The sequence below is a fragment of the Boleophthalmus pectinirostris genome, unplaced genomic scaffold, assembly GCF_026225935.1.
Source record: "Boleophthalmus pectinirostris isolate CB_2022bp ecotype Guang Dong unplaced genomic scaffold, ASM2622593v1 HiC_scaffold_18, whole genome shotgun sequence".
Lineage (NCBI taxonomy): Eukaryota > Metazoa > Chordata > Actinopteri > Gobiiformes > Gobiidae > Boleophthalmus > Boleophthalmus pectinirostris.
In genome coordinates, this window is record NW_026571133.1 from 12,529,230 (window position 1) to 12,601,318 (window position 72,089).

The 72,089-nt window shown below is 37.0% G+C and overlaps 2 protein-coding genes across 2 annotated transcripts in view; both read left to right on the forward strand.

Moving 5' to 3' along the window:
• Nucleotides 1-26,844: 26,844 nt before the first annotated feature.
• nrcama (neuronal cell adhesion molecule a) lies at nt 26,845-53,675 on the forward strand. The gene is made up of 29 exons (XM_055153671.1): nt 26,845-26,874; nt 27,044-27,202; nt 28,686-28,791; nt 30,003-30,196; nt 30,291-30,413; nt 31,155-31,325; nt 32,851-32,962; nt 34,163-34,344; nt 34,959-35,090; nt 35,731-35,874; nt 36,765-36,876; nt 37,033-37,199; nt 37,682-37,829; nt 38,594-38,718; nt 39,913-40,014; nt 40,240-40,437; nt 40,894-40,964; nt 41,039-41,264; nt 41,347-41,462; nt 42,366-42,576; nt 42,814-42,936; nt 43,017-43,193; nt 43,658-43,690; nt 44,699-44,767; nt 46,064-46,186; nt 46,260-46,415; nt 47,603-47,734; nt 48,564-48,642; nt 52,305-53,675. The coding sequence occupies exons 2-29, from the start codon at nt 27,109-27,111 to the stop codon at nt 52,537-52,539; spliced, it is 3,861 nt and encodes a 1,286-aa protein (XP_055009646.1). The 5' UTR covers nt 26,845-26,874; nt 27,044-27,108; the 3' UTR covers nt 52,540-53,675.
• A 7,585-nt stretch (nt 53,676-61,260) lies between these two features.
• The window catches only part of cntn1b (contactin 1b), an 11,878-nt gene continuing 1,049 nt past the window's right edge, over nt 61,261-72,089 (forward strand). The window contains exons 1-19 of the mRNA XM_055153820.1: nt 61,261-61,350; nt 61,689-61,724; nt 61,805-61,931; nt 62,065-62,246; nt 63,331-63,426; nt 63,517-63,729; nt 64,015-64,108; nt 64,201-64,385; nt 65,700-65,824; nt 65,900-66,017; nt 66,634-66,784; nt 66,868-66,995; nt 67,590-67,762; nt 67,931-68,054; nt 68,640-68,807; nt 69,394-69,543; nt 70,428-70,498; nt 70,662-70,914; nt 71,476-71,787. Of these exons, the coding sequence (XP_055009795.1) occupies nt 61,296-61,350; nt 61,689-61,724; nt 61,805-61,931; nt 62,065-62,246; nt 63,331-63,426; nt 63,517-63,729; nt 64,015-64,108; nt 64,201-64,385; nt 65,700-65,824; nt 65,900-66,017; nt 66,634-66,784; nt 66,868-66,995; nt 67,590-67,762; nt 67,931-68,054; nt 68,640-68,807; nt 69,394-69,543; nt 70,428-70,498; nt 70,662-70,914; nt 71,476-71,787 (2,761 nt within the window). The 5' untranslated portion in view covers nt 61,261-61,295. The remainder of the gene's footprint in view (nt 61,351-61,688; nt 61,725-61,804; nt 61,932-62,064; nt 62,247-63,330; nt 63,427-63,516; nt 63,730-64,014; nt 64,109-64,200; nt 64,386-65,699; nt 65,825-65,899; nt 66,018-66,633; nt 66,785-66,867; nt 66,996-67,589; nt 67,763-67,930; nt 68,055-68,639; nt 68,808-69,393; nt 69,544-70,427; nt 70,499-70,661; nt 70,915-71,475; nt 71,788-72,089) is intronic.

Sequence of the window (72,089 nt, forward strand, 5' to 3'; positions counted from 1 at the left end):
AGTTTAAGAAAATATGTGACTCAAGTTTAATATACTATTTTATTTTATTTTGACTCTGCTAGTCCATTGAAAACTATTTTGTCAGTATAATGTATTCTTTTTATAAAGGTGGACAATATATAAAATCATCAAAGAACTGTGAATGTTATTTGAAGATAAGCACTAGGGATGGGCATTCGAATAACATTTTCTTAATTGAGGAGAATTAAGGATCAATTAACGTTTTTTATATTACAATGATCATTATTATTATTAGTATTACTAATCTGCAGAAATAAACTCAACTTTCCAACATATAAACCATAACCACTATAGAGCCACATCAGCTCATTTGAGATTATAATATGTTTATTGCAGCTTTGCTCATTTGTTTACGTTTTACAGAAACAAAACTTAAAACCTCATGACTCCTTTGCATAAACTATTAGCACTGCTCTTAGCTCTTAGTGCAGCTCTTTATTTAACAGTCATTTCACTCACTTTATTTATGTTGGTCACTTTTTTATTTTGGCTACTGTTTGGAGTCATGTGCACTCAACTTGTTTCAGTTTCAGTACCCGGGATACTGCGCTACACTAACCACAGCAGCCTACATTCAGTTTGACGATTAAAAATGAACATGATCGACAAAATTCGTAACGATCAATTATCAATTAGTTGACTAATCATTAAAATGCATCAAAAAGAGATGGTTACAAATAAAATTAGAACAAATTTATGTCGTTATCTTTTAAACAAGGGTAATAAGGTTATATATCTGCACTTTTGTAGTTTTACAGTCCTTTCATGTTTGCCATACATTTAAATATCTTGTGATTATCATTAATGAGACACTCAAAACAAATAAATAAAATAAGATATTACATTTTTTTATCACGCACATACAGTCTACAGTCATTTAAAATAAAGCTGATTTGTATTTTTGCTGATATCATCCAGCCTTTCTCTCTCCTCTGTCGATCCTTATAATCCTGATGAACAGATGGAGGTGGAGGAGGAAACAGGACCATGCCAGCTCATTGCTTGTTGCTCTCCCTTTGCCCCCTTCCCCCACCCCTCTCTCCACTCCCACCCCCTCCCTCTCACCATCACCGTGCCCTGGCCTCTCCCCGTGTCCCGTCAACGTGTCAGCTGGCTCCACCTCAGCCCCACCCCAGCGCCTCTGCCCCGTCATTATACTGCTCTTACACCTCGTCCTGTAGCCTCAGAGGTTTTAGTCAGTCGATTCCTCCGTCCATCTGTCCATCTGTCGTGTCACCTATTATCAACAACACCTACAGACCGGTTTACATTTTCATATATTAAGCCTATACACAGCCCTCAAGACAAACAATTTATATTATGTACTGTATTGTGTATATAAATGGCAGCAGCTTTTTGGAAATAGTTGCCACAAAGAACATTTTTAAGTTATAATTTCCTGTTTTCATAAAAGCCATTTTTTTAACATAAGGTTGTGTATAGTACATGATTTCAGATTCTCATTTTTTGTAATTAGACGTCACTATTTTTTGATTTATAATTAAGCAAACGTAAGTGGGAATGAAATTACTTTGACACAAAAACTCACACATTGCAGAAGAACAAAAAATACAAGTTAAAAATTCAAATAATAATGAGAGAAAGAGTTATACTTTTTGTAATATTTGTTAAATACCATAATAATTGCTGAAGTTTTTATACACCAACCTGTCATGCCTGTGTTACTAAAGACAATAGAATGGAATATTAATTTGCCCTTTGCACCATACTGTGCAGTGAAAGCAGCATCAATAAAAGAGAGAGGCCCTATGGTATCTGCTTTGAATTTCAACAGGCATTTAATTTGATGTAAACCATAAAGTAACAATCAATGGCTCCCCACTTTGGCCGTTAAATATTTTGCTGGATGCAAACCATGTGGAGGCAGCTGGCTGGGCTTATCTCAGTCATTCATGTTTTAAAATTAGGTACAATGCCTTAAAGGTGCACTGTCAAATTTCTAGTGGAGGGACCGCCAACTGCTTTGTCTCTGTTATTGCTTTGTCTCAAGTGTTGTACATTAAACCTACTATCATGAGGGAGACAAGCAGGTTACAGCACTACGCTACATTACAGTCCAGATCTGTGGAAAGTCGCCACTATTCACAGAAGAAATTATTATATTTCTGAACAATAGAAACATAGCCATGCTGGCGCCACCTAGTGCCTCTGCCCTATTTAATTTCTCTCCAGTGACTAGGTCAGGAATCAGAATACACTAGACAGTTTGCAAGAACCCTGAAAGTGTGAGTCCGGGCACCAGCCGATCAGTGAAGAGCCATACATTCTGTGATTCCCGAGATCGACAATTTAAAGTAAGAACAAAGAGAATGTTTGGTGAATTTTATCAAGGGGAAAGATGTTATTGACGTTATCGTCTTCCTACGGGATTTGGAAAAGCTTAATATAGCAGTTAGCCCCGTTAGCGGTGCATTAAATAAAAAAAAGTACCCACCTACTGTCAAGCAAGGTCAGACGGTTTCCACTAAGTGAAACCGGCTGATGAATCAGGCTAATAGAAACACCTTTAATGAATAAATGGATATGTTTAATGTCATGTCATACCATGGAACATTCCAGGAAAGCAATAACCTCTCCATAGAGACAAGCAGGTAGATGAACCTCCTCCAGAAAGGTTGCGCAGTGCACCTTTAAATAAAAGAATAAAAACATTTATAAAATAAAATTAGTATTGCTCCATAATGCAATAAAACACCCAAAAATGAACAGGAAATACAATAATTAAACACAAGCTTAATTTTTCTCAAAAATTTTTAAGTATACCAACATTCAGATGGTTCTCCCCTGTTGGACAGATTCACACATGCGTACTGTTATGAAGCCTGTTATATTTGTGTTAATAGTCACGTACCAAGGCCATGTGCATGTGTCCTAGCTCATCAATGCTTTTACTGAGAAAAAAAACACCAGGAATACCAATGAGCACTGGCTAGTTACCAGACCCAGGAGGGTACTATAAGGACACTGTCTCTGTATTCACTAGCACTATTGATTTTTATGCCTTTTATCCAACCAGGCCACCACTGCTCACCCTCCTTTCTCATACACTTGTCAAAAGACACTGGGGTTGGTGGTAATGCTATAGTGATAATGACACAGGGGTAATGTACAAAAGATATAAGGATATGGTGGTTTAATTTGTAATGTGAGGGTCTGTAAATCAGCTGGTAATGTTGGCTGTTGAGTGTTAGATTTTATCATTGCGCTGTGAGGTCAAACTCGCGCTGAATAAAAAAAAAAAGAAGTCCCATATGGGTTTGGCCTGTGGTCCGCTGACGCCCCCCGCTGTGTGACAGGATGACCCTAGACAGGCGTAACACACACAGATACACACAGACTGGGTTTCTCTGCTTCTTGAGGACATTACATTGACTTGCATTCAATTTCTGGAGACAGATCCTTTACTATTGCCTAATGTTAACCTAAACCCAAACCTTTACCTAGCTTATCTTTAAATCATGTTATTGATCTAATATGCCATAGGAACCTGATTTTTGTCCCTATAAAGAAAGGAGGTCCCCCACGGTGTGAGTGTGTATACAGATTTCACTCACCACAATGCGATAAATACAGTCATTACCACACGTTTGGCTCATGTGTTTAGTGGTGCATTATAGAAACTGGCTGAAATTGTGCACAACTGAATAGAGTGATTATAATTATCACATCACAAAATAGAAAAAGATTTAGGTTATATATTGCTGTTTGCAAATACATTTATACATGTGTAATACCATTTAGTTTAGATCTCTATACATGTTCTAACCTGGAGTGCATGTGAGTCTTGTATGGGCTTATCTGTTCATGTGTTTGCAAAAATATGCAATTTCATATAAGAGAGAAAAAAAACCCAAAACTTTTCTTAGAGCCTTAATGCTAACATTTAAGGCACAACATAAAATAATTTTACTTAAAAATTCACAAACATGCCATGTCCAGAATACAAATGACAATCTCTCATCTGAGTCCTAACTTTAACTTTAAATCATGTTGCTGATCTAATAATAAAGGATTTACAAAACGCTGCAGTTATGGCCTCTGCAAATTATTTGATGCACATAATTCTTATATTTATAGAATTAGAATTTATAAATAATACAAATTGTAAATCTATTCACAAAAATATGCAAAGTCATATTTTTCTAAATGTGTCCAGCTCTAACATATTTCACATATTTCTTGTAGCTGAACACAAACCTTAAATCCACTGATGCGATAAATCTCACAGGGACTCTGTGTTCCCAGTATCTGAACTGATTTGAGTCCCCACATCGCTGAGTAGATCTGCTCTCACACGCTCATCATGGACTCATGGCTTTGACTTTGGCAGTGAAGACAGAAGCTCATATGTCTACTGAAGTGAAATACTCGTCCAAAATGAGATCACTATAATTAAGTGAATGACAATTATCTGTAATTGCTTCAGATGGGCTGCACATTGATGACATTCGTGTTTTATTGAAAGTAATTTGCATTTCATAATAATAAAGTAAATCCCGACAAATTAAGAATAATTGTATAAAATCTGTATTTTGTCTGGTTTCGTCAGGCGTGGACTACAGCTCTGACTCCCAATTTATCCATTTTATGACCTCTTATTACATAAATGTGTAAAAATGTCAACCATTTACTGTAATCAAAATGTACTGCCATGTTCATCATTATGCAGTTTACATTTACATTAAGCAATTTGCATAGTAATGAATGAACGATTGCCGTTTTAAAGGCTCTAATGTAAGCTGCCATCTTAGCTCATCTTATTTAATGGATAGATACTATAAATCCATACATCTATACATACATACATCGACCCGATACTGATACTGGATATTGAAATTGATATTGAAACATTTGCTGAATCAGATATTGGCTTCTTAATATTGGTTCAAGTGATATCCTGGTTTGACAGATAAATTGTTGCAATAAAACTATTTACAGGTAGTAATTGTACAAAACATCTCATAATGTTTTGGGCTCTTTTATTTACACACAGCTGTTGTGTAGTGACTTGAGGGATAAATAACAAGCTACAAGGGATGTAACAATAAATGAAGTATCGTGATATTGCATCATCAAAGTTCTCAAAAATAATATCGTGGACCATCACAATATATCAAATTGCAAGTTTCTTTGCTTAAATGAAGAGCTATGGTGCAGCAATAGCTTAAAAAAAAAAAAGACAGAAGGAACTACATAGACCATAATCCTTGGCTCCATTTCAGTGCAGACTATATGAAGAAATGACAGTTCTAAGCATTTTTAAGTTTTAGTTCTCTGGGTTAACTTTTGCCGAGGCATTTTAAGAGGAAAAAAATTGCATATTAAAAGTTTTGTTAATATGTTAATATATTTTGTTGAGATGTATATCGTGAAAATATCGTACCTTGAAATTTGGATATGGTTATATCCATAATCATGAGCCTCCCCACCATATCGTGTGCTTTCCCACGATATTGTAATAAGTATCGTACCATGAGGTTCATATTCGATATCGTATCATGAGACTTGGATATTGTTACACCCCTACAAGCTACGTAACACACTTGGCTCAGTTTTGTTTTATTTTGTTTTAGTTTGAAGGAATTAAATACTGTTTTCTGTCTCTGTGCTGGTATTGGCTGATATTGGGTATTGGCAGATACTTAAAGCCGTAGCATCGAAATCGGTATCAGAACTGAAAAAGCTGGATCCCTACATATAAAGAAGGAAAGATGTATCTCACAACACAATATATTAATTAATCAGTATTCTTCCTTTTTATTGGGGCAGGGTAACTTGTGTTGGTGCCACTTCAGCTTTCTCTTTGGTAAATAAGCGGACTACAGTAGCCAGTTTAGGGCTCTGGTGCAGTGTGGACAGAGATTTGGCCAATGCACCATCAGCACCTTACAAATCCCCATAGAAAAGCATCTACAGCACTAGAACAACTGAACCCAAAAGAGAGAGAGAAATAGGGAGAGACAAAGAAAGAGAGAGGAACAGAGAGTTGGTTTTGATTAGTCGGCTGCCTCCAATCCGGTCTGTGGACTGGTCTAGACAATGGGGAATGCAGTTTTGTTATTGTACTGCTAACAAGTGGTGTTAGTCGCAATGGGTCTGTTTCAATAACTTCCAGTGTTCAGATGCTGTCAGCAGTTTGCTCCTTCAGACAAGTGAAATCAAGCTGTGAAAGTGTAGAGCAGCTGTTAAAAGGACAATTTAAAAGTGTAATATTCGGATTACCAAGCTTGTGAACGTGCGGCTGTGCTTCTTACGATTTCTTGAAGATTTCTTGAGGAAAAATTACAAGCCAATGGATAGCTATCAATTAAAAATGTAACGATATCCAAATCTCTTGATACAATATTTTTACAATATGCATGTCAAGGATATTTTATGGAGGCTAACAAAATTCTGAACTTTCTGTCATTGTCCGAACACACTCACAAGTGCTTCATAACAGTTATTTCATCATGTAGCTTGGGCTCAAACAGAGCAAAGGATCATGGTCTATGTAGTTCCCTCTTTTTTTAGTCGATGCTGCACCACAACATTAAATTTAACCAAAGAAACTTGTAATTTAATGGCCCACGATATTATTGTGCGACTTTTAACGATACAATATGATATTTCTGTTATTGTTACGTCACTAGTATCAATGTGCGTGGTTGATATGCCAAAAAAAAATAAATAAATTAATAAATAAATAATAATGATTGCTAGGTCTGTCACAATAACACATTTTGAAGTGTGATATATTGCTGAAGTGAGTATAGACAATCAATTATAATATTGAATCTAATTTATGCCTCTGGTTCAATAATTCAAAAGCAGATTTAAACCACAAAAACTACTCAAAATCTACAATATTCAAATTAAATTCAAATACAGAATCATAATAAAAAAAAGGGGCTGCTGTATCAATATATTGTTTTTGTTTTTGTTTTGCATCTTTTAGCAATTTTTTCGTGACTGCACTAGTTTTGTAGCTTTTATGCACTACACTTGACATGTTCTGATGATTAAAATAGATATATTTGATATTAAATTTGCACAAGTAGTGGTTTAACTAACAAACATTGTTGCTATAAGTATTTGGTTCTTAAAAAAAACATCAGTGTATCACAGAGTCTCAAGTGCAATATATTGATTATCACAGGTATCGCTATATTGTGATAATATCGTTTCGTAAACCATGTATTGAGTATCGTATCAAAACATGAGGGACACTGTGATTTCCACTGAAACCAGTGCAACATTAGCCAAAATATAATCGGTTTTCTCTCATAACTTATTGTATGAAACACTTGGATACTTTATTACTTAAGGTAAATACTACTTTATTCTTTATCTCCACCTTTGTGTCTTCATGTATTCAAAAAGGAAACTTATCTGCCCACATTGTCCTCTGCATAATTGCAAATGGGTCCAGTGATTGTCTTATCAGTAGTATCAAGTCTTTTACAATGAATTCATGCTGCTATTGTTACTATTTAGTCAAGTTTAATCAAAAGACCTGTGACTTTGCCCTGGAGAATTAGGGCTGTTTTCTCATTTTACAGTGGGCTTTGTTCAAGGCAGACAGGTTTAATAAAGTCATCTATGAAGTACACTAGTTTAGAAATGATGGTCTTTGCTTTTTTAAAAAATATCTGCTGCTTTCAGTTTTGATTATAGTTGTAAATCTGAAGCTAGTCAAACTATGCGAGAGGTGCACCTGTTTCCACACATAGTTTAGACCAGTTTCATGATGTTGTAGACACAGAGGTAAAGTTCTTACCTCAGGCCTTAGCTACAAAAGACTCGTCTGCTCAGTGTGGAACCAAAGCTTTGTCTAAAATAACTATTGTGGCGTGGTTTTCATGGTGGTTAATGTTGTCATTCTTCACACAATAAAATTTGTTTAAGAGAGTCTAGTTTAGATCTGGTTTAGTCCTTATTTAGACATGACCTTGTGCAGTTTTGTCAAAGGACCACATGAAATTTCAAGGATGCTGATTCCTACTATTTGCTCAAAATATTAGTTGCTAGGGGTGTTTTCGCAATATTCTTTATCACAATACCTAAATCAATACCTTGATACCTATTCTATTTTATTATCTCTTGCATTTTAATGATACTGATACCAAAAATTCTGCCAGAACCATAAAAGGCAGCACTAAATAATAGTTTAATTGTTGTATTTTTGTATAGTTTACTAAATATCACTTTCTGTTGGTGGATACATTCCTTTTTTGTATTCCTATGTATCAAATTCATTCATGTGAATTAGGACACATGAGATACTTGTTGCCAGATTAATTATCCTTTACCAAGATTTCTAGATTTCCATTGTGTTGGCCTATATATTTTTGTCACTTGATGCAGTACATTAAAATATATGTCACTCTAAAATCTGCTCAGTAGACAAACACAGAGTGCATCTCCCTCTCATATTTGCCTGGCCTGTTCCTCGTGCGGTGCAGTGATCAGCTTCACACTTCTGTAGCTCGAGGCTGTGAGCACAAAGACTGGGGTTTGTGTCACTCTGGCTCTTTGTTAAAGGGAAATGTAAGCTCCAGTTTATATTTAGAACATGTTTTCTTTAAATCCTTTTTCTTACAGATCTGTGTGTGCGCTGAGGACACTTTGAGTGATTTTATCCAGGATGATTGAAGAAGGGATTACTGTATTTCATGTTAGAGTAGCGTCGAAATATTCTAATATATTGCTCAATCATTGTCCTTTGGGAATACATTTGCAGAGATACTGGTCACGTGTAGTCAGAGCACAGAGACAGTTTGAATAGCATTTTTGAAATACTGGATATTAACTCAAATAAAAGACAACTGGGGAAATTTTAAACTGAAAACTAGGGGTGTACAAAAATACTGAAATATTGAAATATCGATATATCGTATTGTTTAATGTGATGATATAGTATTGATATCGTGGGCTTCTGTGTCGATATATTGGCAAGAGTATTTTTTTGGTATATTTTAGTAAATTATTTTGTTACAGCTACACTTTTGTTGTTTGTTCAGAGGAAGGAAACTTGTTTATGCAACACATTTGACATTTTCACAGTTTTGATTATTAATATGGGTGTGTTTCATATGAACTTTGCACAAGAAGTGGTTTAACGACTTTTACTATCACAGCAATCATGTAGCCATTTTTTTATTAAACGGTATCGATTTGATTTAATATATATTATATCGACCCGAAAGTGCCCTGTGTCGAGATATGTATCGTATCGTGGTCTATGTATCGAGGGATCTATCGTATCGGCAAATCTTAATGATACCCAGCCCTACTGAAAACTGTATGGAAAAGAATATTAACAAACATCAATTTATAGCTGGCAAATGCATTACACAAACAATCCCTAAACAACACTGCACTTTTCTAAGATTGTCTTTAAAATACTAGCCAAAAGATCCCACCATCCCATTAACATTAACATTAACATCTTGCATATGCTTCTAAAATATGTTTTTTTTTAAAGCTTGTGGATTATTTTCACATTTACATTGAAATCGTACGGTTTTACATTCATCTTTATTTATCAAATCCTTTTTTTTCTAGTCATAAGAACTCGCACATATGAAAGATTGTTTTTATCCCGTAGGTCGCATGTAGGTCACAAGGTCAAACAGATTCAATCAAGAACATGTCTGGTGTATATGACCTTGCTATTGAATTTATTCCAGGTTATAAAACAGTGTGATATACTTCTAATATTGATTCACTGTAGTTCAAAATTACGATTAGCTGCTTTTATCTGATCTGTCTGTGACTGGGAAACATAATAAAATAAAATGTCTTATAGTCAGACTTTGTAAATATATTTTCTCTTTAAACAACAAATGAAAGCTCTACTACAGTCCCTTTTAACACACAATATTCCTATCTAATGAAGTCCTCTTAATCAATCAAACTTTATTTATAAAGCCCTTTACAATACTCAAGGTGACCAAAGTGCTTTCCAATGAAACCAACACAATATAAAAACATTCAAAACATGAAATAATGAATGAAATAAAATGAATTCTGCAAAGTGTCACTGCATTAGTGATTGTTAAAAGCCAGAATAGTTTTGAGTCTGGAGTTGAACAGGCCAAAGTCTGTGATGGCTCTTAAAATCACAAGCTTTTACTGCCTTGTGAGACCTGTTGATTTGATTTGATATAATTTTGATTACTTAACAGCCCTACGTCAAATAAGTTGCAGCTATTTTTCCCAGTGTTTGAGAAAATCCCTGTTCACATGACGTCTCAGTGACTTAAGATAAGATGGGGTTGGAAGTTGTCAGTTGAGTTTTTTTGATTTAAGAGCACTTCTTAACAGCCCAAAGGAAGTAATCTCCTAGTGTGTATGCCTCCTTTGTCCCTTGTGCTTCAAAGGCCCTAAATATAAAAATGTGGGACAGTTTAGCCTGGATTGTGGTGATGTGATGGAGGAGGAGAGGAAATGACTGTGAGACATTAAGAGAGTGATGATGACAGGAGTGCCGAGCCGCAGGATGGCTTCTGACCTTTGAACTCTGACCCCTGAGTCAACAAGCGGATGAGCCAGTGTCCGCTGGTTATGATCCACTCATCGCTTTCATTTGTGTTAGTCGTTATTTTGATCAAATGAACACGTGATAATAATGTGGATGAGAGTTTAAGTAAGAAAATACAGTTCAATACAGACTCAAACTTTTATGGGTAATTATTACATGCTAAAAAACTATTGTCATCCACCACAAAGTTGGTATTTTGTATTCTGCATGTACTTAAAAACAACTTGTTTTGACAATTGTCATTAGGGTAATTATTGCATATGAGGTATTCAAGTCTTCTGGCCATGTAGTACCACGAATATTCAGTCCATCTTTCTGTAGCACAAAGTTGATGTTATATATTGTATTTTAAGTATATTGGAAAAAGTAATAGTAGTAGTAGTGAGTCATTTTTGCATAAAAGTTATTCAAGAATCCTCTTGTAGCCATACTTGTACCACTAATGTGCAATATTGTCATACATCTAGCTGTACCACAAAGTTGGTGACATATTTTGTATTCTAAGTAAATTGGAAACATAGGAGTAGCAGCAGTAGTAGCTGTAGCTGTAGCAGTAGCAGCAGCGGCGGCATTAGTAGCTGCCATAAAGGGTCATCATTGTATAAAAGGTGAGAGAGTGAGAGTGATTTCTCTACTGGCAATATCCTCCTGAGACCCAGCCCATTCTTTTGCGTCCTTTATAGTGAACATTGAGTCAGCCAGTCTATCTTTTAAGTGTTTTGAGATAAACTCTTAATGGGGGGACTAGGTTCCTCTGCCTAAATAGGGCTGGGGGATTATAGGGTACTATCATGTCCAGGATAAAAAATTAACTCAATAGGAGTTAGTTTGTGGCTGCAATATGATAAAAAAAATGTGCATTGTATATTGTACATTGATTTAACACCAAAATGTCCCCCGTGTCCATTACAGAGGACATGTTACAAAATTATAAATAAAAATAAAAGAACAAAATCTAAATGCTAAGGTGTTCATGTACCTCCAAGTAGATAGAAATCACAAAAAATATATATTGCGATACACTTTTTTTTCTTTGGGAGGATATTGGACTACTACTACACTACTATATTTCCAATGTTGTCATCCATTTTGCCATATCACAAATTTGCTGATGTATTTTGCATTCTGTGGTAATTGTATTGTACAATGCAAATACAATGCAATCAATACAGTCACTATTTTCCTGTGTTTTCAAATATTCTGCATATGTACATTTAATTTTCTTTTACATACACCAGTCTTTGTTTAATCCACATGAGCTACAATATGGAGATGTTGACATTTACACATGCAGATATGATCATGTTTGTGCGTCTCTCTGCTCGTGGGCCTGTCTCTGTCTGATTGTTTCTCCTTTAGGCTCATATTAAACTCTGCCTCTCTGGAGATGTGACCAAGAGCCCACATATACACACATATACATGGTTAAATTACTGACTATGACTGTATAACATTATAGGCTTTGTGTCATCAGCAGTGACGTCTCATTATTTGCATCTCATTCAAATAAGGCGATGTCTTTGGGTATTTGGATTACATTAAAGTCACATTCTTCTTGCTTACCTGTAAGATCCATTGTGCAGTGGTCTATGTTCATCCATTATTGTTATGATAATGCTATTCTGCGACAGGTATAGTAGTACATCTTTCTGTACAGATCTTTTATCTCTACAAGGTCTTGTTAAACAGAGGAGAAATCTTTAAAATGTAATAACAAGTGGACATATTGTATAGAGATCAATGAACATAACAGTAACAGCAAGCTAAAAGAAGGCTTGGTCCTCCGGCAATAATGTAATACAGGAACATGAACATTTGATTGAGTTAATATGACTTTTTTACGATTATAGCTCATTCCATTTAATAGACCAGATACATTTAACAGAGTATTACTGAATTACAATGACATATTACATTACGTAACATGTTACAGTGATCAGATCATGATTGCAATTTGAGACTTGAGTTGGACACCATTGTATAATTTATCAGATGCTCTGCAATATGTTTACAGCCTATTGAGTATTTCTTCTGACAGTTCAATTTTCTTTTCTAATTGTTCTTCTGTATGAGTCATAGACAAAGTGATATTTATGGTTAATAATGTCTTGCTTTGGGGGTGTATTCTGCTCTGAGCTCTAAAAATAATAAAAGCATAAGCATGTAAAGATACAAACGTAACATATTTGTATTACATCCTCATTACATCCTATTAAAGAAAAAAAATAATTCCACATGGTTCACACTCCATCCCCATGTGTTTCCTTCTATTGTGATGATTAACTAGGAGTTTCATCGGACGGGACGTGTGGCCATAATTAGCCGTGTCCTGGGGTAGTTTGAGCTCCCCTTTCACTCTCTCCTCCTCTCCTCTCCCTCTGCTGATCTCAGCTGAACCGCTCAGAGTACACACAGTAGTAGTTTGTGTACTTGTGTTGCTTTCATGTCCACGATCTTCTTTCCAGCAGTGCACAGATTTACTGCTGCCTGCACTGCAAAAATGAGTTCCACTGACCTGAACATAGAATATTTAATGTGCATCTAGTTTTTTGATGTCAATTGTTAGACTTGTTTGAAATTGTTTTGGGGCTGGATTCTTTACAGTTTCAATTTAATTTCAAAAAGGAAAGGAAAAAAGGAAAAGGAAAAAAAAGAAAATCTGTAAAAAAAAATCTGTATAATCAGTATAGTGAGAAGGTTTCAATCAAATAAGTCAAAAAACATGTCTGTGTAATCCCTCAGTCTTCCAGGTAGGATCCATAGCAAAAAGAAAAAAAATAAATAAATAAATAAAATTAAACTAGTCAGAAATAGAAATTATGTAGCTGTGATGTTTATATTTTAGTACTTATCTTTCTATTTTATTTTTACTTGTACTTATAGATTTATATAATTATGTCTTATTTGTCACGTGTCTCTTGCTATATTTTTTTTCTACTTATTTAATTTATTTTGCCATTTATATTTTTGCTCTTTGTTATTATTATATTATTGTGATGTGTGAGCTACTGTGTCCAAATAATTTCCCTTGTGGATCAATAAAGTTTGTCTAAGTACTTTCTCACACAATAAATGGCTGATATTTATGCCAAAAATAAGTTCACTGTTTCAATTTTATCACAGTTTGTTGCTATATACTGTCTTCAAGAGATTATAGCAACTCTCTGCTTTTGCCAGGGTTCACTTCATTGAGCCAAATCCACCTGTCACTCACTCTGAGCTTGACAGAGACTGACCAATAAGAGGAGAGAATGAGTAAAAGTCTGTGTCTGAGCATAGAGCTGCATTAGGCCAAACACTAATCTGTCATCAAAAGTACTCAAGATAAATTAGAGATAGACTTAGACAAACTTTATTGATCAACAAGTGAAATTATATGGACACAGTAGATCACACATCACAATATAACAGCATACAGCAAAAATATTATACATACATATCATACAAGACATATTCAAAACAAGTAGTGAGTAGTATTTTGGATATTCACTTTTCTGCAGTGCACTCTCTCAGTACGTTCACCTTCACATCGCCCCTGTATCTGCTGCATGCTGCTGTGACAACATTAGATCCACACAGATGCACGCGCAGCTCATGAATAATGAAGAGGATGGGATGCACAGAGCTTTTAACTTTGACCGATTCACCTCCTAAGTCAATGTGACACGGGCTACTGGCATCTGACTCATGATTACTTTAATTACTCTCAGATTAAAATGTTTTCATTGGTCAGTATTTATTGTGTATTGGCTGGCAATATAACTTATAGGTCCCATATTACACTAAATGGATTCTTGTGAGCTTTAAGACCTGTGTAAATGCTGTTATCTCCTCAACAACATAACGAGAGTTGGGTTTTGTTTCTTTTATGTTTGAGGAACCCTTTATTATTAGTCTATCTGCATTTCCAAAGCTTAAAATGTTCACCCAGTTTTAAAGTTAACAGCTATCTTTTACCTTTAGTTCAATAGATATTGGCAATTCCAAGGCTGAAATCATCCAAATGACTGTATTGAATGGGTATGTATGGAGTTTAAAAAATCAGAGGAGCACTCTCTTTAAAAGAATTCAGCCTAAATTATGCAGGGTTTGTGTGTTAAACATGTGTGAATGAAACAAACGAAACAATTCCAGGTATGTCAGATGAAAGAAAAGAGGTAGAGAGCTTCACTGGGTCATGAAAAAGTAAAAAATATCAGTACAGGTGCGCTATGAGGGTTAAACTTGTAATCTTAACAGAAAATTACCCTTACTGAAAAATGTAAAAGTGGGCAAGGTACAAACCCGGGACACCATCTTGCTGGTCGAAAAGCGTTGGCGTCCCTTCATGTATTAAAGGACTTTTAATATATTCAGTCAGGTTTGTAACTTGCCCACTTTTACAATTCCAGGTATGTTTATATTGAGGACAATATTATAACTTATAGCAGAGGTGGGACCAAGTCATTGTTTTGCAAGTCTCAAGTAAGTCTCAAGTCCGAGTCAAGTCCCAAGTCAAATAAGTCGAGTCTCGAGTCACTGGCCCATAAGTCCAAGTCAAGGCCAAGCCGTCTGCTTTGGGCTTCAAATTATTTCAAATCTTTAAACCAAAGTATTTTTGCAATTTATATGACTTTTAAGACACTTATATGTATATATGGGTATTTATAGAGTATATATGACTATATAAGAATATATAAGAGTTGTAGAAATGCACATTTTTCCTTTTTAAATTTCTTGACAAGATCTTAGTGTGAATCATTACAGTCTGAATAGAACAAATTCAGATTTAAAAGTGCTTCTCAAGTCTTCTCAATTCCCAGGCTTCAAGTCCAAGTTCAGTCCCAATTCACTGACCTTCAAGCCCAAGTTGAGTCCCAAGTCTTAGTCCATTTTATGAAGTCAAGTCTCAAGTCCTAAAAATAGTGACTCAAGTCTGACTCAAGTCCAAGTCATGACTTGTAAGTCCCCACCTCTGACTTATAGATCAGAAAATAATGTAATATGGTCCCTTCAAGGACATACTGGATTAGATATTGCATTGTGTAAAGATTCAAAGAAATTACACTGATACCAGAAAGAAAATTGTCTGAATACACTGCCCAGCCCAGCTATATTTAAAAAAAAACATAAATAATGACATTACTTGCATGTTTGTTTTTATTTTCTAAATATTCAAATCAAATGACAAATAATGTAATCTCAAGTATGTACTATATTACAGTATGACCATATATGGACATCAATAATACAGCTTCCTTCGCCAACCATACCCCTAAACATAGTTGCGTTGTTTAAATATTCTTTACGAGCCCCCAGTGGCATGCCTAAAGAAAAGATAAATTGGCATTCTTTAATTAATAATTTACTGAACAAAGTCAATGCTGTAAATATTGTGACCATAGTTGCACATGTAGCCTATCAAAGACGTACAGAAGCTGGACTCTTCTGCCTCACTGCCCTCACATGTCCCCTGTTTACTCACAACACGTGGTCCTCAGGCTCTGTGCACTCGCTCCTCTCAAATCAGCAGTTACATCCTCTCATCAGAGTAATGCTGTTTGAAGGATGGCTAATGTGGAGTTTGCATCCTTGCTCTTTTGTGAGGTCAGCTGTTAATGCACACAAATGAGTTGTTTACATTTTAAATTTGTATAACATGTTTTGAAATATGATGCTTTTATTTCCTGTGAGTACAACTTTTGCCTATAAAATATGTTATTTTTGTTCATTTCCTGAGCATTTTGCACCTCTTACAGAGTAACGTTAGTAGCCTTCTATTTGGTACAGTGGTCCCATGGCAGCAGAGGGGTTGGCTGAGCAGTTTTTAAACATTTTATGCTTTGAGCTTAGTTTTTAACATCATATCAGGGGATTTTTAACCAACTAAGAAATGCAGCTTGTGCAGTTCAAAGGACACAATTAAAGGACTGTTGGATTGTGTGAAATGAGCTGTTTGTTTTTCCCATATCCATGGAGAGCCAAGAGGCTAGCTAAGAGCTAGCTATGGACATTTCAGATGCTACAAGCATTTTACACCATTTGTGGCAGCAAATTTGGCAGAAGACTTTCAGAGGAAATACTTTGAAGTAGGAATGGGTATGATTTGTCAACTAATCCATAACTGATCATCAAGAATTTCGTCAATCACATTTTTAATTGACAAACTGAATGTAAGTTGGTGTGCGTAGTGTAGCGTAAGGTGACGAGGCTGCGTTTGACAGTGCAAACATTGGAGTTGTGGCCTCACAGTCCCACGTTTTGGCTCTGGCACACCACTATACCTCTATACCTCTGTACCTTACTATACCTCTCAGTGAGATTGTTTACATGCACATCAGTATCCTGGTTATGGTTGGGTTTTTTGAGTATCCCGGTTTTGTCATGGTGCATGTATACGCAGGTTACTGCAACATAAAGCTGAGTGCGTATGCGTCCAAAAGACAAACAGTTTTCAGTTTTTTCATCACAACAGTAGCCAAAATAAATAAAGTGACCAACATAAATAAAGTGAGTTAAATAAAGAGCTGCACTAAACCGGCACACGTCTGATCTCTGAAAACATGAACCATATCCAACGTGATATATGCACCGAACAGACTCATCATCGCAGATGAGAACACTCATATTCCACTGAGTTGTGTCCTTTAGTCCGACAGAAGCTGACCACATCAGAGCACAAGGAAAGAGCTGTTTTTTCAGAGCTTATAGTTTATGCAAATTAGCCATGCGGTTTTAAGTTTTGTTTGTGTAAAACATAAACAAATGTGCACAAAGCTGCATTAAACACATTATAACCTCAACCCCCTGCTTATGATTTATATGTTGGAAAGTTGAGTTTATTTATGCAGATTAGTAATAGTAATAATAATGCTGATAATTTTAATATAAAACTGTTAATGATTAATTGAAAAAATATTTATTCTCCCGACAATCGATTAAGAAAATTTAATCGAATCCCCATCCCTACTTTGAAGGAATTAATTATTTCATCACCAAAACACTTGAACAGTGTAAGTGTGAGGCCTTTCCTGCTGTGTTCACCTGGCTCTCCCAGACTCTGCTGTGATGTTGCAGGACACAAAGGAGGAGCACTTTTGGCTCTTTCATAGGATCTGCTGACCCTACCTGACCAGTTCTCCTATTAAACTGCACCTTTGACTGAGACACAAAGGCTAAGAAGTGCAGCGTCAGTGTTGCAGCAGCAAAACTTTAATTTCCCTTGGCATCAATAAAGTATCTCTCTCTAAAATTATCATTTATCATTATTGTCAAAGTCTGCCATATTGTTACAAATCGTCCATACACTGGCCAAAACAATGTAAAATGTGGTCACTACTGGTAAAGACATTAATCTCACTGTAGTTGCTAAATATGTTTGAATGAATGCTATGTGAAGTATGTAGCACTAAGTCTCCATAGTTTTATTCTGTATGCGGTTCTCTGTCTCTACCTCTGTGGCCCTGTCTCACATTAATGCTCCTGTTTATCTTAGTGGATCCAGAGAAGTCTGAGAATGGCAGGTTGGCAATGGGCTTCTGCTGAAAGTATTTAGGTCTTAATTTAAGTCTGTTATGACATCTCCACTGTGTCTGCTCTGAGTGTTGGCAGAGGGACAAGCTGTTCGGACATGACACTTACTGTTTAAGTCACACTGCAGAGGAGCTGTTAAAATATCTGACAGTTTACTGAAAGGAAATAGCCTAATAATACTAATAATAGAAATAATAACTTACATGTTAACATAGAATTGTGCAAGTTATTTTTTATTTTTCATTGAAATAACTTGAGTTGATGTATTAGTTAAAGGGCCCATATTACGCTGTTAGGCTATTTTCTGATTTGCGTTATAATGTTTCCTCAGAGTTGTGTTTTGTTTCATTCACATACACTTTCACACACGCTGAGTTCTTCTTCTATCAAACAGAAAATGCTCTGTCATGTGGTAATACATGAAGTGCTCCACTGGATCATTTCAGCCCAATTTCTCTACTGAACAAAAAGAAAAAAAAAGAAAAAAAAGCTGAGTTTAAAGTTTACTTGAAAAAAAATAAAAAATACAATTAATTGACATCACAATGTGAAGCTTTGGAGTTGTAGACTGATTACTTTTACTGATTAATAAATCATGTGAAATGTGGTAATGAAACAAATCAAAACTCCAGGTATCATTTTGAGGAGGTAACAACACGATAACATGGCTGAAAACTCAGAAGAGTCAATTTTCTGTAATATAGGACCTTTAAAAATGTTAACCTCTTCACTCCTGGTTTCTCCAGACTTAGGCCAAGGCTTAACTAGGTCCAAACCAGGACTATACCTGAACTAAAGGACAGTCCAATGAGATTAATTTGGTCTTCCAATATTTTATGTTATTAGGTTCTTTTTACGGACCAAGAGTTTGTTTTCATACTTGACAGTTTCGACTGCTCACTAGCGCTCTTCCTCAGAGTGTTCATGTGATGTTCCTGTGACGTGTCCGGTCAGCTGATTTATACAAGTTTTGGCGCTGTCTTCCTATCTGTGGAGGCAGGATGACAGCGCCATCTGCAGTCCGACTTCCTCAGGACAGTATCCCAGGTGTGTGATAGTAAAAAAGCCCCCTTGTGCCGGTTTATAGTCCCGTGGGCACGTTTCGGTATATCAATTGCCTCTTTAATCCAGTGGCGATGTTTGTTTTCCTCTGTGCCAATGATGATGACACAACACAGCAACATCACGTGAGGAGGACCACTAGTGAGCAGTCGAAACTGTCAGGTATGAAAACAAACGAGACTAAAGGACTTCATTGTAAACTGTACAGTAGGAAAACTAAGTGTGAATGAATAGGAACAACCAAAAGAGGCATTACTGATATGAATATTGTAAAATGATTTCTTTGGAATAACACTCTGTTAATATTTACAATTCTTCTTTGTTTTGTAGTGTGGATTTTGCCCTGCTCGCTGCTCGGACCATACACTTGGATTTGGACATAGCAGATTATCAGCATGGACAGACACAGGAAGTGGACATGTGGCCTTGGGACATTTCTTCTCTTAGTTTTACAACATCTCACATTAGCGCTGGAAGTGCCTCTAGATCGTGAGTATTGCATCAATCACTATTTCAGTTTTATTATCTTTGCACAAAATCTTGCTGTAATTTAGTAAAAAATATAGTTTGGCTACTTTCAGCTAGCCACGGAAAAGCTGTAGACTTTTCTGACTTTTAAGCATGTTTTAGCATGGTTTTAATTCGGATTTTAATCTCAAAGTTGTACCATGTAAGTTTTCTGGTAGAGGCTCCGCTACTTGCTTGTCTCCATAGAGATGTTGTTGCTTTGCCTGAAATGTTGCACAGTATGATATTAAACGTCTATGTTATAAGCATTATTAATTACCAATTACCTGACCTGTAAATTAGCCTGGAGTAGGGCTGTAGGGCTCATTGTGGACCGAAAATTGCAATTTCGTTTTTGATTTATGGGTCTGCGTCACGGTCTATGCTCCACAAAATAATTCACCACCACCACCACCACCACCACACTAGGAGGCTAGGATTTAAAACTGGCATTTGTGTAAAGTTTAACATGAACAATCTCCACATCTATGTCACAGGAAGAACACAGAGTCCACTGAGACATGTCCTTTAGTCTGACAGAAGCTGACCACATTAGCAGCACAAGGAGCGAGCTGTTTTTTTTCAGCGCTTATAGTTTATCCAAATTAGTCATGTGGTTTTAAGTGTAATTTCTGTAAAATGTAAAACAAATGTGCGCAAGTGGTCCAGCGTCAAATTGGTGGTGCAGGACTCTGGTGTGTGATGCAAGTTTCTGTGATGTTTGCAAATGTTCATGTGCACTAAAACTTGATTTGAACAAAATTGTGGATGAAATCAAAATTGCAATATCTGCCAGAAAAATCGCAATTACATNTCCTCTTCCTGAAATACAGAGAGCAAACAATTTTAATTAGAAAAGAAAAAAGTGCCTAGAATACATATGTCATACCTTCAAACCACAACTATTCTACAGTATTGTGGGGGTGGGTAGACTCAGTGTAGGGGAATCTAGGCTTGCCAAACGGCTTTGCAGTATTTCATGTTTCATTTCATGTGTTGAGAGCATATAGCATGGTGAAATGGCTAAAGCTGTAGCATGATTATTAGCAGTGTTAAGCTAACAGATACTAAGAAAAAGTAAAGGAGAGATGGGTTTAGTTTTAAGTATGCATGGGACAAGATCTCGCACCACAAAATCTTGTGAGCTAAAATTGCAACAAACTAGTGTACACATGCAGGAAATTATCTTGTGGGACAAAAAGGGTTACATTTGCTGGCTTGTTGAAGTTGTAGTTCCAAAAAGCATTTACAATGATAGCAAAAATCTAAAATAAATAAAAAATTCTGAGGGCAAAATTGTGAATTGAACTGCACAGTTTATTTGTAAAAAATGATGTCAGAATCCTGTCCAGTCTTGGCTCATTTATTAGAATATGGGATAAAACCGCAAGGGATTAGTTGGATACAATATATAATTGTGTTCAAAAATGTATCTAATAATCAAGATCGAAATATTTGAGTGAGGTTCATTTGGTCGTCAGATAAGTTGATGTGACGTCACAGCAACATCACGTCACCACTCTGGCGAGCTGTCCAAACTATCAGGTATGAAAACAAAGTAAACTTAAAGTAAATTAAGACTGATATAACTATTGAAATGTGGCACTTGTACATACATTTGAGAGTGTTGTGAATGTGCACTGCAATGACCTTTGAATCACAAATCTGCTCTATGATATAGAAATAAATAATAGTGAAAAGAGCTGACAGCATACAGGAGATACTGAGTCTGAATATATGAGCTGCACAGAGGAGACAAACAACCACATACTAGTAGTACTCTACTTCTATTCTGCTGCTGTTGGCATTTTTAAAAATAGGCCTCACCGTGATAAGCACACTATACAGCTGCTTGACACTTTGCCACTTCCTGCGCAAATGTCTTGGTTGCAGTGTGAGTGTCTCAGAGACACTGTGAAGCCCATTGTTCATTTTAATATTACTTGTGTAATGCATTATAGAGACTTTTTAACTACTAACATTTGCACTAGTATTGCACATTTTTACAGTAAAAGATGGTTATGTGTGGAAAATGAGAACATTCTAGCCCTGATTTCTGAGCATTCAAATTCAAAAAGCTAAAATAGTTTATCATAATTAAATATTCATAATCTCTTCTTCACCGTTGGGTATATGGAACAGGCAAAGAATAACAAACACACTGTAGTTGACAATATTGTTATCAGGTAATAGTTTGAACTAGGATTGTTTGTTGTTTGTTAGGTGAGGAGATCCTAAAAAAAATAATTACAATAATAATTAATATAATACTGGATACTTTTGGTGATATCCATGGTATTGAAAACAAAAGTATTAATATTGTGACAACACTAGTTTGAACATGCCAAAGTTCAACGATGATTTCTTTCTCTTCAAAAGTCATAAATGGTTCATACATCCTTGGCATCATATGTGTCAAGTATGAAGTGAATAAAAACAAGTGAGAAGTCCTTCTTTGAAACATTCATCATTTTCTGTATTTCAGGAGGATTGACTGTGAGGAGTTTTACATAATGAGGTTGGATGCTCGGGTGCAGTGGAGTTGGGAGTAGACAAAGAGAAAATATTGATATGTCTGTACTGTGTATCCGGAGAAGACTGTCATATGTGACTGATTACTTTAGTCCTCTCCCAGCTGCCTGGCGGCCAAACAAACGTGCCATTGAGCAGCGCTTCATCATCATATCTGCTGGATGCCTTTGGTGTCATGATTCTTCCAATGAAACTTCATCAAAACGGGAGCGGCCTTTTCAGAATGCCTATAAACCAGACTTATCCACTGGAGAAGTTGAATTATAGTGCCGCCGGTAAAAGGGAATCATCTTTTTAAAATACACAAAAGGGATTTCATTTATTTCAATTCCACTCAATTTGAATAAAGACGTCTATCCTGTTAGGAACATCCAGTGCGCATTGTCATTTAGCTAGAAACTATTTGCTTTGAAGATCACAAATTTATTTAGTTATTGGAACTGGAGCAATACCCAGGAACTAGGGATGGGCATGAATAGTTGATTAATCGATAACTGATCATTAAGAATTTTGTTGATTACATTAATTTTTAATCGACAAACCGAATGTAGGTTGCTGTGCGTAGTGTAGGGTGACCAAACCCGGACATGTCCGCTTTCCACGTCCTGTCCTGGCCATCCAGATTTTTTTTTTTTTTATATATATAAAGTGATCCAAACGTCCGGGTTTTTATTACCTTTCATTGGGGCCATTAAAACTGACTGGCTCTCATAGCTCTCTGCAGTCAGAATGAGCAAGCAGACACAAACAGTCGATCAGCCTGCAACATGTCGAAGCGCAAATGCACATTTAAAAAGAAATTCCCCGCTTTCCGGCTCGGACAGGACAAGTGGGAGGCCATGTGGACAGTGTACAAAGCAGGCACATATGTTTCGGTGTCCAGTGGGGGTGCCAGGGACCTCAAAGCTCACCAGGACACCAAAAAACATTAAAAAGCTCTGCCAGGTGAGAGTAGCTCAATGTCAACGACAAGGCCCCACCTCCCACCCCCCCATACAGTGTCCTGGTTTTGACAAGCAGAAATGTGGTCACCCTAAACCATATTGCACTGAGACGTGTCCTTTAGTCCGACAGAAGTTGACATCAGCGCACAAGAGCTGTTTTTTTTTCTTCACTTAGTTTATGCAAATTAGCCAATGCGTGGTTTTAAGTTTTGTTTGTGTAAAACATAAACAAATGTGCACAAAGCTGCATTAAACACATTATAATGTCAAACAGGTTGATGTGGCTCTATATGGTTACGGTTTATATGTTGGAAAGTTGAGTTTATTTATGCAGATTAGTAGTGCAAATAGTAATAATAATGCTGATAATTTTAATATAAAACTGTTAATGATTAATTGAAAAAATATTTATTCTCCCGACAATCGATTAAGAAAATTTAATCGAATCCCCATCCCTACTTTGAAGGAATTAATTATTTCATCACCAAAACACTTGAACAGTGTAAGTGTGAGGCCTTTCCTGCTGTGTTCACCTGGCTCTCCCAGACTCTGCTGTGATGTTGCAGGACACAAAGGAGGAGCACTTTTGGCTCTTTCATAGGATCTGCTGACCCTACCTGACCAGTTCTCCTATTAAACTGCACCTTTGACTGAGACACAAAGGCTAAGAAGTGCAGCGTCAGTGTTGCAGCAGCAAAACTTTAATTTCCCTTGGCATCAATAAAGTATCTCTCTCTAAAATTATCATTTATCATTATTGTCAAAGTCTGCCATATTGTTACAAATCGTCCATACACTGGCCAAAACAATGTAAAATGTGGTCACTACTGGTAAAGACATTAATCTCACTGTAGTTGCTAAATATGTTTGAATGAATGCTATGTGAAGTATGTAGCACTAAGTCTCCATAGTTTTATTCTGTATGCGGTTCTCTGTCTCTACCTCTGTGGCCCTGTCTCACATTAATGCTCCTGTTTATCTTAGTGGATCCAGAGAAGTCTGAGAATGGCAGGTTGGCAATGGGCTTCTGCTGAAAGTATTTAGGTCTTAATTTAAGTCTGTTATGACATCTCCACTGTGTCTGCTCTGAGTGTTGGCAGAGGGACAAGCTGTTCGGACATGACACTTACTGTTTAAGTCACACTGCAGAGGAGCTGTTAAAATATCTGACAGTTTACTGAAAGGAAATAGCCTAATAATACTAATAATAGAAATAATAACTTACATGTTAACATAGAATTGTGCAAGTTATTTTTTATTTTTTACTGAAATAACTTGAGTTGATGTATTAGTTAAAGGGCCCATATTACGCTGTTAGGCTATTTTCTGATTTGCGTTATAATGTTTCCTCAGAGTTGTGTTTTGTTTCATTCACATACACTTTCACACACGCTGAGTTCTTCTTCTATCAAACAGAAAATGCTCTGTCATGTGGTAATACATGAAGTGCTCCACTGGATCATTTCAGCCCAATTTCTACTGAACAAAGAAAAAAAGAAAAAAAAGCTGAGTTTAAAGTTTACTTGAAAAAAAATAAAAATACAATTAATTGACATCACAATGTGAAGCTTTGGAGTTGTAGACTGATTACTTTTACTGATTAATAAATCATGTGAAATGTGGTAATGAAACAAATCAAAACTCCAGGTATCATTTTGAGGAGGTAACAACACGATAACATGGCAGAAAACTCAGAAGAGTCAATTTTCTGTAATATAGGACCTTTAAAAATGTTAACCTCTTCACTCCTGGTTTCTCCAGACTTAGGCCAAGGCTTAACTAGGTCCAAACCAGGACTATACCTGAACTAAAGGACAGTCCAATGAGATTAATTTGGTCTTCCAATATTTTATGTTATTAGGTTCTTTTTACGGACCAAGAGTTTGTTTTCATACTTGACAGTTTCGACTGCTCACTAGCGCTCTTCCTCAGAGTGTTCATGTGATGTTCCTGTGACGTGTCCGGTCAGCAGTGTTGTGCATGAACGAGTTCAAAAGAACGCGTTCATTGAACATGTTCATTTTTCAGTGAACTTTGAACTGAACGCAACACTTTTGTAAATCAAGAACTTGAACGTGAATTTGTTCAAATTATGTGTGTGATGAACGACGTACGTCACTGTTGGGGTTCAGTTAAACGTCGAAATTTGTTTTCACCTGACGAGTGACGATCTGCTCGCACTTCACCTCGCGAAACCACAGCCGCGTGTCAACGTGAAGGCGACTCCACCGGCAGCTTTAGCGGAACGTACGGGTCAATCAAACTTGACTGGGCGCGTTTAGCTGCTTGTATTTACCTTCTGTACAGGCTGACCACGGCAAACGCAAGGATTTCAAAAGTAAATTTCAAAGCACTAATTAACAGTCTATGTGGATCTGGGCTCTTTCACATGATACACAACTGCCCAGGGAGCACAATGTGCTGATGGTAAATGAACAAATACAACAATAGATACATGCTCTCTGTGTTGACGGGGATATGCGCCTACGCTCGTGTGTAGAGCGTCAAAAAATAGGATGGATCCTATTTTCTGAAATCTACACGCACAGGACGTGCTGCTCCGCGCGCGTATTATTTTACTTGGTACATGTGTCAGTAACGCGCGTCACAATGCTTTTTTAACCTGGACTGAAATGGTGGGTTTTTCGTTTTTCTTCATACAAATTTGCTAAAATCACCGCGATATCAGCAGCGGTGAAACACCGGAGGTGCGCCTGTGTAGACCGTGATCCTGAGCGAAAGGACCGACGCACAAGTCCACGCTCCACGCCCGATCGCACTCGGGGTTCACTCAGGGCGGTCCTAGATTCCAAGTTCTAGTCCAGGATTAGTCCTGGCTTGGTCCTGGTTTAGTCTTGGTTTAGTCCTGATTTAGTCCTGGTTCAGTTCTGGTTTAGACCTGGTTCAGTCCTGGTTCAGTTCTGGTTTAGTCCTGGTTTAGACCTGGTTTTAGACCTGGTTTAGTCCTGGTTTAGTCCTGGTTTAGACCTGGTTCAGTTCTGGTTTAGTCCTGGTTTGGACCTGGTTCAGTTCTGTTTTAGTCCTGGTTTAGTCCTGGTTCAGTCCTGGTTCAGTCCATATACGGCGCAAAAGTTCAGCATCTTAACAGTTCTTTTGGTGAGAGTAAATTAAAAGTGCTGCAATAGTCGTGTAATGTTTTACATTTTAAATACAGTAATATTGTAATGTAACAAATGACTTTGAAATGACAGTAACAAGTCATAATAACACATTACAGTTTTAAAGTCACTTGTCCAAGCAGTGTATCTTGTAAAGTTGTTGTAAACTAGAAGTCAGTTTGAAAAATAAATGCAGCCTTTCATTTACAGATCTCATCTAAATATAAAATGAACTGAACTTTGAACTAGTTCAAAATTAAAATTGTGAACTATGAACGTGAACTATTCACTTTGAACAAGTGTGAACTGAACGTTGAACTAGTTCATGAAAAGTGTGAACTTGCACAACACTGCCGGTCAGCTGATTTATACAAGTTTTGGCGCTGTCTTCCTATCTGTGGAGGCAGGATGACAGCGCCATCTGCAGTCCGACTTCCTCAGGACAGTATCCCAGGTGTGTGATAGTAAAAAAGCCCCCTTGTGCCGGTTTATAGTCCCGTGGGCACGTTTCGGTATATCAATTGCCTCTTTAATCCAGTGGCGATGTTTGTTTTCCTCTGTGCCAATGATGATGACACAACACAGCAACATCACGTGAGGAGGACCACTAGTGAGCAGTCGAAACTGTCAGGTATGAAAAAAAACCGAGACTAAAGGACTTCATTGTAAACTGTACAGTAGGAAAACTAAGTGTGAATGAATAGGAACAACCAAAAGAGGCATTACTGATATGAATATTGTAAAATGATTTCTTTGGAATAACACTCTGTTAATATTTACAATTCTTCTTTGTTTTGTAGTGTGGATTTTGCCCTGCTCGCTGCTCGGACCATACACTTGGATTTGGACATAGCAGATTATCAGCATGGACAGACACAGGAAGTGGACATGTGGCCTTGGGACATTTCTTCTCTTAGTTTTACAACATCTCACATTAGCGCTGGAAGTGCCTCTAGATCGTGAGTATTGCATCAATCACTATTTCAGTTTTATTATCTTTGCACAAAATCTTGCTGTAATTTAGTAAAAAATATAGTTTGGCTACTTTCAGCTAGCCACGGAAAAGCTGTAGACTTTTCTGACTTTTAAGCATGTTTTAGCATGGTTTTAATTCGGATTTTAATCTCAAAGTTGTACCATGTAAGTTTTCTGGTAGAGGCTCCGCTACTTGCTTGTCTCCATAGAGATGTTGTTGCTTTGCCTGAAATGTTGCACAGTATGATATTAAACGTCTATGTTATAAGCATTATTAATTACCAATTACCTGACCTGTAAATTAGCCTGGAGTAGGGCTGTAGGGCTCATTGTGGACCGAAAATTGCAATTTCGTTTTTGATTTATGGGTCTGCGTCACGGTCTATGCTCCACAAAGTAATTCACCACCACCACCACCACACTAGGAGGCTAGGATTTAAAACTGGCATTTGTGTAAAGTTTAACACGAACAATCTCCACATCTATGTCACAGGAAGAACACAGAGTCCACTGAGACATGTCCTTTAGTCTGACAGAAGCTGACCACATTAGCAGCACAAGGAGCGAGCTGTTTTTTTTCAGCGCTTATAGTTTATCCAAATTAGTCATGTGGTTTTAAGTGTCATTTCTGTAAAATGTAAAACAAATGTGCGCAAGTGGTCCAGCGTCAAATTGGTGGTGCAGGACTCTGGTGTGATACAAGTTTCTGTGATGTTTGCAAATGTTCATGTGCACTAAAACTTGATTTGAACAAAATTGTGGATGAAATCAAAATTGCAATATCTGCCAGAAAAATCGCAATTACATTTTTTCTTAAAATCGTTCAGCCCTAGCTTGGAGGCATCATCTGCTTTTTTTAGTTTAATACTTTAATGTGGAACATTCCTAACAAAGCTGTAACGCCTCCATGGAAACAAGTATGTGGTGTTACTTTCACCAGAAAAAATACATTGTGCCTGTTTTAATGCATTTTTGAAAGATATGTTTGAATATGACACACTTTGTTAATCAGAAAACCTTCAATTACTCTTTTGTATTGACTGAACCTGGTTTATCAGGCTCAGTCTAATGCACCAAAGTCTTTGAATGTTCAGCCTTTTTCATCTGAACTTTTTCACTCCTTTGCAAAAACTAACACTTTCTCCTAAATCTGTATCACTGTGGTACGGCGTGTCTCACTGGACAAAAAGCCAAAGTACTGGAAGGATGTAAGTCGGCTATAACACTGAATTAGAGTGTGGAGTTTTTGCTGTTTGACTATTACTTATTACTACTTGCATGCGTTTTGCACTTTGATTGTGGTGCAAGGTTTAGTTTAGAATTGCTTGCTTTGTTTCAGTTTCTTGAATGGTAAGTTGAAATGTTTGAGCGTTGCTGCATGCTGCGTTTGTGTTGAGTGATACTGCTGCATAAAATATCCATGTATATGTTATTCCCTATTCATTTTTGCTCTTTACGTTTCTGCAGTGCCCCAGCCCCCCACTATAACGCTACAGTCTCCTAAAGATTACATTTTCGATCCACGGGAGAACATCGTGATCCATTGTGAGGCCAAGGGGAAGCCACATCCCAGGTAAGATACTCCCTAAGAACACAATTTAATAGTTCTTCTTCATAGTACTTCTTTGGAGTGCCTGGATTTGTTCTGTCTAAAACAATGTAATAGTTATTTGACTACTAGGACTAGACTAGATTTGATTTAGCATAGATCAGTGGTTCACAAACTCCCAGGGCCGCGTCTCAATTCTGTTTCGTCGCTTCCCTCTCCTTGATTCCTCTCCATTTTTCAGCTGTCAATCAAACGGTGTCCCAAAGAAAATCACAGAAGAAAGGATTAAACATGAGTGAGGCTTCAGAAGGCAAACATCAGATAAAATAATTAAACTTTATTGGTCTCAGAGAGGAGTTTATATCCTCTCTCCTCCCTGTGTCTCCTCTGTGGGTGGGACTTCCATACCCATTTCCTGCAGAATCGAAGAGAGGAATCGAGGAGAAAGCGAGGCCCATGTAGTGTGCTATCTGTATGTCTTTTTCTTTCTGTTTTTGTTGACTTTTATGTGAAGCGTTTTGGTCAGGCTGAATTTATATGAATTATGGCTCAAACAGGTTTAATACAACTAGGTGTCAGCAATAGTGACCAGCAGTAATATTGTGTGTTTCTTTTCTTTTTTTTTTTTCTTCATTATCTTGATAACAATATGATATTTTAACAAGCCATGTGCATCAAATTTATACTAAAAATTTACACAAAACTGCACAAAACATGAATAGACCGTCATATTAACCACAAAAGTGCATAAATATAACTTTAAACCCTTGTGAGATTACACTACACACTACACTACTTGATTGATAGCAAAAGGAAGCAAATAAGAGAGCAACTGTATAGCAAGATATAGCAAAGTACAGCACAAACTAATTATCATTATTCGTGTATCTGCGCAGAGTTAAACATTTAAACTTCTTTTAAAAGTGGAAGAGAGTGGTGCATAATAGTCTTAATTATAGATATATTCTAGATAGATTTATTTTTGCATATCTCCAAAATAACAATAATATATCTCTCATCTCTAAATAATGCTGCACTCTTGTTCTAGTTCTAAATAGTTTTGTATTGTGTACTTTAATCTGAGTTATAGCCTATTATTGTAAGTCAAATTGTTTTAATATAGTAGGCTTTACATATTTAATCACTGCCCATAAACATCTACATATTCTAAATCTAGATCCTTGGTCCTTGAACAACTCAATACTGTAAATGAATGCTTTTGTTATTGATTTTAGCTTCTCGTGGACAAGAAATGGCACCCACTTTGACATAGAGAAGGACCCCAAGGTCACTATGAAGCCCAACTCTGGGACGCTGGTGATAGACATCAGTGGGGAGAAAGCAGAGGCCTATGAGGGGACATACCAGTGTACCGCCCACAATGACCATGGCACCGCTGTGTCCAACAACATCGTCATCCGCCAGTCCAGTGAGATATCTCATTTAGCTGAATTATGAGTTTTAAATGTGCCCTCTTCTTACCTGTGCAGTAAGACATCTGATACTGCCTCTGTGACTCGCAGGGTCCCCCTTGTGGTCAAAGGAGAAAGATAAGAAAATCGTGGTGCAGCTCGGGATCTCCCTGGTGCTGCAGTGTAGGCCACCGGCAGGACTCCCCCCTCCCATCATAATGTGGATGGACAACAGTAAGTCAGCTGAGATTTTTTGTTGTATCCTGAAACTGTGAAATATTTTGGAAAATAAAGGTGGACTATGCAACATTTGTAGTGGAGGGTCTGCCAAGTGTTTGTCTTCATGGAGATGTTATTGTTTTGACTATAATGTTCTGCAGTATAGCATTAAGCATATCTTAACAAACACAATATCATCCAGCTGCGGACACAAGTGGTGTTGTCGCGCTATGGACACAAACGGGCATGTAGATGTACTGTATATATGTCTATCATTGAGAATTGAGTAGTAAAAGCAGGAGCTTCAAGTCCTTAGCCGTCACTGAACGTCACTTAGTAAAATGTGCAGAGCATTGTTTTACTTCCAAAAATAGCTCATGTCCCCTTCCGAAAAAAACAAAACAAAACTATATTGTACTGTGTCCCGCAGCACCACATATTAAATTATGGTAATTTTGTTGGGTGCCTCCATTAAGTTATACCTTTAAATCACTGCCATTATGCAGTCATTTTCCCCCTAAAAATATCCTGCTCTTGATGCAATGGTCAGAATGTGACTAAATCAAAATGAAATGTAAATAGTTGTAAATTAATCACAGATCATTATATTCCTGTAAGGTTCACAGTGTCATGGTAGAAGACTGGACCATTATTTGATTTTGTGTTTTGATGATGCTTTTTGCTGTTTACTGCTGCTCTTATTGCAACAGTGTTTTAATATAGTATGTCTAATAATTGTTTAACATGTTTCCTTAGATTTCCAAAGATTACCTCTGAATCCGCGAGTGTCCCAGGCCTTAAACGGAGATCTGTACTTTTCCAATGTTCTTCTGAGTGACACCAGGACGGACTACATCTGCTACGCACGCTTCCCCCACACCCAGACCATTCAGCAGAAACAGCCCATCTCTGTCACTGTACTTGAGCGTAAGAAACTGCACAGAACACTGGCATCTGAGGCCATCACAATGCGCTATTGAAAGATGAAAGTTAAATCCTACATTACCAACATTTGCTTCTCCATTACTATATATTAATACTTACAATGTGATGTCTGATTTTTTGTGAGGAAGAAGTTTATATAGTATAGATAGTGGCTGTGGTAGTAGTAGTTGCTGTAGCTTTCAGGTTTCAGCTTTCTGTGTATTGGAGCCATTTTGAGGCCTTTTATCAAATCAAAAGATATATTTTTGTATTGAATACTTAATCGCTATGGCAACAGTGCTTATTTTTCCTTGCTCTGAAACCCATGAACATCTTAATTTAAGAGGCAGCTTGTGTTGTTTAGCCACGTTTTTACATGTTCACAATGTTCTATGATTTTCAGTGGAGACAATGAATGACACTGTGGCTGCTCTTTACAATATCTCTGATTACCTTAGTGGTGAGTGCTGCTGATTCACTCTCCCACAGCGCCCCCTAGTGTGAACCCAGCCCCGGTTTTACCCAACAATTATCTTTAACTCTACTCTTCACTCTGTGAGGCTAACAACTGTACCCCACAGACTTCCCACTTCATTGTATTGTTTTAGATCCAGGAATGAACTCTGTCCCAAACCTAACATTCAATATTCTGCATTACATTTTCATGGTACATAAAATTTGAATTTACTGAACTGCTTGTTCTTACTAAAGTATATGTTCTCCTCCCACACAAAAAATCAAGAATTCAGCAGCAAATCATTATATGCTGTGAAAACCTGTCCACATTCATTTGTTTTTATTTTGCAAGACATACTAAAAACTACCATAGCGTTTCAGCGAGTCAAGTTTTTCTAAATCATTTGGGCTTTATTGCTTAGTATTCCCATGACTACCCCGAATGTAAGAGAGAAAAACATAGAGAAAAAGGGTGGGGATAGAGTGGATAATGGATAAATTATAATGACGTTTACATGGAACATCCAAGGCTCTCTGATGTCTAAAAGTCCTTTAATGGATCAATGAATGGGCTGGCCAAGGACAATTTTTGGTATATTGTATTCGCATATTTTACATACACACTAGAGCCTATATGTGTAACCAGACCAGACAACCATTCACTCTATGAAACACATCACTAGCTTTCCATTATCTAATATGACCTGACATGGAGCATTACCTCTTCATTTAAATAAGAAGACATTAAAATATTGTAATTGTTCACTCTAAAATGCAATTTGCTATGACAGAAATAGTGTTATTAAAAATCCCAGAGATTATCTGAAGTGTATTAGCATGTGTAGGTGGGCAGATGGGTTAAACTGTACCCTGTAGTCACTATGGCAACTGATAGAGCATTATACACACTTCATCACTCATCTCCAGTCCCTATTGTCCTCTATGCAAAGACCCTTCATTAGTGCATTATTGCTCAGTTGACTCCATCCACGTGACTGTAACCCTCATGAAAAAAGTTAAGTGTCTATGAGTGTGGTCTGTTTGAAATGCACTGTTGTGTCTCTGTGTTTAGATAACCCAATAGGAGAGCGCAAACCTGGTTTTATGATGCCTCTTGGACCCATCAGCAACAAGATGGTCCTCAAAGGAGAGACGCTTGAGCTGGAGTGCATCGCCGAGGGGCTGTAAGTTACTTTACTGACGTCATGTAATGCTGCAATCTCCATCATATGCTACAGCAACAAAATTAAACCAACTTTTCACAAAAAATATGGAACTGTGGCTTCCTTAAAGATGCACTACACAACGTTCCGAGTGGAGAGTTCACACACCACCTGTTTGTCTTCATGAAGATGTTATATATGTGTCTACAATGTTCCATGGTAGACATTAAGTCTATCTCAAGGGAGACAACTAGGCTACATTACAGGCCAGATCTGTGGAGTCACCCATGTTCACAGAGAGAATTACTGTATTTTTGGGCAACAGAAAGATAATGAATAGATGTTAGATAGACGTGTTTAATGTCACACCATGGAATATTCCAGGCAAAGTAATAATATCTCCATAGAGACAAGTTGGTAGTGTGCCCTCCACCAGAAAACTTGGGCAGTGCACCTTTAATTAAACTGTACAATAAGGATTTGGTGCAACAGTGAATTAGGAATAGTGGCCTTATAACCCAAAATGTTAGCCAATATTACTTTCAGTTGTAGCACATTACAACAATGAAAATGAAATAGATACATGGTAATTACTGAGGACATATTTGTAATTCTACTTTATTTCATGGTAATATGATTAATCCGGATAATAATAATATAATAATAATGTATATTATATAGAACTTTTCCAGATGCTCAAAGTCGCTTTACAATTTGGTGCATTATTCATTAACTGTACTACTGTAGCCATATTTGCCCTGGGGCAGACTGATGAAAGCAAGGCTGCCAATCTGCACCATCACTCTCATCAATCTCCCGCCAACCACCAACAACACTCACGGTTATCTTCTGAGATCTAACAAGATCAGGCTTTGACAAGAAGATTTGGCCACAATCCTGATTACAATATCTACAGGGCTGCAAAGTGTATTGATTTCTCATAATATCCTGGTAAAATCATATTATATCATATTGAATAGCTAGTTGTGACAGTTGCTTATTTTTTATTTCATGGCTATATGATTAATCCTATTGTCAACCCTAACCAAACCAGTGATAGCTTTTTTCTTGGTAATGCTATTTACAAGGCTGCAGAATGTTTTGATTTTCCTGGTATTAGACAAATGCTTGAATTTGATCGAATTTCAAGTGCTAATGGACACTTCCTGTTTATTTTCGGATAGCTGATTGTGACAATTGCACATCCGGTGTCCATTACAGGCCAACTCCAAGCATCTTGTGGCAGAAGGATGGAGGAAAGTTGTCCAAAACAGTCTCTTTCCAGAACTTCAATAAAACTCTGAAGATTTCTGATGTGAGTGAAGCTGATGCAGGAAACTACCGCTGTATAGCCAATAACAGCCATGGCTCTGCGTACCACATCATCAAAGTCACTGTGAAAGGTAATGCATGCAGACTAGTACTTATAGCAGTATTTCGTATGCATTTTAGGGAGAAAAATGGTGCAGTGCAGTTTGAAAAATTATGAGTGATTTGACCTGTGTTCACGACAGTTTATAATACCAAGATATACTGTATGTATGTATGTATGTATATATATTTTTTCCAAGAATTAGATTTTCCTTTTAATAATTTGGAAAGCAATCTATCCTATTACCAAAATCCTACTTGCTAAAACTAAATATTGATAGAGTTATGACCCAGCTCTTTTAGTATGTAGTAATAAGTTGCTAAGCTGTGATGATTATTCGTCCGTCAAATGCTTTTCTCCATGAAGATGTTGTTTCTTTGTCTGGAATGTTTCACAGTATATGTCATTAAACCTTTCTGTCTTGATGGAGACCAAACCAGAACAAGTTACTGGTCAGATCTGTGAAGAGGCAACCCCACTCACAGTCAGAATTTCTAGGTATTTCCCAGCTATAAAACCATCTGTAATTTAATAATTGCAAGGTAGAGCTGTTTAATGCTATACTGTGGAACAATGACATATCCATAGAAACAAACAAAAAGTTACATAGCGCATCTTTAACATTTGTCTATTTGTTTTTCACAGCTGCCCCTTATTGGATCAGCGCTCCCCGGAATCTCATCCTTGCTCCAAATGAGACTGGAATTTTGACCTGCCGTGTAAGCGGAGACCCCAAACCAAACATCACCTGGTTCGTCAATGGAGTCCCTTTACAAAGTGAGTACAGCGCTAAAATAAACCAAATACACCTAAACACAACATGGAGTAGGGTATGTTCTCAAGTACTTTGGGAGTTGAGGAGCTATATTTAAATCTGGTTTAAGGACCGGGACAGAGTGAGAGAGGTTTTTGTTTATGGGCTTGAAGGTACATTGTGTAAATTTCTCGTTGGGGGGTCTGTCTCCTGCTTGTTTCTATGGATATGTCACTACTCTGCCTGGAATGTTCCACAGTATGGCATTAAACAGCCCTTCCTTACATTAAATTACAGGTGGTTTTATAGCTCAAAAGTACAGGAATTCCGACAGTGAGCGGGGTTGCCTCTTCACAAACCTGTAACTTGTTCTGGTTTGGTCTCCATGAAGATATAAAAAATATATTGTGAAACATTCCAGACAAAGCAATAATGTCTCCTTGGAAAAGTTACACAATGTACCTTTAAGGCAAATTAGAAGCATTTTGTGAGGACCTTTCCCATATAAAAGATATAATATGATGATTTGCAGTGTGTTATTACTGTAATTATGGAGGACCAATTCCTTCAAATCAGGAAGGAATCCTTTGCCGGAAACCCATAAATGCAGAGTGCTTAGCTAATGAGCAAAATGCTTTCTGTATAATTGTCTTTCTGTTTTAGATGCACCAGATGATAGCAGTCGAAAGATTGAAGATGATACTGTGATTCTGAGCAACGTCCAAACGGGGTCCAGCGCTGTTTATCAGTGTAATGCCTCTAATGAGTTTGGATACGTCCTGGCCAACGCTTTTGTCAATGTACTCGGTATGTGCATATACTAGTCCATCACAAATAATTTGAATATCATGGTAAAAAATTCCACTCATTTCAGAAAGTCAAACCCATATATTATATTGTGTCGTGACACATGAGTTTTTCTATTACACCTGAACAGTGCCACAGGGTAATCTCCTCCATGCCACGGCGCATTTATGCAGTAATTGATGCCAGAGGAGGCCCAACCAAGTATTGAGTGCATAGAAATTAATATTTTAAACCAGGTGTCTCCAACCTGTAGCTCAGGAGCTACCAGTAACTCTCCACCCCCTTCCAAGTAGCTCGCCAAGGGATTTCAGAATAATACGTATTGTGCTGAATAACTAAAATTTGATTTAATTAAATGTCTATCATTGTAAATGTATAATTTTGATGCCTATCTTTATGCACTAATAAATGGATAATAATTGTGTAAATGTTTTATAGGCATCAAACTGTACCCCATCTAAAGGCTCTTATATTTACTCAGTTTCTTGCGACCACTAAAATGAGTAGCTCTTTGATATTTCCATTTTGTAAAGGTAGCTCACCAGAAGGAAAATGTTGGAGACACCTGCTTTATACTTTAAATTACATACTTTTCAGAAGCGTGACATTTATGTTTAAAATATGATCTTATGCAATTTTGTTTCATTAGCTGTAAGCCACAATCATACAAATTCAAGAAATAAAGTATAAAAATATTTCACTCTTATGTGCCATGAGTCTATATAATGTTTGGGTTTGACTTTCTGAAATGAGTGCCAAAAAGATTTTTTCATGATTTTCTAATTTTATGTGATGTACTAGTAAGTTTGAATGTCAAGTCCCCTCTATATAGTATTCTGATCTACTACTAAATATTTGTTTTAATAATGTAACAATTTTTTTCTACAAAGCTGAGCCTCCAAGAGTACTGACTCCACCAAACAGAATCTACCAGGTCATCACTAACAGCCATGCACTGCTGGACTGTGCCTCTTTTGGCTCACCTATTCCCACTATCACATGGTAAGTGTTCAGATGTCCCCTAATCTATATTGTCTATTTATTATTTAATTATTTATTTGTTTATTCATCAGGGACAATGCACATAAAAACCTTGACGTACACAAAGAGGTAACAGGTCAAAAATACCACAATTGACATGCATGCTTTTCTGTTCAGGTTTAAAGACAATCACATCAGCATCAAGACGGGTGACTCTCATGTGATTCATGAAAATGGTACATTGGAAATCCATGTAGCACAGCCAGTGAACAGTGGAAAGTACACCTGCATCGCCACCAACAACCTGGGCATCAAGGAGAACCATGTTTTTCTGGAGGTCAAAGGTCAGTTACCACAAAATAAAACTCAAGACTCAAAACTAAAAGATCAATTCGTATAAAAAAAATAAACAATGCTTTTTTTGTTTGTTTGTTTAAAATGTAAAATAAAAAAACACCAGGTGCATTGCGCAACTTTTCTGGTGAAGGGTCCATCACCTGCTTGTCTTCATGGAGATGTTAATGTTTTGTATAGAATGTTCCATGGTAGAAAAACGTATCTATCTCAAGGGAGACAACTATAGGCTACATTACAGGTCAGATCTGTGGAGAGGCAATGCTATTTACAGATAGAATGATTGCATTTTTGAGCAACAAAAATACCCATGATGGATAAATGCTGGATAGATGTTTAATGTTGTACCATGGAGACAAGCTGGTGGTGGACCCTGTACTGGAAAAGTTGCACAGTGCACCTTTAAATTTGATCAGTAATTTATTTTGATAAAATTAACTAAAATAAATAAATTGTGTTTTGTGTTTCGCAGTGCCCACCCGTATTCTGAAACAGCCGGAATACAAGGTGGTCCAAAGGGGAATGAAGGCAGTTTTTGAATGTAAAGTGACGTACGACCCTTCGCTCAGTCCCATCATGACATGGCTCAAAGACAACACAGCACTTCGTGAGGACAACAGGTGGGACGCTGTATCTCTAACATGCATGTTGGAGATAATAGGATGAATAAGTCTGATTGTTCAAGTATAACATTATGACCAACTGAGAAGGCCTTGAACTCATGAATAACTATAAACCAGATATCAACCTAAGATATATGGATGTAAAAAACAAAATTTAGGGCTGGGTATCATTAAGAAGTTGCTGATACGATACATACATCTCTCAATATATAGGCCACAATACTGTACGTATCCCAATACTGTGCTTTTTTTGATCTGATACAATATGTGATGCGGTTCAGTAAAAAAATAAAAACTAAATCATGGTTTTGAAGCTAAAAGTCTTTGTTAAAACACTACCTGTGCAAAGTTAATATGAAATACACCCATTTTAATCATCAACAGTGAATATGTCAAATGTGTTGCATAAACAAGTTTGCCTCTTATACAAGCAACAAAATTGTAGCGCTGTAACAAAATAATTTTGTGAAATATATCAAAAAATACCCTTGGTGACATATCAATACAGCAGCACACAATATCGATACTGTATCATAACATTAAACGATATGATAAATTGATATTTTGATATTTATGCACACCCCTAGGCATATTACCTGGCCTTCACATTATAAACTATGGGCAGTTTAGAATGTTAAGATGTAATTTGAACAGAACATATTTTGAGATCACTCAAGGTTGTCTTCAGTTCATGTGGATTGCCTGACTATACTACAGTTTGATCTCATTAAAAGTGACATTTCCTTTGAACTGTTGTGCAGGTTTGTGGTGGGAACTGACAGTCTAACCATCAAAGATATAATCGATGAAGACGAGGGCACCTACACCTGCTACATGAACACCACCCTGGACCATGACTCAGCCAGCGCCATGCTCACTGTCGTAGGTGAGGTTTTCACAAACGAAACTGGACATACACACACAGCCATAAACATATTGACCCTTAAGAGAAATAACTTTATTATAAAGTAAGTTTAAATTATAATACAGTGTAGTGGTGGAACGTAATGAAGTAAAAGTAGTAAAGTACTGTACTTAAGTATCTGTTTTAGGTATCTGGGTTTTAACGTGGATACTTTTTACTTTTACTTCTTACTACTTATTTGAGAGCAGGTATCTGTGCTTTCTACCACACTACATTGTTTAATTGGACTGAAAAGTAAAATTATTTTTTGTTCTTGTCTGAGACCTGCTGAAAAGTCTTAGTGGTTTATTTTTAATATGTTAATTGTTTGAGCAAGCAAAAATAAGAAAAATGGATGTCTGTATAAGCGCAAAATACTTTTTCCTTTTTTTACAATTTAAGTACATTTCATAGTTTATATATACTTGTACTGTGTAGATTTTTTCATGTGAAGAGTATAATTGAGTATTTTTTTTGCTCTGGTATCTGTACTTTTATTTAAGTAACAAAAGTTCTTCCACCACTGATACAGTATGAATACTAATAGTTGGTCTAAAAATGTTTGAATACAGTCTATGGTCCATAGTATTCTCTAATCCTGTTCCAAACTTGACTTTTTTGCTTCTTGCTCTCTCAGAGGCCACTCCTACTCCACCCATTATATACGGTAAAGGATCCCTGTGCATTTTACAGCACAATATTCTACCCCATTTCTCCAACTCCATTCAAACCATTTAACTTAATTTGAGTTTTATATTTTGTTATTATCCATTCATTGTTATCTGTTTGGAAGTGTTTTTTAATTTTTCTGTTTTATTGTTTTTTTTCTGTTTTATTTTTCTTCATGCCATGAAATATATATGTTTATGTTTGATTTCATAATTATTTATCGTTGTCTTGAAGTTACATAAAAGCAACACTATGTAGTTTTACAAACACCTGTTTTTAAAAGGTGACAGGTTTGAGTTTATAACTTAAAGACATAAACAATTGGCTGATTTTTTGAGGAAAAAATAAAACTTTTGTTAATTCTTAAAGGTACCTAGTGTTGCTTTAAGTATCTCAATATTATTTTCACATTGCATAAAGTATATACCCTTTCATTTTCAGCTTTGTAAAAATAGCTGGAGGTACAAACACTGGGACATTTGTTGATGTTTTCTGCTGTGTTCACAGAGAGACCGGATCCGCCGACCGACTTGGAGATGACGGGACAGAAGGAGAGGAGTGTGGAGCTCACATGGACCCCGGGGGACGAGCACAACAGCCCCACTCAGAGTACGACTATACTGCTAATGCCGATGTTAATACTAAAAAGGACTTTCAAAATACACCACAAAGGCCTAATAGATTCCACATGCTAAGAACAACTTATGCCTGCACTGAAAAGCACAAAAACCTTAAACCTGGTGTTAAAGAGTTTTGTTGAAAGTGCAAAACTGTCATTTGAAATAGCAATCACTTTTTTTTATTTATTTACTTTTTTCTCATATGTTTTTCCAGAGTTTATCATCCAGTATGAGGACCACCTTCACCAGCCTGGGGTGTGGGTGAACCTGACGGAGGTGCCTGGGACTAGCCCCACAGCTCAGTTAAACCTGTCCCCATACGTGTACTATTCCTTCAGGGTCCTGGCTCTGAATGGGGTGGGCTACAGTGACCCCAGCCAACCATCTCGCCAGTACAGGACCAACCCAGCAGGTAAAGACTTGCCCACATAACTGAATAAATAGTCAAATTAAAGGGTCACATTTCTTATTAGAAGCATTTGTTATTATAATATATTGTGATGTGTGGTAATTTCTCTTGTGGATCAATAAAGTCTGTCTAAATATAAGTCTGTTAAGTCAATGCAAAAATCAAACTGTTTATGTAGTTTTCTCAGAAGTGATCAGAGTAGCCAAAAATAGACAAACTCAAGTACAAAACAAGTAGAGATACAAAATAGTGGTCCAAGAAATTCCTGAGTAATTGTCTTAACGCAGGATCTCGTTTATATTTTGAGGTTAATTTAATTAGAAAGACAATGCTTCTTTCACAAATGCACTATTTTTTGCTGTATTTTCAAAAGATGTACCTTAAAAAATAAGAAAAGTAATTAGATATATTGGTTTGTTTGTTAAATTTTGTTTATTTTTTATGGTTTCAATGTTATAGCTCCTGATGTGAATCCAGCAAATGTTCAAGGCGAAGGAACTGAACCGGGGAACTTGGTCATCTCTTGGACTGTGAGCGCTTTATTTCATTATTTTAAATTAACTCCATTTCCAATTATAATCTCAAAACATCTGTCTCCTTGCAGCCTCTGACAGGTTTCCAGTCCAACGGCCCTGGTCTGGAGTACAACTTGCAGTGGAGACAGAAGGGTGTGGAGGAGGAGTGGTCCACTAAAACTGTAGCAAATGTCTCTCAGTTTGTCGTGACTGGGACCCCCACCTTTGTACCCTACGAGATCAAAGTTCAGGCTGTCAATGACTATGGTCCTGGTCCAGACCCTGATGTGGTGACTGGATACTCTGGAGAAGATGGTAAGAAATTCAGGTGTGAGATTTTGTGCCAGTATGTCTCTAGATAATAACTATTTGATCTTTTTTTTTTTTTTTATTTTAGTACCGTTGACTGCCCCTGACAATGTAAAGGTCACGATCCATAACAGCACTTTAGCAGAGGTGCAGTGGGAGCCTGTGTCTATGCCTTCAGTTCGGGGTAAACTCCAGGGATATAAGGTAAACTAACAACACAAAAAACATTATTCAACAACACAAAAACCACTCAAAAAACATAATTTTAATTGATGATTATTTCAATAGTGTCTGAATGTAAGTGCCGTCCTCTCTCCACTGACCTGTAACTTGGTCTGGTGGTGTCGCCTGCTTCTCTCCATGGAGATATATAAGTTTACTGCTATATTAAGGAATATTCCAGGAAACATTTCTATGGAAACAAGCAGATTGCTGACCCCCCAACTGGAAAATTACAAGTGCACCTTCAAATAAAACAGATCTTTCACTGTTTGAACTCAGAAAAGATAGTATAATATTGTGAATTATAATAAGTCATGATGCATGTATAACTCAGATTGGTAGTGGTGGATAAAGTACTAAATTTTGTTACTTAAGTAGAAGTACAGATACAAAGGTAAAAAGTTACTCAAGTAAAGGCAAAAGTATCACATGAAAAAAATCTACTTAAGTATATGTATTTAAGTGCCTGTTTTAAATGATACTTTAAGAGTAAAAAAGTAAAAGTAAAGCACGAATTAAAAAAATTGTCAGGATGCTAACACAAACATAAAAAAAAAAAAAAATGAAATAATTTCTTTTTACTTTTCAGTCCAGTTCAAAAATGTAGTGAAGTAGAAAGTACAGATAAATGCTCTAAAATGCAGTGAAGTAAAAGTAAAAAGTATCCACTGTAAAATGTACTTAAGCATAGATATCTAAAAATTCTATATAAGTACAGCACTTTACTACTTGTACTTCTTTATCTTCCACCACTGCAGAATGGTAATAATGAAACTGTGTGCAGATGTATATTCATAGAAACAAGCAGGTGACAGACCCTCCACCAGAAAAGTTACACAATGCACCTTTAATTATCCAGACTGGTAGTAATGAAACTGTGTGTAGGTGTATTTCCGTCGAGAGCGCGGCCTTCTTGAGTCAGAGGAGGAGCCTGAGTCGGAGCAGGAACAGTTTCTGATGTTCAGCGGAAACAGGAGTGAGGGGCGCCTGCCGGGACTCCAGCCCTTCAGCCAGTACCACCTCTACATCAAAGTCCTCAACAGCAAAGGAGAGGGTCCGGCCAGCTCCAGCGAGACCTTTGGGACCCCGGAGGGAGGTGGGTGCTGCTAAAGATGGCTGACAGGGCTGTTTTTCTGCTCCCCAGCATTAGTCTGTATTAATTATGGCTTATTTGAAACCAGTCTCTTGCTATTTTTGCTACTTATTTAGAATTTAAAAATGGGTAAAGTTTTTGTTTTAGTAGGAAAGTAGTTATGTAATTCTCATTTTATACATAAAGTAACAGATTAGCCTGAAATTGCAATTATTATCATGTATCCTGTGTATTTTCCAGTCCCAGGACGTCCTTCCTTTTTGAATGTGGTCAATCCCGGTTTGGACTCTCTGACTCTGGAGTGGGGACCCCCTCAGCGCCACAACGGCCGACTACTGGGATACACACTCAAATACCAACCAGGTATTGTAACCTATTATCCCTAATAACCCTCATTTTCTTTGCCTGCTGCTTTTTCAAATAATCATATCTTGTCTTTGCAGTTAACAGCACCAGTGAACTAGGGCCCATCAAAGTTATGACCCTCCTTCCCAACGAGACCACCGTCATTTTGAGTAGCCTAAACTCCAGCATGCTCTACAAGTTTTACCTGAGTGCCAAGACTGTTATAGGATCAGGACCAGACATTTCAGAGGAGGCCTTCACAGTTATGGACACAAGTGAGTACAGCTGTTTCATTAAAGGATGGGTCATAGGTATTCCAGTGTTTAGATATTTAAATACTCAGGGTTTACTCATGTTACTTATCACATAGTACATACAAGATATGAGATTTTTGTAAACCTTAGCTATCTGACTTATTTTTTCTGGTGCTTCATTGATTATAAGTCAGTTAATGGGTTTCAGTTTCCTGGTATATGATGCCATTTTGATCATTCACGTAATTGACTTCAAAATGAACTTGAATGGTAAATAAAAAAGGGACACCATGTACATTTTTTAAGGTTGAGGATCCAAAATCTTCAATCAAGGTCGAAAGGTTAAACTCCAGGGATCTCTGTGAAGTGAAATAGCATAGATAGTTCTGATGTGGCAACCATTTTGAACATTTTAAATATTTCTTACACTCAACACACTGCTCCTAAAATACACTTGGTACTTTCTTTTCTCTTTCTCTCTGAAGCTCGTACTAAGACCCCTGTAGTAACGGTTAAAGGTAACATCACAATGCCAATGCCAATGGAAGTATCTGCATGTACTACACTGCCACAAGAAACTGAGCAAATAATAGAACTGTATTTCTCTTAAATCCTGCATGTGTAAAAGACTTCCATGGCAATTGCCTCGTTTGCCTCCTATTCTATATGAAAGAATAGGAAGTACCATAGTTTAAAGGTGCACTATGTAACTTTTAGTTTGGGGTCTGTCACCTGTTTGTTTCTATGGATATGTCAATGCTCTGCCTGGAATTTTCTACAGTATGACATTAAACAGCTCTACTTTACATTTATTCAGTTTTAGGTGGTTTTATATCTCAACAATACTTAGAAAAATGGACATTCTGACTGTGAGAGGTGTCGCCTCTCCACAGATCTGAACTGTAACTTGGTCTGGTTTGGTCTCCATGGAGATAGAAATGTTTAATAGCATACTGTGAAACTAGACAAAGGCATAACATCTCCATGAAACATTTGACGGACCCTCCGCCAGAAAAGTTACACAATACACCTTTGATATATAATTAATGCTTGCAGCTTGGTATTATCTCTTGGTAGTAGCTCTCTTCAAATGGACATGTTTCATTTGAAGCCTCGCTTGTGGCTGCTTTGTTAGCATTGTATTAATACCTTATTCTAATCTCAAACTAACCCATAAATAAGTCAGATTATGTCCTTTAACTTTTAACCAGCTAATGCATAAAGTGTTATTCAAACCTGACAGGATCTAAAGATGCATGCAGACAAGCTTCTGTACAAAACTGTGCTTTTTCCTATAAGTATCTACTTTATCAACAACTTTAAATAGCAACCAATAGCATACTAAAATATTTGACACTGAAACCAAATACCACAGGTACTAATTTGACCATTTTTCATTAGAAAGCACAGTTTTTGGGCAGCGTACTCTTAGCAGAGCATGATTTTATTTATTTATTTCTCACGAACACAGTCTCTTTCTCTGGTACATGTTTCTGGGATGTCTCACTCTCTTCATGTTCTTTCAGGCCCCACAGTGCCCCCTCAACCCCCAACCTCCCCCATCACACAAGCTCCGCCTCCCACGTCGCATAAGGGTACAGCACTGTGCCCACTTTATACCCCAAACACTAAACCTGACCAAGACAATCCTCTCATACATATTTAAAGGTCCTATATTACGCAAAATTATCTCTTGTGAGCTTTGGGACATGTTGTTACCTCCTCAAAAACAAACCTGGAGTTGTGTTTTGTTTCATTCACGTGTGTTTGAGTAACTTTGTATTATTAGTCTGTCTGCATCTCTAAAGCTCCAAATGCTCTGTTCCACTTTGTGATGTCGTGAAGCGGTAGTTTTCAAGTTATCAACTACCTTTTACCTTTAGTTCAGTAGAGTTTGGCAGTTTCCTGTTTGAGAGAAGAACTAAATATGCAAGTTAAAGGTCTATTAAACATGTGTGAATGAAACAAAACACAACTCCACGTATGTTCGTGATGAGGAAACATTAAAATGTAGATCAGAAAAAAGCACAATACAGGCCCTTTAAATGACTCAACATTGTACTGCCAATTGCATACTCAAACTGGTGTAAACTGTTTTTTCATTATATATTTCCTTTAGATCTGTGCATATTAATTCATGTGTTAGGAGGCAGCTCCAGCAAAAATATTATTAGCACAAAAATTTGCTAAATTTCATCCATTATCTTAAGGCTGGTTAATAGATGAAGCATTGAATGAGACACTTAAGTTGACATTATATCAGTGGTGGATAAAGTAATCGATTTTGTTACTTAAGTAAAAGTACTGCTACAGAGGCAAAAAGTTAATCTACTTGAGTTAAAGTATTAAATTTCCTGTTTAAAAATGTACTTTAAGAGTAAAAAGTATTTTTGCTGAGATTTTTAGAACAATTTAAGAATGAAATGTAGTGATTTTTATAAAGCATTTGGCAATTAGTTATTCAAATCAAATTGATTTTTAAAGCTTTTTTGTGTTCGCTCAAATTAAATGTGCTAAAAATAACATTCAGCCATTTCAGCAGGACTCAGACACCATCAAGAAAAGTATGTTTTACTTTTCAGTTCAGGTAAAAAGGTAAACTGTAGTGAAGTAGAAAGTACAGATACATGTTCTCAAATGTAGCGAAGTAAAAGTAAAAATTATCCACTGTAAAATACCTAAAATACCTAAAATGTGTAAGTTTTGTACTTCGTTATCTTCCACCACTACATTAAATATATTACCCCTATTAATAGACAATTGACTCATATCCTGACAACACATCTGAGACATTACAAAGAAAACCAAGACTACTTATATTACTACTACTACTAATATTGCATTGACTATCACAAAACAAAACAATGCTTTTCTCTCTCTCCCATGTCTAGCGCCCCCTCTTGGTCCAACCTTTGGCACTGTTAACACATCTGTCTCTGAAGAGGGCGCCGTGATCAGTTGGGAATACTTTGGACACCACAAAAATGTTTATGTGGAATACATTATAGAAAATAGTAAGAGTTAAAAACAAAATTGCAGTGATTTTTCAATTTCTGCTTTGTAATATGAGCTGATGTGGTCCTGTAGGTAAAGATGACTGGAAAAAGGAGTTGGTAAATGGTTCTCACTCACATATGCTAAAAGGGTTAAAGCCAGGATCGACCTATAGGGTGCGTGTGGTAGCTCGGGACCCCTCGGTATCCACGGCCCACTTCACTGAAGAGGTGGAGGTGGCGGTGCCAGGTGAAGTGGCATGGCTTCATAGATGGTTGTCCTGTAGTAATCACATTTTACTTTTATTTTGTTATTTCTCCTCATCCTTTTTTTTCAGTTTAGTGTCATTGTCAGAATTGTCCTGGCATGATTGTACTGCAGAGGTGGGGATTTGCAAGTCGTGACTTGGACTCGAGTCACTATTTTTAGAACTTCAGACTTGACTTGATAAAATGGACTAAGACTTGGGACTTGACTCAGACTTGAGGCCTGTGACTTGGGACTTGACTCGGACTTGAGGCCTCTGACTTGAGAAGACTTGAGAAGCACTTTTAAATCTGAATTCTTTCTATCCTGTATCCTGACTGTAATGATTCACTCTAAGATTTTGTCAAGACATGTAAAAAGAAAAAAAAAAAAGCATTTCTACTACTCTTATAAACTCTATAAATACTCATATATGAACTATGAATGCTATGACTTTATAAGTACAATTTATCTTAAAATTCATATAATTGCAAAAATGTAAGTACTTTGGTTTAAAGACTTGAAATAACTTGAAGCCCAAAGCAGCCGACTTGGACTTGACTTGGACTTATGGGCCAGTGACTCGAGACTCGACTTGGACTTGCCTGTATTTGACTTCGGACTTGACTCGGACTTGAGTTCAAAGACTTGAGACTTACTTGAGACTTGCAAAACGACGACTTGGTCCCACCTCTGTTGTACAGTAGTGTAAATATTAGAGCTGCACAAATTCAAGAGGTTTTTTTTTTTTTTGGTAAGATATTTGCTTTATAAAGTTGGACTGATATAACTTATTGTACTAAAATAATTCAATTTTAAAATACAGTGGTAATATGTTATTCTTTTTTTGTCAGATTCATTTTTTTTTAAGATAAAGGACATTTATTTGCCTTTGTGAGATTGTGCAGCTCTAGATAGTTGATGTAGTTACACAGAGACCGAGCATGAAAACTCTAGATACTCCAGATTATGCATGTATCCTTAATCATTATTTCAAAGGCAGTTTTTTAATATTTATTTTTTGCTTTATCTTTTACTTTTCAGTGCTTACACCATCCCTGACCATTAACCCATCATAATTTCTTTTCACAGTTTATTTTGATCCCATCCATTTGTGATTTTAAACCTAAATATATTGGTAACTGTGTAATAATCTCACTATAATGTCCTTTCTCACTCTCTGTACACAGCGGTGGCCAGTCGGCAGGTGGATATAGCCACACAGGGCTGGTTCATTGGACTCATGTGTGCTATAGCCCTCCTCATCCTGGTGCTCCTCATCGTCTGCTTCATCAAGAGGAACAAAGGAGGAAAATATCCAGGTATCTCAGTTATAGGACTGTAGGGCTGTATGTAATACCACAGGAATACTGATACTGCAATACTGGCTTAAGACATAAAATAAATATATAACAGTTTTTATCTGACAGAAATGTACCTTTTTTGAAAGTATAGTGAAAAAAGCAGATATTAGTTAAGCATTTTCCTAATTTATGCTTGTTTTGGTCTTTGTTTTGGTTTGTGAAGTTTTTTTTTTTTTTTCTTTTTTTGGACACAGTCTATTATATTAAGTATATATATATATATTTTGTTTTTCATTTTATTCAGCTGAACTTATTGTTAAATTATTGTTAAAACGTATATTAAAATATAGGGGTGTAACATAATATATTACAAAATATTGTAATATCGTATCTTCAAAACTCTCAGTAATATTGTGGGCCATCACAATATATCACAAGTGTTTTTTGCTTAAATTTATTGTTATGGTGCAGAAATAGCTAAAATAACAGAGGGAACTACATCTTTGCTCCATTTTGGTGCAAACTACATGAAAAAATAGTAGTTCTAAGCACTTTTAAATCTTCGGTCTTTGAATTAAGTCTTGTCAAGGCAAAGAAGCGTATTCACAATTTTGTTAACCTCCACAAAATATCACAATAAATACTGTATCATGAGATGTATATCATCAAAATATTGTACCGTGAGATTTGGATATCGTTACATCCCTATTAAAATATAATTATCATTATATCTTTATCGCATTACAAAACATAGTTGCTGAATATTGCAATTTTTTCACATATCACAGGCCTACTTTTGTGTAATTAGAATTGAAAAGTAAGCTATGATTATTGTCTGATTTTATAGTAAAAGAGAAAGAAGATGCACACCAAGACCCAGAGATTCAGCCCATGAAGGAGGACGACGGCACATTTGGAGAATACAGGTGAGCAAAACTATATTACATTTACTTTAAGTCAGGCTGGTTACTCAGAGTAGATTTTTGTATATTCATCCCTAATCTGACTGTGTACTGTTGTGTGTAGAACATTTTACCAAGAAGCAGAGATACACGCCCCTCCAGACACCTTTACCAAACAGTGAGGCAAGAGTAATTACCAGCGATAAATTAACCCAAAATAATGCAGTCATTTTTAACATCTCTGCTCTGTAATTTACCCAAATGTACTAAAATACCATTTTCTGTAGCAGCAACTAAACAATACTGGGCCTGTCACGATAATTACTATATTGATTTATCGTTCACTACATGACATTTCCGGGAGTCAGTATTCATTGTGTGTTTCATTTCTTTGCACAAGTAGGAATTATTTTGTTATTTTATGGCAATGCAATAACTTTTGAGTTGTAGATGGCCAACATAGATACAAACTAATTACTAAAGTGTCTGCTGTTTATTTATTGCAGGTAATTATACAAATTTTGTACATTTACAATAGTTTTTTGGGATACTCTTGCTGTAGGGTTATCATGTTTCAATATTATCGTTTATTTATATGTCTGTTTTAACGTATAAGCAATATATCACACATCAAACTATGTTATTGTGACAGGCCTGAACATAACACAACGTAACTATGATAGTTGTTTCTTCATTTTCAGCATAACTCTAATAGCGGCTGGTATGGTCCATCAGTGTCTGTGTTTATTAGAGATGGAACAGTAATCGTTGATGCATCTCATTTATTGATTTATATCTGTCCTTTCATTCACATCTTATTGGGATTCAGGTCTATGGAGAGGTAAGACAACATGTGGTTCAAAATTGCAGCATGTAATTCACGCAAACTCCTGCTGGCTGTTAAACTGTTAATATTATCATAGAGGTAAAGATTTACACTAAAACTTTAATTATAGTTATTTAGCACACTAATGATAACCAGTACTGCACTGAAAAGGCTGCTTAACCTTTCTGGCTTCTCTCATACTTAACTTTTGCATAGGTGTGTGATTATGTTGAATACAAGGCTTGCAATTATTTCCCCAAATGTACACAAGCTAAACCTGGTGCCATTAAATATTTACTAATACATACATTTAAGGGCTAACTTGCTGTAGATTCTTATTTTTATTTGTAGTTTTAGTAGCATCATTTTGCTTGAAGTAATGCTCAAACAGACCAGTAATCACTGTATGTTTCATTAACCGAATTTCATGTGTCCTTCATTTATTTCTTGTTGGGATTCAGGTCTATGGAAAGGTAAGACCACATGTGGTCTAAATAACAGCATGTACTTTACACAACCTCCTCTAACTCAGTGGTTCTCAAACTGTGGTGTGTGGTGTGCTTCCTCTGGTCTTCTGTCTTTGGATAAATTTTATATATAGGCAGTTAGTTTTTTAGGCTTAGATTAGTCCTAAAGTCATAAAGTGCTGCTTTAATTGTTCCAGGTCCAAATCTACTTCTTTAGACCATAGTCCTGGTTTGTTTGTGGTGTTAGTCCATGGTTCTCTAAGTTCAGTATATTGAGTATAGAGAGCTGCATTTAATAATAAAAAATATTGCAATATATTGACCGACATAGACTGGTTAATTAAGTCATGTGGGTTTTTGTTTTACTGAACAATAATATGGTTATTGCCATTTAAAAAAAAAAAAAAAAAAAAAGTTACATAGTTATCAAGTGTTCCAGATCTTCTTATATTTACAGACCTAGTATTACACACCTACTTTTTCTGAGGTTGTACTTGGTCTGAAAAGTTTGAGAATCACTGCTCTGAAACTGAAACATAGGCATGGTGATGAAACTGCATAAAACAGCAACAACAAAATATTCTTGGGTACAGTAATAATTTTCTACAGTACTTAACACAAGGTTTGTGAATACTTTGAATGCAGGGCTTGCAAATGAACTCACTAATGCACAAAATGACTTTATTCAAAAGGATTTCTGCCTGGAGACTGTGGACGACTGCATTTCTGAATAACGCATGTAAACAATTCTGTAAACAGCGAGAGTGAATGGCACGTGCACATGAAGCCATAGTCACTAACCCTGACCCATGCAGCTACCAGGCTCTCCCTTCAGAGCTAACTAACGTCTAGAGCTGATCCACTGCACTGTACTTTTAATATGGTTTAACATAGGTAAACTTCAGCATTTGTATCAGTGCTTTCAAGATCTGAGCCAGACATGCTATTGGGGGAACCATATTGGGAAAAAAATGTTTATGGGAAAATTAGATGTTGCAAGAATCACTATATCACTCTTTTTGATTTAAAATTTTTAGACATATGTGTAGCTTTTTCCCCAAAGCTGCATGCCATTTGAAAAAGCAATCTCCTGGTTTTAGGATGCATGCCATAGACTGTATATGGGTACTTGACCTGACTTTTTCTGCCCTTTTTGTGTCTAATCACTTTAAACAATTTTCTAAATAATGTTTTTCTTCCTCCAAAATTCAACTCAACTCTACGTAAGTACCATATTTTCCGGACTATCAGTTGCTCTGCGGTATAAGTCGCACCAGCCAAAAAATGTGCAATGAAGAAGAAAAAAACATATATAAGTCGCACCGGACTATAAGTCGCACTTTTTGGGGAAATGTATTTTGTAAAATCAGAGACTAGAAACTGACATTTCATCTTGAAAGGCAAATTATAGTAATAACAACAGAATAAAGAACAACAGGCTGAATAGGCGTTAATATGTTAACGTAATATATTAACAGTTATTCAGATAATTATAGTAAACAACAGAACATAAGTTTACCAAACTCACGATCTCACTCCAAATCACTAAATCCATTGAATTCTTCATTCTCGGTGTCACTTCTGCGTGACCTCCGGAGATAAACCATTTATCTATGATGTAAACGGAGCGCCGCTTCCTCTTCTGTGTAGCTGTCGTCAGACTCAGCATCAGTTCCATTTAGAATTATTCTGGCCTTTCTGAATCCTGACAGGATGGTTTCGGTTGTCACTGATGTTCAGGCTTTGTCGATTCATCCAGTGACTTCCAGGAACGTTGCAAGGCTCACCCGCCCGGTTACCATGAAGCTGCTTTCTCTATCCCCGCTTTCTGCCAGTCTCTCACAAGTTTCTCGCTCGCTCCAAATTTTCTCTCTGCTGCTCTATTACCGCTTTTGGCTGCATATTTCAGTATTTACAGCAGAACAACAGCTTTTTCTACAGGAGGCATGCACAGTAGAATGCGAAGTGACAGTGGTACGCGAGTAATAAATACTGACACACAAGCCTAGAGCGCCCTCTCGTGGCTGTCAGTCTGAAAATTTTAATATACAAGTCGTACCGGAGTATAAGTTGCAGGACCACCCAAACCATGAAAAAAAGCACGACGTATAGTCCGAAAAATACGGTATGCTTTCTATAAATTACATATAGTTTTGCAATGAAGTTGTGTTAAATTTTTTGGTATTTTAACAAAATAATAATAATAATTTTAGGACCTTTAATGTTTATAGTTATTATCACAAGACAAGAGGAAGCTAACAGTGCAGTGGAACGGCTCAATCTACAGTTACTTCTCGGAGCTTGCCATGAGTAGCACAAGGGTTTTTGACTGACACTAAAATTCCTGTTTAAGATTCCTGGAATAATTGTTGGTTTGTCTATCCCTCACACAGTGATACCGAGGACCACAAGCCCCTGAAGGGAAGCCGCACCCCCTCAAACGGTACAGTGAGGCGCGATGAGAGCGATGACAGCCTGGTGGACTACGGAGAGGGCGGGGATGGACAATTTAACGAAGACGGATCTTTCATTGGTCAGTACAGCGGCAAGAAGGAGAAAGACACGCACGAAGGCAACGAGAGCTCGGAGGCGCCATCTCCTGTCAACGCCATGAACTCCTTTGTCTAACGAAAGGGGCGGGGCCTGGCTGTGATGTCATCTGTCTTGGCCACTCCCCCCCACTTTGTTGTTGAATTGTTGACCGTGATGGTTTAAATCAATACACGGGACTACTGGTACATGCTCACATCTTCACGCCCGTCACCCCACCCCGTCCCACTGTGACTCCATCGAAAAACCACGCAAACGCCACACATCCCAAATAAGGAAGAAAGAACGGGCTGTCCCGAGTGGAACTAAAGAGGAAGCAATATAAAAGGAGCAAGAATGTAACAAAAAGTTTATGGCCAAGTGTCTCTGTGCCATTGAATTTTTTGAATAGGAGCATATGCAGCACTGGAAAAATAAGAAATCACTCTTGACTGGAAGATCGCCTACTATAAGGTGAAGGTGAAAGTGTCTTGCCTCAGGTTACAAAAGGAATATATTTTGGTGATGTGTGGGAAATGAACCATCAAGCTTTTGGTCACTGGGCAACCAATTTCTCCTTATTTCCATACAACAATTTGTCATTTAAAATTATTACATGGCTTAGTTAAAGTGCGTATGACAGGTTTTCATGTTTTTGTGATTATAGCTTCATTTGGTGGGATGGTACCTGTGTTAGGGCGGTATGTCAAACTTTTACTCAGTCCAGTCTCAGTTTGAGGTTGAAAACAAAGTTGAAATTTATCAGATGTAGTGCTACATACTTTATTATCAAGACACAAAGTTCCATCCTAGACGCAGGGACCATTTTTTCACATAAAGAACACACATTTTCCTGTGTATTATTAATTTAGGAAACTACAAATTGCACGAGCTTTGCCCCTTGTTTACGGTACAGTTGCTAGGTAACTGTTGGAATTACCTCATATGTTATCGGCCACTCATGTCCAATCAGGAAGTACAATTTTAAACTTCAACAAAATAGAAAGATATTAACTTGGTAAGATTGCTTGAAGAAGCAAAATTTTAAATATAAGTAATACAAGGTTTTGCTGAAATGTGTAGTCTAACTTTAGCCTGATTCATCTGCTGATTTCACTTTGTGAAAACTGTCTGGCCTCGCAGCATTAGGATTCGTTTGCTCGATGGTAGGTGGGTACTTTTTTATTTTTATTTAACCAATCGCTGCTATTTGGTCGTGACATATGAAATGCACCGCTAACAGGGATAATTAAACTTTTAGGATGAAGGGCAGTAACGTCTTTCCCCATGATAAAATTCACCAAACATTCTCTTTGTTCCAGCGTTAAATCCTCAATCTCGGGAATTGTTGCCAACACAGAATGAATAGCTCTTCACTGATTGGCTGGTGCCTGGACTTGCACTTCCAGGGTTCTTGCAAATCGTCTAGTGTATTCCAATTCCTGACCTAGTGGCTGGAGAGAAATTAAATTGAGCAGAGACACTAGGTGGCACCAGCCTGGCTAATCTAACTTGTCATATGCACTCTAATTACTCCTCTCAGTAAGATGGGTCTGGGACAGCTGTCAAACTAAGATACTGAGGTTTAGAGTGGCATCTTAACTATTTCCAGGGCTGTGTATCCTAATGCATAATTTGAGTGAACCCAGAAAAGAGGTACAATGCATTTACTTCAAAACATGAGCATTTGCATGGACGATCTCACTGATTCCGTACAGCATTTTCCACCCTCAGAGTCGGAGAGGTGAGGTGCACGTTTAGACTGCGCCAGGTCACAGGAGCTGGCTATGCCTTCTGTTGTTTTGTTGGAAAGTGTTATATTGTTTTGAATGACTAAAGTGGCAGCTTGTCTGTGTGGGGCAAAGCTGCAGAATGCAAAACTAGTATAATTAATGTCTTTTTGAGACATGTAACCCTTTGTACATATGTTATAGAGTAAAGACAAAGATATATAATTATTTAAGGTCAGGAAAGTCCATTTGTAGCTACTGGAAACCTGACAAAAATACACACTTTTGATCATTTAATTTGACACACCAGCCAGAAATATTTACACTGAACTACTTTCAGGTACATTGTTTATGCTTGCAAATTTTACTTAAACCCACAAAATTGTTATTAAAAATCAGGAATAATCACTGTTAAGTGGTTCCACCGATTCTCAGACACTTCTGTTTCAGGTGACGCGATGTTGTCACTGCTTCTAGAACTCACCATAACCCTGAATGAAATATACAAACACTGTAGGTCAGGCAAGCAATGTGTTTTTCACTAAGGTTGCATTCACACTTCGGGGTAAAATTGTGACTAAACCTGTATCTAAATCAAGAAAACACCAGGGACTAAACCAAGCCTACATCAGGACTAAACTAGGCACAAATCTGGACTAAACCGGGGTCTGAACGCTCGGAAATTCTGATGACAAGAACTACCTAACATACTGTCTCAAATATCATTTCCACATCAGTCTTAAAGGTGCACTATGTAACTTTCCTGGTGATTTGCTTGTCTCTAAGGAGATGTGAGAGTATAGAGTAGTATATGCCTGGAAAGTTCCACAATATTTCACTAAGTTAATCTATTTGGCTTTATTTCAATTACTGGTGTTTCATTGCTAAATCCATGCATTTTTACTGTGTGTGTGAGAGAGATCTCAGTTAACTTGGCTTTTTAGTGTCATCTTTTTACTGTCTCCATGGAGATAAATATGTTTATTACAAGACAGTGGAACATTTCATGCAAAACGAAAACATTTTCATGGAGAAAAATAGACCCGGGCAAACCCTCCACCATAAAAGTGCACCTCTAAAGACGCATATGTCACATGAATAAGAAAATACTCTTATATGCATTTCTATGTTTCATCAGATTTTGAAATTTAAACGCAGTTGAATTTCTCACTTTGAATTTTTTTTTAACTCTGGAAAAAACATGCTGAATTTTCAAGTGTACATTTTCAAAGTGTATAAAAATCAGTATGAACATAAATTACCTTTTAAATATTCAGCACAAATATTTTCAAGCTCTCAAATTCAGCAGTCAAAATTCAGAGTGAAATATTTGCAGTGAGGAGGACAGAGGTTGTTTCCTATTGGCCGTTCTCATCTGTGGGCGGGGTTTGAGACTTGATGAGGATAATTCTGACCAATCAGATCTCTTTACTGCACCATTTCCTGCTTGTTACTAAGTCAGATTGGATGACTTTGGATCGATTGTTTCTGCCATGGCATGTTGGATCTTTCCTGTAAATTTTTTTCACTGCGAATTTTACACTCTGAATTTTGACTGTGGAATTTAGCGTCTTGAAAATATTTGTGCTGAATATTTAAAAGGTGAAATTTTTATTCTGAATTTGAAACCAATTGGAAAAGTATGCTTAACATTTCAGCAACTAAAATTCAGAATAAAAATAATTCAAACGTGAGAAATTGGACGGCATTTAAAATTATAAATCTGATGAAACAAATGATCTTCCGTACATTTCAGCTAATAGGAATGAAGTCACCAAATATTTTTAAGAACAGGTTTAGCTCAAGAAGTGTGTGACCACAGTAACAACAATCACAATCACATTAGTGTTTTACCACAACATTTACTGACTACAGATAACCATCGAAATATGCAGGTATGTGTAGGCTATGTGAGACAAGGACTGAGAAGGCACGATAGAAGTTAAGGAGGTTCATGTCTCATTTATCTCCTCCCATATGTTCATCCAAAGAGGAGAATAACTACTGCCAACCTACCAGGTAACTGCCAACAGGAAGCAGGCTGCATATTGGTACGAGAACTTCCTTTAATGGTAGCACTTAGACGCTAAACGAAGGCTGTTGGATAATGAAACTGAATGTGTAAGCAAGTGTTATTTTTTTGTGAATGAAAATGTTGCTTGTTTCACTCCAAATGGTGAACCTGTACCACTTTATAATAACTACACCGTAATGAATTAAAGCATAAACAAAGACTCAAAAAAATCATACTGAACAAATAGTTTATTATTAAGTATTCAGGCTTTGTAAATACATAATTAAAGCTACCATCTGTAAGTTTATTTTTACTTCACCTGTGGTTTCTGGTCTTTTTCCGTGAGGCCGCAGAGGCAGCAGTAATGTAGACAGCATCTAGTTGTGATATGTGAGAATACAAGCTCATTTAATTCTCTTTTTTGTATTTTGCACTTGTCGGATACTGTTCCCAGCTCAACTCTTCTTGCTGCAAGTTTATCAGTTTGAGACAAATCTATTAACATTTGTCTTCCTTTGGGTTAATAATGACTTAGAACTACCTTTTCTATTGTCTAGTCTCATTTTAGAACCATGTTTAGTCATATTTTTTGCCCGATATAGTCTGGGTTTATAGCATTTAGTGATATGTGAGAATACAGCACATACTTAAATCTTTTCTAAGCTTGAATCAATCTTTATAAACTATGTGTTCTAATGAATTAAGTCTTTGCTCATGCTTTAATAAGGCTCTTAAAAGTGTATTTATTATATCGTGTCAGCGGTAAACTCACTAAAGAATTTGGTTTATGCATCTAACCTTATATCTATGTATGTCACTGTACACTGAGGCAGTGTACAGCAGCACTCTGTGGGTTTTATACCTGTAACTGAATGAAGCTCGTGTGCGTGGGTGGACACATGCATGCTAACGTATTATAGCGTGCGTGACGTGATTCGCTTTGGTTGGTGCTAGATAGTATGCTCTGGAGGGACGGTCTCTTCTGATTGGTCATTTAGAGTTGAGAAAGTTTAGGAGCAGGATTGTGTAATTATTATGGAATTATAATATTGATATACATACATTAAGTTATTGCACTAGATTAAAGAAAGTACATTTAAAAATTATGCCATTGGTAAAACACTATCATAACATGCTTAATATGACATTGTAATGTTCAGTACAGTGAATATTTAAAATTTACATATACAAGTTTAATGTCTCAATCAAACACAACTGTAGTGTTAATCTGTAAAATACATCAACCAATACTCATAGCGATATACAGATAAAGCAGCCCACAATATCGATAATGTATCGCCGAATCTAGTAACACAATATATTGAAATTTTGATATATTTAGGTCTGGAAACACGTTATGGTTTATATTAGAGTTAAGAAAGGTTTGGGTTATAGTTAATATGGAACCAGTAAATTTAAAAAAACTTCTCTTATCTCATCTTATGCCATAAAAAAATTTAAAAATACATAAAATAAATAATAATCCAATTTAGGCCTGTCCATAGCAACAGACGTTTACACATCACCATGGAAACCAATGGTACATCATCAGTCCAGTCCCTCCGGAGCTGACTATCTAAAGAGCACTAACTATATTTTTTCCAGCAATTGTGTGTCGGTCTGAAATTGATACTTTATTTTCAAGAAAACCATTGTATGATTACTTTACCATAACTTGCATCAAGTTTTAGGTTTATGATGTGTCTGCTTTCACCCTGTAGATAATATTCTTGTTGTATTTTGTAAATAAAGGCTTGGACTGAGCGTGTTGAGGTCTGAGTGTGAGACCTCAGTCAACCCTGCTGCATTATAGGTAATATTTTTGACAAATCGGTTGTGTGCGATGAGAATATTTGCAGTTTGGACATTTTATTTGCTGTGTTCTAGTTTATTTAATTCTCTTTTATACTTTGAACTTGTCAGATACTATTCCCAGCTCAACTCTTTAGCCTGTAAGGTATCAACAATATGGATTCACCTGCAAAGAATTTCTGCTTGCACCTCTTAATGAAGAATATAACAATTACTGCACCCCCTGTATTTCTCAGAATAAACTGTCCAGCATATTTATAAACCAACTTCTCCAAAAAATAGACTGGTGTGGAGAGAAAACTGGGACACTGTAGTTGAATGCCCTCTCTATGAATAGTGGCTATATTAATATGGTATGATGATTTCTGGTCAATGTTGAAGTCACACAAGACGCATGAAAGGCTGTCATTATTGTTGTTTACTTGACAGTATAATATTGCAAACTATTTTGTATTTAATTTAAGTTAAAATGAAATAAATGTTGGTTTTAGGATTTGAAATCAGTCTCTGTTCTTTGAATAGAATTTTTTTTTTTTTTTCTCAATACATGCTTATGTGGGCTTCCTCTGGTCATACAACAACATATTTTTTCTGTTTTTGTCCTCTGCTGGGTTAACCATGATTTAGAAATACCTTATCTGTGGTTCAGTTTAATCGTAGACCATGTTTAGCCTGAAATAGTCCAGGTTTTTATCTGGTAGTACTCAAAAGCCAAATATAGATTTATTTAGATAGTACTTGGAGTGAATAGTTTGAGAACCACTACTAAAGACTAGTCAATTAAATGTATATAGTACGCCCTCTAGTGTCTGTTTGCATGTATATGTTTTATCTGGCAAAAAACAAACAAACAAACAAACAAAACAAAAAAAAACACGAGATTTCAGGGTAAATCTCAAGTAATCTGTGATGGATTATTCGCCGATTTGTCTGCGCATGCGTGGTGAGTATGTTTGTACGATAATTTCTTTGTGACGGTGCTAGGTTTAGTTTTTATTAATAAAAAGGAGGAGGTTTGGTGTTAAATTAAATTACAATTCACAGCACGTGGCCAAGAGGGACAAAAGTTTAGCCAAAATATAATGATGTGAGTATACTGTAGAAGAAAAGGTCCACGTGCGATATGGTTATCTTATAGACTGTTTCAATTTTTTATTTTATTTTATTTAATTTTTTTTTGATGCTGCAAAATGGCGAACTATTTTCGCATACTATATTATTCTAAAATAAAAAAGTAATAATAACTATATACATATTTTTTAATAACAGAATGAATCCTAACTATCCTCTGTTCTCCCACCCCCGTATCGGAGATGGACCAACCCTGGCCAGATGAGCACCGTCGCCCAGAGGTGCCACTCAGCAGTCTCCTCCAATAGGAAACTTTCTCCCCTGGATGCTGTTGGTGGGACGGGGTGGTGCTGGGACGGTGTGGTTCGGTCCAAATTTACCATGATGTGGAATGAAGACTGAATTTGCCATTTTAACCCAAAGGTAGGTCGTCCGTGTTTGGAGCGTGCGCGTGGCTTGCTGTCTGCGGGATTAGTGAGCTTTTAATCGGGCATGTTTGCGTCCTGGTGGCGATAAAGTGGACCGGCTCTGGAGTACCGCATTGCAGAGTGCAGGACTGGCGGTGCTGCTCAGTCGTCACAGTGTCAAATGATGTAAGGGACGCCGCGTGCAGGTCTGGATGTAACGGGATAGGACTGCGACAAACTCAAGTTGGTCACTAGGTACAAGAAAGAGACGCAGTGTTGAATGTTAAGTTTGCAGATGCAGGATGCAAGGTGTGTCAAGGGCGAAAGTGGAGCTGGTTGACTTTCAGGTCTCCATCACAGAAGGGCAACTCCCAAAATGGTCACGTGTCAAAACAATTTCTTATAATACTGGAAGTTTTGTATTACCAACATCAACTTTGTAATAGTGTTAACATGACTGAAGGACAGTTTATGCACTGGCTATTCCATAACACATGGGTGTTCAATTTATTTTTCTATGGGGCCACATGAAACTGAAACTGAAAATATTGTGGAGGGCCGGGCCAAAACGCTCAATGCTGCATAATATTAATTGTATTTCTTCATAAAAAGCAGTAAATAGCATTGTTTTGACAACCCGTTAAGACTGATAAGAGTATATGTATGACTAAGCAATGAAAAAGTGAAGTTGCCTCACAAAATAACACAGAAAGGCAATGCAGCTTTAGTTCATGCATGAGGAAAATGATAAAATATGTTTATTTTGCAATTTCAAGTTAGCTTATAGGAGCCGGTCAGAATCAACCAAAGCTGTAGAATGCCCAGGTCTACCGTAACAGTATGTAAAGGCATGTTCTTATTCTCAATATGCAGAAGCTGTATTGTTGTTGGTATGTTTTATGTACCCCTAAAAGAGATACATTTCACCAATAAATGTAGCTTCTCATTGCCTATTTATTTGTTCTATATAAATAATGAGACGTATATATCTATTAGGCCTAAATACCAGATGTTGATATTGCTTTCATTGCTTACATAAGGTTAGCATGTTATTTTTTAGACCTTAAAAACACAATTAAAGCCTGTATAATATAAACCTGGAGATTCAGTCAATGGCAGTAGGGTTAATACATGTGCTGCTGACCCAGTTTAGTGTAGTCTGTCTAAAGAGGATCTGAGCTGGATTAGCACCAAGCATAACACATGAAAACACTCCGTTGATCATCAGAATAGTTTTACATGTGCTCTGTCTGCCATTGTTCTTTATTCTACAGTTTTACAGCTTCAGTTTTAGTTACCTGATGTGATTCTCGAGTTACCTACTGCTCAACTTTATTTTAAATATTGTTAGGGACTGATAAAATAATAACATCTTAAACTAATCTTATAACCTCTGACTCTGTGGACAACATTGGCAGAGGTGACATTTGCTGTATTAGATGTGTCAATACATTGCCTGAAATGATACTAAATTTTAGTATAGAGTATATTTATTTATTTATTTTTTATTTTAGACAGGGACAGGGCACAATTTTTACATTTGACCTTAACAGGAGAGATGCATTGTACCAGGTTGTAGCACCAGTGCTAATTTCCACCTGTAGTCCCTGGGCAGGTTCACTGATTGATTGTATTTAACTGACCTAAGCTATCATATTAACTACAACAGTATTTCTCATACTGTGGTTCTGTGGTACTCCAGTATAAACATGTTATTTCCTCTCTCTCTTTCAGACCACTGCAGTCCATTCCCTTCGCATCCCCTTTCTGTTTGTCCCTCTGTCCTCTCTCAGATTGGCTTTAGTTTCACTCCTCACTGACATGGCATCCATAGTCTTTCTGTCATTGGCCCTCACCTCTTCATTATCATTTACAGGTAAGAATACTTTCCCTAAGTATCATGTTGTGCTAGGTTAAATGTTATTTTTCAGGTGACATTAGAAAGTCTTTATTTTTGGAAGCTTGTTTTCAATTATTTTAATCTAGAAAACCATGAATCCAGGAAACACTGTGAGTATTACTATAGAAGTGACGAAGAAAAATTCAGTTTCAAATTCTGATTTACTATTTTTACAAAATAAAAAATGAATACTAATAATAAGAGCCTACACAGCCAAAAGTCCAACACTGACATTGGGCAGCAGCACTAAAATAAACATGATATACATATTTTTTACTTTGATAATCAATGTGATTGTTGTCCAAATTTTTCAGTGGGAGTCCTGTTCAATGAGCCGAGGATATTTGGAGGTGGGTAACTTTCACTTATGTAAATTTAATTATTCTTTGTGCTGGTTATAAACTTAAGTCTGTTGTATTAAATGGATCAGATGATGCCACTGGTTATGGGCCCATCTTTGAGGAGGAGCCGGTGGATGTGGTTTACACTGAGGACTCTCCAGATGGAAGGATCTCCATGAACTGCAGAGCCAGAGCCAATCCTCCAGCCTCCTACAGGTCAGAAATATGCATCTATAAATCTGATATTATAACTGAGAACATGATGCAATTTGTGAAGATAGTGGAGACATTCACATTGCTGAAACCTCATTCTAAAACTAAATATGTTGGGATGTTATTGTGTGTAAAGATGGCGGCGTGATAACTGGGAGATCAAACTGATGGAGCAGCCTGATGAGCACTACAGTCTGGTCGGAGGAAACTTGGTCATAAACAACCCACGACAGAAGAAGCATGCTGGGACCTACATCTGTGTGGCCAAGAACATCTACGGCACCGTCATCAGCAAAGAGGCTCGCGTCAAGTTTGGATGTGAGGAACTCAGGCACTTATAATGTAAAAGTAATGGTCAGAGGTTGTTAGACTGTACTAAAGTGCAATGAGTGCTGTTTGACATTTTATTTTAGCACTTTTCTGACACTTAATGTACTGTGTCTTGATTGAAAGGTGTGGTCTGTAACTTTTATGGCTATCTGCTTGTCTTTATGGAAATGCTTTACCTGGAATGTTCCACTACGCCAGAACTGTATGAAAGGCAGGTTTTTCAAGGTATTCTTTTAACACTATAAACCAGAGAGGACTTGCAAGTCATGACTTGGACTCAAGTCAGACTTGAATCACTATTTTTAGGACTTGAGGCTTGACTTGAAAAAATGGACAAAGACTTGCGACTCAACTTGGACTTGAAGGTCAATGACTTGGGACTTGACTTGGACTTGAGGCCTGTGACTTGAGAAGACTTGAGAAGCACTTTTAAATCTGAATTTGTTCTATTCTGATCATAATTATTCACACTATCACTGTCAAGACATTTTACACTGTCAAGACATTTAAAAAGGAAAAAATTTAATTTCTACAACTCTTACATACTCTATAAATACTCATAGAGAAATATACAATTATAAAATAAAACAATTTATCTTAAAATGCATATAAATTGCAAAAATCTAAGCTATATTTACTTTGGTTTAAAGACTTGAAATTACTTGAGGCTCAAAGCTGACAACTTGGACTTAACTTGGACTTAACTTGGACTTACGGGCCAGTGACTCGAGAATCGACTTGCCTGTATTTAATTTGGGACTTGACTCGGACTTGAGGTCAAAGACTTGAGACTTACTTGAGACTTGCAAAACAACGACTTGGTCCCAACTCTGCTATAAACATTGAATACATGCATGAAGTTTAACTGCGGAACATTCTAGGTAAAGGGAAAACACCTTCATGACACACACGTACCGGATCCTCCAAATAATAACCTTTATTGTTTACTATATTTTATAGTCATAAAATAAACATAGGATTTTGATGTAGGACTCAAGCCTCATTTATATTAACTGTGTGCAGTAACAAAAATTAATTAATATGTAAATAAAGTCCAACTCTTCTGCTTAAGATTTAGAAGAGTTTCCTGAGGAGGAGAGAGAACCAGTGTATGTAAAAGAAGGACAAGGTGCTGTTCTGCTCTGTGTCCCTCCAAAAGCCTACCCACGTATGTCGATTAAATTATAAAAGAATATTCACATTTTCTTTGGTATGTTCAACAACTTTGATGGTTTGATGGTTCCTTCTGTCTTTCCAGAGGAGGTGACGTACCGCTGGATCTACAACGAGTTCCCGGTCTTCCTCCCCACAGACAACCGCAGATTTGTGTCACAGAAAACAGGAAACCTCTACATCGCCAAAGTGGAGGCCCATGACGCTGGGAATTACTCGTGCTTTGTCTCCAGCCCCACCATCGGAAAGAGCGTCTTCTCCAAATTCATCCCCCTCATTCCTCTACCACCAGAAGAGGGTAGGTAACTACATAGAGGTATACTTATTGGCTTATTGAATGAATGGTACCAAGATTGTATGTTAGGAGCTCTCTTCTTATATGCAGCACTCAATTCTGAATAATGTCGTTGTTACTATTAAACATTCCTGAATAAATAAACTATTAAACCAGCATTACATTGGCTGTGCTTTTTTCCCTATCACCAAAAATATGTAAAATAGTAATTATTAATAAGTAGACAGGAACATCTCTTCTCATTAAGTCTCCATATTATCCCAATACATATTTTTCTTACAGGTGAAGAGAGAAAGTACCCAGCCGACATCAGGGTGAAATTTCCAGACACCACTGCCATGCTGGCCTCTAATATCACTCTGGAATGCTTTGCTCTTGGAAAGTAAGGAATTGCCAGAAAAGAGATATGTTCATCTCTAAATATTTACAATTGTATTGAGCTTTATTTCACTATATTATTTTGTCTACGTGTAGTCCGATCCCTCATATTGTGTGGAGGAAGGTGGACGCTACAGACCTGCCCGCCAACCATGAGATCAGTGAATCGGGGGCTGTCCTTCACCTTTACAATGTGCAGTATGAAGATGTGGGAGGCTATGACTGTGAGGCCATAAACACCAAAGGAAAGGACTATCATAAAGCCTGGCTCTACGTCGAGTGTAAGTAACTAGTTTCATATGAAAATGCTGTATGGTTTTAGTTTATTTCATTCATAAGTAGAGATGCAGTGATGCCATTTTGTCTGCATCCATATGGGTTTAGGTTATCGGATGAACGTTGGGCAAATACATTGTTATTGTTAATGTTATAACTTTTAAAATATTTACAATCTTCTTGCAGAGTGAAATAAGAAGCATATTTGGATCAGTTTGTATTAATCAGTACATTTTCACTTAATGAAGAAAGGCTCACTTATTTTGACCTCACACTCAGTATAGTTCAACAGGCCTAGCTAACTAACAGAAACTGTAAGCAGGTAGGTCTTTTAGTTTCAGAGTAGTTTCATTGTACCGTATTTTTAGGACTATAAATCGCCCTTTTTTTCATGGTTTGGGTGGTCCTGCAACTTATACTTCGGTGCGACTGACAGCCAGGAGAGGGCGCTCTAGGCTTGTGTATCAGTTTTCTGTGCATATCTCCTGCAGAAAAAGCCTGCAATTAGTGTAATATGTAGCAAAAAACGGTAATCAAGCAGCAGAAAGAAAGTTTGGAGTGAGTGAGAGACTTGTCAGGTACTGGCAGAAAGCGGGAATGGAGAACAGCTTCACGGCAACTGGGAGGGTGTGCCATGCAACTTTCCTGGAAGTTTTTGGATGACAAAGCCTGTACTTCAGTGACAAAGTGACGAAGTTAGGCGGAGTTGCTCAGAAGTGACACCGAGGATGAAGAATTCAATGGATTCAATGGATTTAGTGATTTGGAGTGAGATTGAGAGTTTGGTAAACTTATGTTCTGTTGTTTATGCTATAGTTATCTGAATAATTGTTAATATGTTATGTTATCATATTAATGCCTATTCAGCCTGTTGTTCTTTATTTTATTGTTATTACTATAACTTGGCTTTCAAGATAAAATGTCAGTTCCTGGTCTGAGTTTATAAAATAAATTTCCCCCAAAAAGTGTGACTCATAGTCCGGTGCGACTTATATTTTTTCTTCTTCATTATGCATTTTTTGGCTGGTGCGACTTATACTATGGAGCGACTTATAGTCCGAAAAATATGGTAGTTAGTTCCTCCTTTCAGGCAGAGGGTCAGACAACTTGGGTCCAGCTGACAAATTAAATTTTTCCTTTTGCCATGGATTCTACCTGGACGACTGAGGGATTTTTCACACATCTTGAGAATTTCTATCGGTTGTTTGCAGAAACTTGATACAAGAACTAAAATAGATGGATGGCTGCATTATCTTGTCATAAGTACATACAAAAAAATTACATTTATAAAGATTTATTATTGTTTGATTCTATTCTAGCTGCTCCTGAATGGGCCGAAACCATCAACAACACTCAGAAAGACATTGGGTCAGAGCACACCATGCGCTGTGTGGCTGCTGGAAAACCCTACCCTTTTATCCGCTGGTACAAGGATGGATACATGGTAGGAGTTTTTACATGTTTTTTTTATAATGTTAAGTCTCTATTGACAGTTTAAAATTTCTTTTGTTGTGTCCAGTATGGAAAAGGAGAGCTGAAGTTTTCCAGTCTGACCTTTGACGACTCCGGGATGTATCAGTGCATTGCTGAAAACTACTGGGGGATTAAATATGCAAATGCTGAGCTGAGGGTGATTGGTAAGTGTGCTCTCTTAATATTTGATTTTTTTCTTGTTTTAAAGTCTATGGGAAAAATTACTGAGAAATTTACAGAACCACAGCAGGTTTCGAGGTGGGCTAGACTGTTGAGAGTTCTGTATTGATATGGCATAGTACTACAGATCAAACATTATTGTGCAGTGTTATCTAACTCAACAGATGAGACAAGTGAGGAAATATCAATCAAGCTTAATTCCAGGCTACAGGAGTCTATATATAGCATTTAAAAATCAGGTAGAAGACAAACAGAACAGTAATAAGAGTCTATACGTAGTTCATAAAAGCAGTTCTTCCAGCGCCTCCAAAGTTAAGAGGTCAGGTCTGCTCAGGTGTTATTAAAACAATTATAATTTCATTTTGTGAGTCCTCAGGGCATTCATAAACTTATACACACTTTTACTTTAACTGTACCACAAGTGGGCACTATAGAGTGGTGTGCAGCAAGCTTTGAACAGAGCTATCTTCACATTATTTGTACACATTATGAAATTTTGGTGCCAACATATTATCTTCTATCCTCTGAATGTCATTATCATCCCCTGTGATCACTCCTAATACAATAGATTAATAAAGACTCATGATTCTTCCTCGCCAGCCTGCGCCCCGACATTTGAATTTAACCCAGTGAAGAAGCAGCTGTTGGGGGCTAAAGATGGCCGCGTGTTGATCGAGTGTAAACCCAGAGCGGCCCCCAGACCTCGCTTCACCTGGACCAAGGGCAAAGAACTGCTCTTCAACAACTCACGGTCTCAAATACTACTGTGTACACAAACATATACTGTAGTACTGTAGTGGATATGTACTGAGTGAGCCTATGTTTTCTATGCAGTATTTCTATCATGTTCGATGGGACTCTGGAGATTCTGAACGCAACTAAAAATGATGAGGGATTCTACACCTGCTTCGCTGAAAACGACAGAGGAAAAGGCAACAGCACTGGATATCTCACTATCACAGGTCAGTCTCATGAAAATATTACATATTGGTTCAGACAAGTCATGGAAACTTTAAACATTAGCCATTTCAGTTTTTACTGACCAGACATATCATATTTTTGATAAAGAAAATTAGGGAGCACACATGAGAATTAGATTTTTACACTAGACATTCTGAGGAAAGCTCTTTCCATTAATCTAGAATTAATCAAAGCTTTATTCTAAGACCCACCACATTTCATGGAATAAAACAATTTCTTTCTATCACAACTAAGCAATTTTAATTTTCCTGAGAAATAAAAATGAGTACCATATGCTACCACTATGAAATGGCATCCTTATGAATACAATTTAAATGTAGATTGTGATAATCCCAGATGGGAATTTTTTTTTTAAATTCAGAATCTTAATATTTCTCTTTGTAATGAGGCCCTCTGAGGGAAAAAAACTAAATGACAGTATTAGTTTTATCTCTCTTCAATATTAAACATATGTACAAGATGATGTAATCTTAAACCAACAATATAAAATAACTGTAATTATATATTTTAGGATTAAGACAGATTGATAGGTTAGTGTGTTTACCTTTTCTACTTTCTATTGTTGTTGTGTCCAGAGGCCACGAGTTTGACGGTGGTGCCTGAGGACTCAGATGTGCGTGTGGGGGATGACATCATACTGAGATGTGCTGCTTCATACGACCCCATGTTGGACATCACCTTCATCTGGTCCATAGACTTCAGGGTCATTGACTTCAGCCTGGAGTGGCAGCACTACGAACGTGTCATGGTACAGAGCTCTGTGTTAGTTAAAGCAATGGATAGATATTTAGGAAATTACAGTAAATTATAGAATGACTTAATCACTTTAAAAAAATATTTCTTTATATCTTACAACCTGTTATACCTGTTATATTCCTTTTTTTATTTTCTAACTGTCCTTTTTGTTGTTCGTCAGGCAGAGGATGGAGTTGGAGACCTGAGGATAAAGAATGCCCAGGTGTGGCATAGGGGGCGCTATACCTGCACAGCACAGACAGTGGTCGACAGTGACTCTGCGTATGCTGATCTCAAAATTGTTGGTGGGTATTACTATTTTACTTATTTACTTAATATTCTTTTTAACAAGTATAGTTTGCCCATTACTGATTTGAGGCTCAGGAGTGGAGACATCATAAATTGATTAAAGTGGAGACAATCATAAATTGATTAAACATTTCATCAGTGTTTTTTGTCCCAAAATTATTATATTTTTTTTTACATTATGTTGGGCATCAGACTACATTTTGGGGCTTGTTTGAGACTCTGTTGATGTAGTCCATGAGGAAGAGACAACATTTTTTAATTATTTACAATAACTGGATCAATTAACATATATATATATATATATATATATATATATATATATATATATATATATATATATATATATATATATATATATAAATTAAATAGTTTTGTTTTTGATAATGGGAAGATCTGTTAATTAGTCTAAACATGTAGTTTTAGCTCCTGGAGAAAGACGCCCAATACAGCTTGATTCACATAATTTTAAAGTTTATATATTTGTTTGTTTGAATTCAAAAGCATTTGTCTCAATCACACCTTAATGAAAAATGTGTTTGCGAGGCCAAAGCTTACAGTCATGTCACTTATTTGTTTCCCAGGTAAACCGGGGCCTCCAGGTGTGATCAGAATCGAGGAGATTGGAGACAGTTATGTGAAGCTGGTGTGGACCAAAGGAGCAGAACATAACAGCCCAATCACACACTACACTGTCCAGACCAGGTTCTTCTGGGCTCTGTATGACGATGACTGGAGGAACGCCAGCACATGTAAGTACCATGGTTGACCACAAGAGGCTGCACTCTTATATCTCATTGTACATCCCTTGCCTCTGAGCTGATTTTACTGATCAAATAAAGGTGTACTATGTAACTTTTTGGTAGGGGGGTGCGTCACCTGTTTCTCTCCAGGATGATGTTATTGCTTTGCCTGGAATGTTCCACAAGTTATAAATCTTGCCTATATTCATTTATAGTCTTTTTACTTGGCTTGTTTGCATCACCTTCTTATCTCTTTGGAGATAGCTTTAATGCCATACTGTGGTACATTCCAGGATATCTCTGTAGAAAAGTTACATAGAGTACATTTTCAAGCAATTTTTAAAGTGCAATAAAAATATATAGAGCTTCAATATATTAGTGTTCAGTACAACTTTAGGTCCCAACTAACACCGTTAAGTTCGTACTATTCAAACATAGCTACTTTTGCAGGAAAGCCCAGTAGTTATTGCCGTCACACTGTGTGTTTTTGGAAAAAGCAGAAGACATTTCCACATGTGTATTGGTTAATTTACTAGAGGATGAGAAGTAATATTACACAGTCTTGTAATGATTTGTTTTCCTCTTGTACTTTTAGCCCCTACAGTGATTGACGGCTCTATGGAGAAGGCTGATGTGACAGACCTGTACCCCTGGATGGAGTACCAGTTTAGGATCATAGCCCACAATGAGTATGGAGCCGGAGAGGCCAGCATCCCCTCACTCAAGATCAAGACCTGGGACGCACGTAAGCTCAAAACAAGACAATAGAAAATACAATAAAATGCAAGATTTCAGTGTAAATATACCAATAGGCTCTGTTCGCGCTTACGTCACAACCAAGAAGACATTTGGAAAGATGCGATTACAACTTTCAAGGCACAATTTTCTTCATCTAAATGTCACTGTAGCGTTCCGTTATGTTCGGCTAATCAACAATTACACCCATACCTCAGTTTTCATAATTTCCCTGCTGACACACAACTCCGATCGCACTGGGTACATGTGATTAGAAGAGATGAGAGCACCAAAATCAGGATGATTTCAAACATCACATACGTATGCAGTCTTCATTTTACCGCTGATGACATTTACTTCACTGGGTTTTATCACAGTCGGCCCATTGTTGGTAACTACACCAGACGTTGTAATCATATCTTTTCCAACGTCTTCCTGGTTTGTGACATAAATGTGAATAGAGCCTACACTGATAATACACACTGAGCTGATAGAAGAAACAGGATTAGTAGGGATGGCACGATATCAAAATTTGTATGACAATTACTGTGAGAAAAAACACCACAATTTAAAAATTATTCATGATTCTTGTTACCATGACCAAACAACAGTGAAATCCTTCATTTTCTTTTATTTCCATTATTGAAAATGTTACTGTATGTGATCTGGTTTATAAAATCAATCTTTCTGAATGATAAAATAGTTGAGATGACAGTACCAGCCAGATAAAAAAGATTTTACATTAATTGTACTTTTGTGGGTGTCTAGATTGAATAGAAATGATTTATTTTTTTCTACCAAAATGGTCACAATCATTATTTTTTAGCTCTTAGAATTATATCATGGCCTGAATAAGTATCACCATGTATTTTTAACAAGTTTGATCTTTTTCAGCTCCTGTTGTGTCCCCTACGGATGTTGCTGGTTATGGAGGAAGAAACGGAGAGATTGTCATTACATGGACAGTATGTGCCGTCTCTTACTTGAATCTTTCACAGTATTTAAACCACATTTAAACCGCATATGAAAGGCCAACTTGCCAACTCAGAATCTTACCACAGTAGCACAAAGGTGAATCATTAAGTCATTATCAGCATGTATTGACCTGTTTTTGTCATTGAATTCCAGCCTGTGCAGCCCTGGTACTTCTATGGAAAGAAGTTTGGCTACATCTTGGCGTATAAACCTCACAATGCGTATGACTGGTGGTACGAGACGATCTCAGACCCAGAGACCAGGAGGCACGTGCACAGAGACTCCTACTTTATTCCCACAGATGAGGACTTCCAAGTGAGAGAGTTCCAGGTCAAAATCAAGTGTTTTAATGTGAAAGGAAGCGGCCCCTACAGCCTCACTAAGATCATTTACTATCCACGAGATGGTGAGGGTTCTGCTGCTGTATCTGAGTCTTTAAAGGTGCACTCTGTAACTTTTCTGATAGAGGATTTACTGTCAGCTTGTCTCCATGGTGATGTTATTGCTTTGCTAATATGGTTCCACAGTATGACTTTTAGCTTATGTATCTTTGTGAAAACAAGCAGATTACAAAGTTACAGGTCACATCGTGAAGAGTCAGCCCTGCTCACAGTAAGAATTATTGTTTTCAAGTTTTATTTGAGCAATAAAACACCTGAAATTAACTAAACGAGAGATGGATAAGTTCAATACCCAATTATGGAACATTTCAGGCACATTTTTTGTCCAAGTAATTTACCTTGTGGATCAATAGTTTGCCTACGTGTAAGCAAAATATCTCTATGGAGACAAGCAAATAAGGGACATCAAATAGAAGTTTCTTTGTGCATCTTTAATTTACTGAAAAGCTACTATTTATTTTTAGTCTTAGTTTGTTTCTATTTTCATAAGTTTAATTTAAATTACTGTGAAATTAATATCTTGACTAATATAACCTTAATCCTGATATGGTCTATAATGTGTACAGTCCCAATAGAGCCTCCGACAGACGTGTACGCCCGGCCAGTCTCCTCCACAGAGGCGCTGGTGTGGTGGCTCCCGGTGGTGGACACAGGGACCGGCCTGCAGCAGTACATCGAGGGGTATCAGGTGAAATACTGGAGGAAGTACGATGACCCAGAGCCAGGGGCCAATCGAATATTTGTCCCGGCCCACGTCAACCAAACCAGACTGGAGAATATGCTGCCAGACTCCCACTATCTCATCGAGGTCCGAGCGTTCAATGGAGCAGGACTGGGACCACCGGGCGAGCACTGTGAGATGTTCACCAAGAGAGCACGTAAGGAAACAAAGGGGTCATATGGGTGCAAAGACTTAAAGGTCACGTTCAGGCTTTGACATTTCCACATATAAATATTTATATTTAGACAGATTGGTTTAATTTGACATTCAGAATAACCTGTGAGAAACTGTACTTGTTTTCATGTAGTGTTATAGAAAAGAAAGCAATACACTTCACTCTGTTATCATAAGGTGAATAGGTCTAGCAGTCAGGTGAATGGTTAATGAAAATATGTTGTTCAGGTCTTGATCATTTTGAAATCACTTAATATATTATGACCTAGATGCTTGGTTATTAAA

What these genes read in the sequence shown, in the direction of transcription:
- nrcama (XM_055153671.1), top strand. Translation starts at nt 27,109, where the DNA reads ATGGACAGACACAGGAAGTGGACATGTGGCCTTGGGACATTTCTTCTC. An exon ending in CGCTTTTGTCAATGTACTCG is followed by an intron (nt 35,875 to 36,764) that starts GTATGTGCATAT and finishes TTTTCTACAAAG; the next exon opens with CTGAGCCTCCAAGAGTACTG. An exon ending in GCACAACAGCCCCACTCAGA is followed by an intron (nt 40,015 to 40,239) that starts GTACGACTATAC and finishes ATGTTTTTCCAG; the next exon opens with AGTTTATCATCCAGTATGAG.